The sequence below is a fragment of the Notamacropus eugenii genome, chromosome 7 (genome assembly GCF_028372415.1).
Source record: "Notamacropus eugenii isolate mMacEug1 chromosome 7, mMacEug1.pri_v2, whole genome shotgun sequence".
NCBI lineage: Eukaryota > Metazoa > Chordata > Mammalia > Diprotodontia > Macropodidae > Notamacropus > Notamacropus eugenii.
In genome coordinates this window covers 9866374-9924138 of record NC_092878.1, presented here as the reverse complement: position 1 = coordinate 9924138, position 57765 = coordinate 9866374, and the positions used below count along the sequence as shown (strand labels likewise).

Here is a 57765-nt window from a genome sequence, read left to right as displayed (position 1 = left end):
GACTTGCATTGTTATGATTCACGCTCTTTTGGAGATGATGATGAATCTTTTCTATGACACCAGAGACAAAAATCCTGGCAAATTATTCTTCTGTCTGCTGCCCTTAGTTGTATTCAGCAGAGCCAGCCATGTTAATAGCTGCAAGGGAACAAGAAAAATAGAAAACATGTGCAGTGTGTGGGAAAAAAGGGAAGATTCACTAACGGAGATGAATTCTGCTTTGGCTGCCCAATCTGAACTTATCCCTGGGCTTTTCTCATCATCAGTCTGTCTGTAACCCCTGTCCTACCAACCTAGTTCAGCTACCATTTCTGTATTCACAAGTGTACTTCATAACGCAGTTTTTTAAGCAGTACAATGGATTTTGGGTTTACTGAAGGTGCAATTGATGGAAAGAAACCTTAATGGTTAGGGGAGTTTGTAGGAAGGTCAGGAAAGTACAACCAAAAACTTGACCTTGACAAATGAGCATTGTAGATAAACTTCATTCCTTTTCTCTTTTTTTGTTGCAGATGACTAACTGTGCTTTTCTATTGATTTCTTCCTTTCTTTTTCTATTCATTCATTCATTCATTCATTCATTCGCTTGCTTCTTTGTAAAAGCATTTATTATCTCTCTTTCCCACTGCCCCACACAGAACAATTAAAAAAAAAATAAAACCCTTGTAACAAATACATATAATCCAGGGAAAAAATAAATTCCCACATTGTCCATATCTAAACGTCTATGTTTCTGCATTTAATCCAGGGAAAAAATAAATTCCCACATTGTCCATATCTGAACGTCTATGTTTCTGCATTTAAAATCCATCACCTTGTTAACAGGAAGCAGGTGGAGTGTTTCATCGGCGGTCCTCCAGCTACAAATCATTTCACACAGATTAGAATTCTATTTTCAAGTTAAAATTTAGTTATTGCTGCTTCTTATGTTCAAATTCTAGGGTCAGAAGCAGCATTTTTGCAAAGCTTACTTTAGTCACTTCCTTGTCCATCACACCTAGGAGTGAACTTGCTCTGTACTACGGGAACAAGCAGAAAGGATAGGCTTAAGGCCATTTCTTCATCTTCTTTGTTATTGTTTATGTTCCATGTTTCAGTCATGACTCAGTTCTCGATGACTTTGTCTGGGGCTTTCTTGGCAAAGATACTGGAGTGGTTCTCCATTTCCTCCTCCAGCTCATTTTACATTTGAAGAAACAGAGGCAAACAGGGTTAAGAGACTTGCCCAGGGTCGCATAGCTAGGAAGTGTCTGGAGCTAGATTTGAGCTCAGGAAGATAAATCTTCCTGACTCCAGGTCCAGCACTCTATCTGCTGTGCCACCATACTATATATATATACTTTTGCATTAATAATAATATGCTTTTACATTATACATATTTATACACACACACATGCACACACGCGCACACACACACGCCAGTTCTTTTATACTAAAGCAAAGCCAAATGCTCTCCTTCATCCCACACATTCCCTTTCCTCACTTTTCCATTTATATTCATGGTATCACCATTCTTCTGCATATACCTGCTCTTAACCTTAGAAGCCATATTTGACTCCCTCCCCTTTGTTGTCCTCCCTATCTAATTAATAGATAAATCTTATCAATTTCAGTATCTCTTGTATCTGCTCCCTACTTTCCATTTCCACAGCCATCACTCTAGTTTAGACTTTCACTGTCTGTCATGTGGACTATTTAACTTCCTTCCTAATTTTATGGTTAGCTTTTCGTTCTATATCACCTTACACATACCTTATGTACATCTTCCCCTCTTCTACTTATGAGAAGCTTATAACAAAAAACTGTTTATAACTAAAAATTAAAAGGCATATTATCAAATTAATCTTCCTAATACATAAGTCCTATCAGGCCATTTTCCTACTTAAAAATCTGATACAACTCCTCATTCTCTACTAAATAAGGTCCAAACTTCTTAATCTGGTTTTCAAGGTCTTTTAGATGCCACCAATCTACCTTCCCAGTCTTAGGGGACATTATTCCTCCTGATGTAGTCAACGTTTCAGTCAAACTAGGTCACTGTCTCCTTTGTTTTCCAATTTTAGTACCTTTGTGTATGACATCATACGTATACTACAGCCTTTACCTTCAATGACCTTTTCCCCATCTCAAGCTACTGAAATTCTACCATTCTTCAAAGCCAAGCTTGAATAATACCTACACCACGAAGCCTTCCTCGGTCCCCCACACCTGGATCTTTTCTGCCTATCAACTCCCATCATATTTCCTTCAAACTTCTCATGCACTTATATTTTACTTTGTATTATAGTGACCTGTGTGAGCATCTTATCACTTCTCGAAGTTGGGAACTGTGTTTTATGCACCTTGCAAATAGCTGGTCATTAGGAAATATTGATCATATTTAATGAATGAATCAAAAAGCATGGATATGCTTATCATGTGCCAAGGACAAGGACAGCCATTCCAGCTCTGAAAGAGCTCATATTCTAATAGAGGAGACCACACACATGGGAGATTTCAGCCAGTGGTTAGATCCCATAGCCCTTAGAGTGCAGCAGCAAAGCAGATGGTCATGTATATTCTAGAACGACATTTCCCTCGACAAACTCATGTGTTTCTAATGTTTAACCACTTGGCCGTCCCAAGGACTTTCTTCTGAGTGCTTTCAGTACCTGTGACGCTGAGGACACAGGGGCTACAGGCTGGCCCGCTGGTGGCAGCTGGTGACAAGTCCTCCCTCTGCCACACAGATGATGGCTGTGGGGGAAGGTCTGGAAGCAGGGGTTTGGAAAGGGGCACTGCTGTTCTCAGGGCTCTCTTGGGGTCTGGGATGGGGGCTGAGGGTGGCTTCACTTGCCTGGCACAGAGACTTCACCCACATGACACTACATGACCAGCATCTCTGGGTACTGGATTTTAAATCAGAGGAGCTGGGTTAAAATCCAAGATTTCTTACTCTGCCATTTTGGGTAATTCATTTAAGCTCTTTCAGCCTCAGTTTTTCTCATCTGAACAAGGGGAAGGGTCAGGATGTGGCTAGGGATTTCCCAGGTCCTTTCTAGCTCTAAATCTTGTGATTTAGGATAATAGTATCCCACTCTACAGCTGCAATGGCATGGGGAGGGAGGTAGTTAGCAGGCAGCAGGGCGTACTGCAGTGGGAGTCAGGGTGCCTGGCTTCTGGTTCCAGTTTTCCAAGCAACCTCCCAGATAAGAACTTGTTCCTTCATCTCTAAAATACGGGCTGGATGACTCCCAGAGCCCCCTTCCTGTTATAACACTCCATTGGTCACCCCTATAAGAGGTCTGCTGGTAAATGTTTAACAACCGGCTCCCCAAAACCGCAGCCCTCACTTTAAAATGGACCATTTCTTCCATCACTCTCTTAAATCAAGGCAGTGGACAAAGCAATAAATCAAGCTGATTTGCATCCCTGGTGAATCTCACACTGAAAAATTTAACAATCGGGCACATTCGAGGCGATTCCAGCACATTCGGGAACCGAACCATGAGCTCACGAGGTTCAGCACCTTCGAAGCCCTGGCTGACGTCATCGCCAGCCGGGAGGGAGGTTGGAAGAGCAGGGGAGAGGGAGGGAGACGGCCCAGCGCTTCATTGGAGGGGAGGACGAGAGGGCGGGGCCGGGGCGGGGCCTCCCTGCCTCCGCTCTGTGCACATGCGCACCGCGCCTTCCCTTTTCACTTCCGCTTCCTTCTCTCTGCCCTTTGTCTACTTCGAAGGCCCGACGGACTCTCGCAGCCCTGGCTCGGACGGCCTGGCTTTTCCCGCCTTTTCCGGCCTCGGGACAAGGGCGGCCGCCGTGGCCTCACCAGCCAGATCCCTCAGGTGGGGGGCGGCGTCCCAAGGCCCCTAGGGTGGATGACCACGAACGCCGCCCCACCCACTTTTTATCCTCTGAAAGCATTGCATCCGGGCCCCCTGGAGCCTCAAAGCGCGCCCCCCACCCCGGTTTTGTACTTCCGGGAACTTAAGGCGGCGGCTTCCGCCTCGGGACCGACCCCTCCCATCTAGGAGGTCTGTTTGCATGAGAAACCACACCCCCTCCTAAAAAAATTGGGCTGGGGTTCTGTCTGTGGTCGGAGGCTTCGAAGGGCCACCCGGGCCGTTGTGGGGGCGGGGCTGGGGGAGGGGAAGGCCCCCCGTTCTGTTTGGTTACCTGTCCTGATCAGCACAGGCCGGGGAGGGGCCGCGCCCTGGTGCAGGTGACGGCGCAGGCCGCGCGGGCCTAGGCCAGGCCCGGCTGAACCGGGCCGCTGAACCGGGCCGCGTTCGGGTCCTCAGACCCTGCAGCTCCGGACCCTTAATACAGAGCTGCGTAAAATGCCTATGAATATGTACATGCAGACACGTGATGTATAGCTAAAAGATGTGTGTGCGAATATATATGCGTATATTTTTAAAGTGTATATGCTAATTAGATATAATATATGCGTATGGTTAGAAGATGCATATATGAATATATATGTATATTTTAAAAATATATACATATATAATACATGTATATTTAAAAGATGTATGTACAAATATATGCGTATATTTTTAAAGTGCATATGCTAATTATATATAATATATGCGTACGGTTAAAAGATGCCTATATGAATATATAATATATGTATATTTAAAAGATGTATGTACAAATATATGCGTATATTTTTAAAGTGTATATGCTAATTATATATAATATATGCGTACGGTTAAAAGATGCCTATACGAATATATAATATATGTATATTTAAAAGATGTATGTACAAATATACACATATATTTTTAAAGTGTATATGCTAATTAGATATAATATATGCGTACAGTTAAAAGATGCCTATACGAATATATAATATATGTATATTTAAAAGATGTATGTACAAATATATGCGTATATTTTTAAAGTGTATATGCTAATTATATATAATATATGCGTACGGTTAAAAGATGCCTGTACGAATATATAATATGTGTAATGTATGTAGTTTAAAGATGTACATGCAGATATGTAATAGGTGAGTGCTTCGAGCTCTAGGGGACATGGACCGGTTAGTTCTTTACTGCCAGTAACCAGCTGCGAACAGATAGTTAGCTGCTCATCTTCAGTGACGGCCTGGATCTCCAAAGTGCTGGAAACTTGAGTAAAACTTGTTGCCACACGAATCCGCCCTCCCTCAGGATGGCCCTGTCTGCACAGATCAGGCCCGAGCACTTCGGATGTTCTCACGCTTTCACAGACATCTACAGACTGTGCAAAACTCAGATTCTCTGCCTTTGCAGCCTCACCTTTATTTTACACTATGCAGTCTACATCCCATCCAAAATGTACACCCTTCTTTCCCCTGACCAGGCTGAGCTAAGGCTGTTTCCTGTCTCTGGAAGCCCTCTTGGTGTTTGCCTGCTGATTGTTACACAGCTTTGAGGCCTCCTCTTCCAGGAAGGTTCTGCTCCTCTTCTGTGTAAAGAGTTTCTCCCTCACACATCATACAGGGATTTCTTTGATGATTTTCTAACATGCTTAGGTGATATTGTGTATAATGACTTACCTGTGCTGGTGTTTTATCTCTCTATTAAACTGTAAATTATTTAGGGTAAGGGACCTTGTGGTTTCTGAAATTGACATTTTATCTGTGATTCTGTACAAGTAGGCTTTTAACTTTTGATGTATTTTCTGAACTTATATTCCAGGATGGACTGGTTTCACTGCAATCAATGCTTCCGAAAAGATGGTGCTCATTTCTTTGTAACCAGCTGTGGCCATATTTTCTGCAAAAAGTGTGTGACCAAAGGTGAGTAAGTGACATGCTTTTGATTCAGGCAGTAATACGGTCACTTAGGAACAGAGAACAATTAGTCTCAGGTGTATTTAAGAAAAGTCCATCTGTGAGACTGTAGATCTTAATCATTTAGGTTGGCACTCATGGTAGTCCCTTAAACAGAAAACTCAACATGGTAGACAAGCTACTGATTATAAGACATTCGGAAGGTTGAGGAAGCCCAAAAGAAAAGAGCTATTCTGGACCTCATTTTGACCCATCAACAAGAACTGGTTATGTTTGGAGAGGATCTTCTGGAATAGATGGTGATAGAGAAATAGGAAATGTGAGCTTGATGTGGTATATGTTGTAGGTTTAGAAGAGTTTAGAGAAAGGATAAGTAGAATCTCATGGACTAAAATTCTACAGATGGACCCCAAATTTTCAAGAACAGATTTTCAGTGACACAAAATTAATAACTCAAATGAGGGGAAAAAGGGAACTTTGAAATCAGGAGTTTTTAATCTGGCACCTTTCAACTTGTTTTTTTTAATATTTTGAGAACTTTTTAAAAACATAACTGGCTTCCTTTGTGATCTTATGTATTTTATTTTATGTATTTTAAAACATTCTGAGAAGTGGTTCATTGGCTTTACCAGGTTGCCAAAGGAGTTTGTAATCAGTCAATCAATTAACATTCATTAAGTGCCCACTATGTGTTTGGGCTAAGCTTTGGGCAAAAAAAAAATCAAGAATCCATGGTCTAAATCAGTCAGGCAGTAAGCATTTATTAATCACCTACTCTGTGGCCAACATCATGTTAAGAAATGTGGTTACGAAGATAAAAGTAAAACATATCTCATGAAGCTTACATTCCAGTGATGGCAGCAATATGTGTGTATATCACATATATAAAATAGATATCTTACATGTAGATATGTGAAATAGGCATACACAAATTGTATACAAAATTAACACAAAGTAGTTTAGGAATGGAGAGCACTAGCAACTGCATGGTGCGCGTGTGTGTGTGTGTGCGTGTGCGCGTGCGCGTGCGCGTGTGCGTGTGCGTGTGCGCGTGTGTGTGCGTGTGTGTGTGTGTGTGCGTGTGCGCGTGTGTGTGTGCGTGTGTGCGTGTGTGCGTGTGCGTGTGCGCGTGTGTGTGTGTGCGCGTGTGTGCACACGTGCACTCGCACAAGTCTTAAACTTTCAGCACTTGAGCTGGGTCTTGAAGGATACCAGAAATGCCAAGAAGTAGAGATGAGAGGGCAGTATATTGCTTGCACAAGCAAGGAGACAGGAGATACTATGCTTGGAACAAGAAGTAGTCCAGTATGGCTGGATTGTAGTAGAGAAAAGTAATGTGTTAAAAATGGAAGGAGCTAGCATTTATAGAGTACTTTAAGGTTCACTCATCGCTTTACATATGTTAGCCCATCTGATTCTCACAGCAACTCTGTAGGTGCTATTTTATACCCATTTTACAGATGAGGAAACTGAGGCACAGAGAGGTTAAGTAACTTGCTTAGGATTATACAGCTAGTAAGTGTCTGAGCTGGGATTTGAATTGAGATCTTCCTAATTCCAAGTCTCACGCTCTAGCCATTGTGCCATCTAGCAGACTAAGAAGACAGAAAAAGTAAGAAGGGACCAAGTTTTGAAGAGCTTTAAATGCAAAACAGAGGGGTTTGTATTTGATTTCAGAGGTTAGCAAACTGTGGCTTGCTGCCTGTTTTTATATGACTGAAAGCTTTCCATCCTTAGCATGCGGGGCCATTGAAGAACAGGCAGTGGACCAGGTTTGCCAGCCCCTAGTTGTCCATCTGCTTTGCTTTTAAGGAAGAGAGTGATTTGCCTTCAGGCCACCCTGCATGCCACAGTTTGGGGACACAACTTACTCTTAAGCATCTGCTTGGGGGCCTGTGCACTTTACTTGTTTTCTTAAAGAAGTTTTTTTGTTGATATCTCCTGTTTGTTGCATCACAATAGCTATCCCAAATAACTTCTCCTCCACCCTTGCTATGTCTCGCTCTCTCTCCCTCCCTTCTCCCTATCCCATAAAAGAAGTAGTATTTTTAAAGAGGAAAAGAAATTGGTACAAACTATGGATACATTGGAAAAGCTAGCTCCGCCAGCAAGGTGTCAGCGTGCCGAGCGCTCCGCCCCCGAACACCGGCTGCTGCCGTTTTGGGCCAGTTTCAGGGCGCCAGGCGAAGTCTCGGAGCTGTTTTGATTTATATCTCTTTTATTACTAATGACTTGACGTATTCTTCCATGTGGTTGTGGATACTTCACAGTTCTTTTGAGAGCTTTTTGTTTTATCCTCCAACAGTCATTTCTCAGTTTGGGAATAGTTTTTAATCTTACATGTTTTTACTGATTATTTTTATATCCTGGATACCTAACTCTTACCAGAGAAATTCGAGACAAAGAGTTTTTCCCATTTGACAACTTTTCTTATCCTAGGTGTGGTAATTTTGTCTGTGCAGAAACGTTTCAGTTTCATGTAATCAAAATAATATGTTTTATCTTTTGTAATTGTCTCTGGTTAAAAATATATCCCCTACTCATAGCTGGGAGATATGTGATCTGATTTTCTTCTAATATTTGTATTATGATATTTAACATTTAGGCCACATTTAGAACGCCCTGTGCAATATGGCAGAACCTAATTTCTGACGACTTTCCAGTTTGATTCACTTCATATTCTAGATCTTTTGTTTTTCCAAATTAATTTTGTTATTGTTTTTTCTTGTTCAGTTCTACAAAGTATATTTTGGCAATTTGATTGGTCAGGTATTTAATGGGTAAATTACCTTTGCTAGTGTGGTCATTTTTATTACTTTGGCATGATTCAGCCAGGAGCACTAAATATTCCTCCAGTTATTTAAGTTGTTCTTTATTTCCATAAGGAGCATTTTGTAATTGAGTCTATATGGGTCAGTCCCTAGGTATGTTATGCATTTATAGGTATTTGAAGGGAGATTTCTCTTTCTATTATTACATCTTGGGTTTTATAATTGTTATATAGAAATGCTGTTGATTTTTTGAGAGTTTATTTTGTGACTTTACTGAAATTAATTAATTGTGTCAGTATCTTTGCTCCTTCCCTAGGATTTTCCAAGTATACCATCATATTACTGGCAAGTAGAGATAGTTTTATTTCCTCTTTACCTATCTTTATGCCTTTAATTTCTTTCTCCTGGATTATTGATGTTTCCAAGATAGTATTAAATAATAGTGGGGAGAATGCTTCAGTCCTGAATTTATTGGGAAAGGTTCTAATGTATCTGTTTCATATGATGGTTGTTTTTTGTTTTAGAGAGATACTTTTAATATTATCTTTTTTTAAGGTCCCTCTATGCCTATACTTTGTAGAGTTTTTAGCATAAAAGAATGCTATACTTGGTCAAAGACTTTGTCAGCATCTGTTATGAGATCATGTGGTCTGAGATATTTTGGTTTTTAATATGATTAATTATGTTGATGGTTTTCCTAATGTTTAAATGTTTAAAAATGTTAAACAGTGCCAGACAAAGTACAGATCCTTGAAGTTCTATATTGAAAATGTCCTTCCAGTCAGTACCAATTCCATCTAATTTGTACTATTGTGTAACTAGAGGTGACTGGTGGTTCAGTGGATAGAATACTAGACCTGTAGTCAGGAAGATTTAAGTTCAAATCTGCCTTCAGACACTTAGTAGCTTGTGACTCTGGGCAAGCCTGAAACTATATTCCCTCCCCCATCTCTACATATTTCACATAAAAATAGCATGAGACTTTTTCAAATGCTTTCTTAAAATATAGTCTGTATCTACAACTCATTTTTGAATTCTTTGAAGATTATAGCCTTCCATGATTTGCAGCCATGCAAGAATACTAATCGAATATTAGTATTAAAAATATCAGCTTTAGTCAGTGAGGAAGGTTGGGGACCATTAAAGGAACTTCATAATTTTCTGACCAAATTTCTTTGAGTATTTAGGGTTCTCATCTAGTAGGCTCTACAGTGTTCTGCAGCTTGATGCAACCAGGATGATGTTATCCTCAAACAGTAATATCTAGAAGGCCTCGTCATCCAACAGGGAATCTCTCTTCAACTTGGACCCTAAGCAGGACCTTCTTCATGACCCTGGTGAACACCTTTCGTGAGCATATCAAAAGTGAACAGTTTTGATAAGTACGTGTTTCTTCTTCACCCGATAATGCTGAGTGTTACTCAGAGGGCAACATCAAGGTATCTTGAGCAGACTTCAGCAGTTCAGAATATATAACAACTGAAACAAAAACTGGAGTAAAGGGTATTCCTGAGAAGTATTTTATCCAAAATGATGTGTTGGTCAAATTGTGAGAGTGAAGGGTAATTACTGGGCAGTCCATATGTTCCACTGATATCCTGGTGATGTCAAGAGAAAATGAGGGGGGTCCCTTGCATATTGGATGAACACCTGCGATGAACTTATGTCACGTAGAATGGACAGACATGTTGTTGTTCAGTCATTTCAATCATGTCTGACCATTTGTGACCCCATTTGGGATTTTCTTGGCAAAGATACTATAGTGATTTACCATTTCCTTCTCCAGATCATTTTTTTTTTTTTTACCAACAAGGCAAACAGGGTTAAGTGACTTGCCCAGGGTCACACAGCTAGTAAATGTCTGAGGTCACATTTGAACTCAGGTCTTACTGACTCTAGGCCTGATAGTATATCCACTGCGCCACTTAGTTGCCATGGACAAGGACATGGGTTCCAATTTTTACTGCTGGAAAGGATATCCCTATCAATGAGATCAAAGACCCAAGGTCCAAAGATTTTATTTGTTTGTCTATAGCAGGGGTGGGGAACCTGCGGCCTGAACCCAAACTTCACAGAACAAATCCTTTGGATTCAGTCAAAGGGCTGCACTTGAGGACCTAGAGAGCCACATGTGACTTTGAGGCTGCAGGTTCCCTACCCTAGTCTGTAGCATTCCCCTAATTAATCAGCTGACAGTGGTCCAGTAATCATATCTACCTAATCACAGGTCATTCAGTACCTGAGGCTGTAGTTGATTTGGGCTCATTGAGCTCAGTGAGGTGCTCTTTTACTGTCTCTTCATCTCTTTATTGGCCATATCTAGTCTGTTCTTTCCATTTCATATTCTCTCTGGCAGAAGAAATGGAAGTGAAAGAACTGGCCAACTTGGCCTTTTCTCCATTCTCCATTTTCGGTAAATGTCCTCCCTGGGCTGCAGTCCTGTTTCTCCGCTGACTTTCCTTTATTCCTCTATTTCCTTTATTCCACAATATAGCAATTTTAAAGAGACCCCTTTTGCCCATTTTCTTTGTCAGCCTCACCCTGAACACTGTTCTTAGAGAACTTGGCCATGCCAGTATCTTCCCTTACTTTTGTCTTCTTCACGTAATTTTTAAAAAATCCATTTGTTGGTAAGTTTCCTGCGTATTTATATCTGTTTCTGATAAGTTTTGAGTTTTCCTTCTCATTGGAATTGTTTTTCTTTGTGTTTTTGGAACTTTGTTCTTGAGCCCCTTGGGCTGACTTTCACTGTCGAACTTTCATGAGATAGTTCCGTTCCATGGGTCATGGGATCTTACCTGTCCTTCCTGTGAGCTCTTTGAAATCTCTTTAGAAAAATTCTAGTTTGCACGTCTGACAGTTTCCAGCTTTGCTTCCATCTTATACTGCACTTTGTAACATGGAATGGTCTCTTCTCAATTGTTCTTGTCATTTAGATCTCAACAATCAGTCCTCTGCTGATGAGAATAAGATTCAGAATAGAATTGTCTTTTTGGTTCTTCCACTTTTTGAAGAATGCAGTTACTCTCAAAAGTATGATGCTTGTGAACCATTTGTGATTCTTGGGGCACAGAAGGGGTGGCACTGCAGTGTAAGCAATCCAGATGTCCTCATGGGCTGTCTTCTTTAAAGCTACAGGAAGGTAGTATGTCATTCTATTAATTATTCAGCAGAGGAGCTGAATTTCTGAGTTGTCCACTAGAGATCACTCTCCTTGAGTCACCTAAGCACCTCTTTGGTACATGTGGTGTAAAGCAACAGAATATATTCAACCTGCAAGTACCTCAACTCTTCTCCTCTCCCCCAACTTCCATCTAACCACATGATTTCAAAAAGCAGCATTATCTGGGTATCTCCAGTCATCCTGATGAATATCTGGTCACTGGATTCAGATGGCTCTGGAGGAGATGTGAGGCTGGTAACCTGCACAGCCTTCCCTTACTCAAAACAAAGTCAAGTGCACATCATGTCATTATTTCTCTGATGGTACGGTCTTCTTCGGCAAAGAAGGACGAACACAACAACAACGTGGAATATTATTCAGAAATATTCAAAGTAGGAAAGACTCTAGAACCTCCACTCTGCATCTGGGATCAGTCCCTTCTTTGAGTTCAGTGACCTCCCACATTTGTAGGATGAAGGCATTCAGCATACTGTGACCACATAGCTATTGGACATAGGGAAAATAAAAGAAAATATTAAATGCTCCTACACTTAACTTAACTCTTTCACTTATCCCTTGGTCTTCAACCTTCTCCCTAAACTCCTCTGAAACCTGCAGGTTGTGGAAAGGGAATAAGTGGATAGGGATATTTGGCTGGGGCCTTACTTTTAGGCCTCAGGCTGTATCAAAGGAAATCACAGGAAGCTTGGTGGAAGAGAGTTCTTGGCCCTGCTATTTCACTAGATGATAGGATTTTCTATAGTTGCCAGCCCCTGCTGCTTAGCATTCATTTCTGATGTACTGAGCTTTGGAGTTCCATGGATTTGGGGAGCCCTGATCATATGTTTGACTCCTCTTCTTCTGGTCCAAGGCACTGGAGAGAGAGCTGCCCAGTAATTCCTAGTCCCAAGGTCAACTGTGTTCACGTGGCAAGCAGAAAGCCTCAGTCTAGTTACAGTGGCTTTCTGCTTCCTGTCCTTTGTCTCCCAGTGGCAATACAATGAAGTGAAAAAGGGAATCTCAGGTCCTTATACCCACAACTCTTGTTACTTTACTCTGTGCTTGTACAGCTTCATCAGGTGTAGGAGGTCTTTCTTTCTAAGACTCCTGGTGAGGGGAGAAGGTCGTATTCACCTAGCCATTTTACTTCTCAAATCATCAACATACTGGGCCTTGAGATAAATAAATATTAGAAATATATATAGCATCTTTGCTATCAGGTAGCTTAGGCTGGTTCCCTGAAGGATAGCCTTGTGATACTGGCAGGCTTTGAATATGGAGAGGCACATAACTTTTGATTGGCTGAGAAACCTCTGCACTCATGATACTGTGTAAGTTTGGAGACACCGAGGAGAGTTTAAGAGGGATGGATGAAAAAGCAAAGCAGCCGCATTTAAATAGAGGGTAAGAGATCTCTTTGGAGCCACGAACCTGTGGGAAAGCTGGTCCCTCCAACATATTCCTTGATTCTGGTATCTGGACTCCCAGAAGCTCCTAAAAGTCCATTTGCCTGGTGATACGCTCATCTTGGTAGAACTGAGATTTTGTTTCATTCTGTAGTTGAAGAGCTCCTTTATTCTTATGTATCCTATCATCTCTCCTAAATTATTTAACTTCTGTGATTTCTGTTTACTGTTTGCTGAGATACTTGTTTTTGCTCTGTGTCTGAGATTGTTTTGTTACACAAACAGCATTTGGTAGGAGAGCTAAGCTGGCTGCAAGTAAACTTACCTGTTAAATGACCAAGAAACATGGCTGTCCTAAGTCCTTTAAAGAGCTACATTGTAGCCCTGGAAAACAAATATTTGATGTGACAGTAGCTCTATTTCACTGCATTTCTTAGAGATGGTAGAGATCTTTCAGACATAGAAGTCCTGGATCCTGCTAGTCTCTCTTCCACCAGCCCGCTAACGGTACACTCACCGCTCTCCTGCTCTTCCCAAAAGTAGAAGCCAGAGTGTCCCTTGGAGCTGGAATGGGCCAGCTTAGATCTTTATCCATTCATGCCACATGTGGGCCAACCATTTTATATCAGATAGCCATTTATCTATACTACTAGAGGGGACTTAAATGGGATAAATATTGACTCCCTTGAATTTTGGGGGAACCTATTAGAGGGATTCTCCATCCGTTACCTTCATTACCAAATTTCCTCGTTTCAATATCCACTAGAGAAAAATTGGCATTTGTTTGGTCTTTGCTTTACGTGTAATTGTATGGTCAGTTTTTTCTGTTGGGTTTCCTTTAAGTCAAACCAGTTCCTTTTGAGAAGACTTTTGTATAGTTAAGTGTTTAAGTACTGATTCCTGTTCTATTACTGACTCCTTTATGAGTATTGCTCTTGTGACTAATGTGAAAAGGATGGACTTTGCATCCTAAAATGCTGGTTCCTAGTTGATAAATGTTTATATTTTTCCTCTTTCTTTTAAGCAGACTTAGACTGCCTCCTATATTGTGAGATCCATATGGACTGCAGGGCCCTAAGGATAGGTTTACCTACTACGCTGAGACCTATAAGTAATTAACCCCAAATGATTAATTGGGGCTTATCTGATCCTATTTTCTTTAGTTTCAAAATGGGCCTGCTTCTCATATCATTAGTTAGTTTTAAAATTCTATTAGAATTGCCCTCATAGTGGCAGGGATCTATTGGAGAGCTTTTGTGTTCCTCCATTTAGATTCCCTATGTGTTTGAGGGATCCCTGGAGTGAAGTTTGGATGCCTTATGTTGTTACAGGGACCTGGAGGAATTTTACAGCATCAGATTTACTCTCTGGGAGTGGTGAAGTAGAGAAAAGGGGAGTCCTGGGTCTTGGAGAAAGAGGGGGAAGGGCTAGTGGTCCAGTTTCCCTAGTATCCAGAATGAGTTTTCAAGCACTAAGCCAAATAGATTGGTTTCTCATCTGAGAGCAGGAGGGTGACTGACAGTTTATCCCAGGTACTAAATCCCTTCAGGGAGAGCTCTTCCATGTGGTCTAAGAAGCTCTGTAGGGACCATGTTTTCTTTTAAAATGGAAATCTTGACTTCTTCCACCCTTTATTTTAAGAAATGATAAGCGCTTCTTGAGTACTAAACAGGTAATAAAATTTGAACAAACATATTATAATGAAGCAACACAGTTAAATTAGGTTAGGAATGAAGTAACTGAGGACATAATACATGGTCATCTTTCACTTAACGTCAAAACTATCTCTTGTACCCTCAGTCTGGAGTCTTGATCTTCTCAACTCCTTGTTATGCATCTGTGCTTACCAAGAGGTAGACTGAAATTTATTTTATCAGAAACGTTTCCGTCTCCCACTGCAGCAGGCAAGGATATTAGCTCAGTTACTCACAGAAGTAACTTAGGAAGCTGGCAGTAGCTTTGGGGATACAGTGATCTTCTGTGCGTGCCTCACGTGATCTCAGAACTCGTGACCATTCTGGGCTCCAAAACTAAGCTCCTCCTGTTACACTAATTGTATTCATTTTTCAGAATAATTAGAATTCTGACTCAGCGTGGCCACTTCTCTGCCCTGTTGGTTTGGAAAAGGCATTGCTATCTGCACTCCCCTGGCTCGGGGATAGGGACTGTAGCTCATGGGCATAGAGTTGTAGTCAGATTGGTGCCAGGGTTCTTTTTGTTCCTCTTCCCTTTCAGCAAGTATCCTGGGAAGAAAGTGTCCTGTACAAATGAAGATGTAACAGAAATATCTCACTAATGGCACTTACCGGGAAAAACCCTTTAGAGAAAACTAGGGTATTGTCTATTCAGAAGACATATCTCTGATATATGATTTCTCAGAGTTGTTTTAGTGTACAATTTCTCTTAATTTGTTTTAATTTTTCTTGTGGTTACTGGTAACTTGTGTTTGTTCCTTAGGAACTGCCTGTTTATATCCTTTGATCGTTTATATGTTAAAGACTGGATCAGTAAAATTAAATTTAATAGGAATAAATAAAAAGCCCTATATGGATTAAAAATTAGCTACACAGGTATAGAATAGGGGTGATAAACACTGGATAACAGTTCATGTGAAAGAGGAGGGTTTGGATGGACTGCAAGTTCAGTATGAGTAAACAGTATGAATTTTAAGCAAAAAAATAAAAATAGATTGCATTAGTAGAGGCATTGTGTTGAAAATGAGGGAGGTGGTAGTCCCACTGTGCTCTATCTTGCTCAGACCACATTTATACTATTGTGTTTTTTTTCTGGGCACCTCATTTTAGGAGGAATGCTAACAACTAGATCATTTCTAGAAAGGATGACCATGATGGGAGATAGCTGGTCCATTATGCTGTATAAGGACTAGTTGAAGGAAGAGTCAACTTGTATAAAAGAGATCTTAGGAGGGGAAGGGCATGTTAGTATGATAACTGTCTTTAAGCACTTAAAGGGTTGTCACTTGTGAGAGGGATTAAATTTGTTTTGCTTGGCCCAAAGAGTTATAACTAGGATAAAATGTTTGATACTTGCAGAGAGGCACATTTTGGCTTGATATAAGGAAACATTCTTGACAGAACTATCCGAAAGTAGGATGGACTGCCTTGAAATGTGGCAAGTCTCCCATTACTAGAGAGATGATCATTTGTCTGGAACATAATGAAGGATGAAGGTTAAGAGTGGACCAGAAAAGATTTCTGTTCAACTATATGTTGGGTAAAATTACTTTTGCAGTTCTTTTCTACTTTGAGATTCTGTGAATACATTTATGAGGAAAGATTTTGGTGGAATAGGTGTCATTAAAGTCAAGATAGTTAATCCGTAGAACACATTATCGAATTCAAGTCTGTCGGACAAGGAGAGTCTTAAGGAACAGAAGTGAGTAAGGAAATTAGAGATGGAGAAGAAGTAGAAGAGAGAGAAAGATGAAAGTCCAGGTTGGTTTGTTTGTTGTCTGGCCTTCATACTCAGAGAGAACCAAGATGACATCAGTACATGAAGGTCAGTGTGAGGTGTGTCTGACCATGGCTGATCAGACCAATGATGAGCTTGGAAGGCTCTGCTCCAGGTTGAGCACAAATCCTCTCTATGAGCATTTTGAATGGAGACATCACTAAACATGCACATCTCACGTCTCTTTTGAGCTGCAGCAGTTCTGCTTTACTCACAGATCACAGTGTTCTTTGATGTGGGTGCGCCATGTTGGGTGGTCCTGTGCCAGAGTCTCCAAATCAATTCCAGAGCTTTTCACAGAGGCCTTGAGATTGTCCTTGTATTTTGTCTTCTGATCTCCATGTGAGTACTCCCTAAAATAGCTTTTTAGGCAAATGTACGTTTGTCATTCAGACAATACGGCCAGCCCATCAGAGTTGTGCTGTCTTTAGTAGGGTTTAAATGCTTGACAGTTCATTTCAAGAAAGGATCTCAGTGTCCAGTACCTTATCTTGGCAGGTAATCTTCAGAATCTTCCTAAGACAATTTAGATGAAAGTGATTCAATTTCCTCATATGGCACTGGTATACTGTTCAGGTTTCACCGACAATCAACAGTGAGGTCAGCACAGTGGCTCTGTAGGCAGACCTCTTCTTCCCTGTACTTTCCTTCAGAGCCTCCCACATACTGAGCTAACTCTAACAATGTGTCTGTCAACCTCACCATCTATGTGTGTATCCCTGGAAAGTATACTGTCAAGGTAAGTGGACTTATCCAGAGCATCCAAAAATTTTTCCATTTTCCATTTCCTTTGTATGGTTGCTACAGTGCTGGCTGGTAGAGGACCTGTGTTTTCTTGATGTTAATTGTTAGGTCAAAATTAGCACAAGCAATAGAGAAGTGATCCATACTCTGTTACAGCTCAGCCTCAGAGACTGCACTGAATGCAAATCATCTGTGAACAAAAAGTCACACATCAACTCTCCCTCCACTTTAGTCTTGGCCTGTAGCCTTTTCAAGTTAAATAATTTACCATTACTGCAGTAGCTAACCTTGATACTGTTTTTGTCCTCATGGAAGGCATCCAACAACATTGCTGAAAGTATCATGCTAAAGAGCATGGGAGCAAACTCACATTCCTGCCTCACTCTGGTGTTGACTGGGAAAGCATGAGAGCATTGTCCATTATCCAGAACCTGTGCGAGGATGCCATCATGAAACTGGTGTACCATACTGATGAATTTCTCCAGGCAACCAAATGTTGGAGTGATCTTTCTCAAGCCATCCTAACTGACAGTATGGGGGACTCAATAAACAACCCTAATTAGAATCAATGGGGTTAAATTTACAAATATAATAATAAACAATTTAATAATAATAAACATACCTTCGTATGAGGGACCCTTAGGCAAGGTAAGAATTAATGAGTAATTTTGTCCCTCCAATCTCCAGACTATTTGGATGATGTTCTGATGTAACAAAGCTTGTTTCATTAGAGTAACAGCAGCTCATTTTGAAACTGTTTGTCTCCATGATGTTGTATGATGTTTTCATTTGACACTACGATGATCTTAGCCAATGGTCGATTCATGAGGCAGCTGCTGTTTTTAAAATTTTATTTTACCAGAAGATTAGACATCTCTGTTTCTGTGTCTCAGGCTGGGGTATAATTAGGAAATGAGTAGAGAAAAGGATAGAGAGTAAGATTTGGTAATATTGACAAAACAGGAGGAACAAGTTCAGAATAGTTGAAATAAGCCCTGAAGGGCAGGAAGGATGGATGCTAACAATGCAGAAGAAGCAAAAATCAATTTTAGGTTAAGGCTAAGGACATTGGTATAGTTCTATTAGATCTAGAACATTAAGCTTAAGTTTCTCTATAACCATGCTTTTTAGTCTTTCATTTTGGCACACTTATAAATTTCTTAATTTACTTAAAAATGCCTAGTCACGGTTGTGAGTGTCCTGCACACACTGATGAAGCTAACATGTGAGATTGTGCTAGTAGAGACAGTGAGATAAATGGGCCTTTGAAAATGATCTTAGTTTGTTAATAAAGAGAGGGAACCGAAAGTGTGGACTGGAGGTTCATTAACAGCATATATAAGAGAGGAGTCTGGGAAATTCTGACTAATCTTGGGCACATTAGTCAGGAAACTGTGATCTAAAGATTGACAGTAGACTCAAGGGCTCCTTTTAAATCTTGAATTGCCTTTTCAGACTTTAATAAGAACCCACTCTTTCCTCCCCCCATTCTTCTACTACTTGAAATTCACATGCAACTGCTGAACTTTCTGACCTTAAGCATGTAAAAACCTTAACTCTCTATTTCTCTCCCTAGAAAAATGTGCTGTATGCGGAGCTGCCTGCAAACATCTGGCTCTCTCTGATAATGTGAGTGTGTCCCCTGTCCCCCAAATCTTGCCGTATTCTAGGCCTTTAGAAAATGGAACTGAAGCACTTGAAAGTAAAGTTCACTAACAGCAGTAGAAAAATGTATTTATTTGAGGCTCCCATAGTAGAAACAAAAGACAGAGATGATTAGGTGCTGTGAGGAGAATTGGGATTAGTGTGACATCATAATCTAAGTTTCTTGGGATAGCGGCTCCTTTCGGACTTAAGCATAGTGAGAACAATAACAGATATTTTAGAAAGAACGATATCCCCTTTGCCATGTTTCCAAATATCAAATAATATTCCTTCAAAAATGTGTAGATTCTTTAAATTGAGGGGAAAAACAAACATGCTTTAGTAGAAAGAGTACTGGACTTGGAACCAGAAGACCTTGGTTTGAATCTTGGCACTGACGAGTCCTAGTTGTGTGATCTTTGGCAAATCTACTTACCTTTCTTGGCCTCTGTTTTTCTTCTGGTAAAATGAAGTAGTTGTACTAATTTATCCCTTCCAGTCTTGGTAGCTTGTGATTCCTTGTGTTTCCTTTACAGCTAAAACCTCAAGAGAAGATATTCTTTAAAAGCCCTGTAGAGACAGCTCTGAAGTATTTCAGTCACATCTCTCAGGTACGAGAATTAAAGGGGAAAAAAACCTGTCTAGACAAATTCCGATTATTTCTTTCTCTTTAATTTCTGAAAGTTCGTCCTTTGAACTGTAAGTCTATGTAGCTAGGAGGGATGTTGTCTTCTCTTTGCTTTCTCTTCTCTAGAAATAAAAATCTTTCTAACCAGTTGACTGTGGCACTATTACAAATTCTCAAATTTTACTATCCCAATTCTTAATTAATTCTGCTAAAGCAATGTTATACATAAAGTTGATTTCTGGTCTTATGTATGGATCTTTCCCCAATGAATAAGGACAAGTAAGACTATCCTTTAAGAACTACTTTCATCTGTAAGTCTGACCCTGGAAAAGGGTGGATTTGTAGATTTAAATGTCATTCTCCAGCATATAAAATGTAGAATTGAATGTAGGAAACCATTCCTATGCTTCTGTTCCTCTAGTAAACTCTCCTGAATCACACACACAGACACACACACACACACACACACACACACACACACAGACACACACACAGACACAGACACACACAGACACACAGACCCCATTCAATCTGCCTGATAGGTTAGCTATATTTTAGGGATTTTTTTTACTTTCACTGAGACTACATATTAGCATGCCCTTGAAAGTGGAGTAACAAGGTGACCCTTACCCCTTACTTTGATCTAGGCTAGTCCAACAGAAAATGGGGTACTAATCTGTTGGTTTTTTTTTTTATGAATCTCTCTCTCTCTCTCTCTCTGTCAGAGTTCCAAATCATCATATGACTTTCCCTACCTTCTGTTATCTCTGCACTTAGTTATTTGACTTATCTCCAAGAACATTCAGGAAGAAAAATCATTTCCACAGAATTGTAAGAAGGTTTCAGTGATAGTAGTGGATCCTTTAGCCTTTTTCTTGGTAGCAAGAATTATTTTGGTTTAGTGGCAGTAGTACTGGATTTGGAGTCAGGGGAAAAGAGCTTAAACAGCTCTCTCTGCTACTGACTGCCTGCATAACCTTGGTTCATTTTATTTCTCTAGGCCTCATTTTCCTTATCTGTGAAAGGAGGTAGGATTAAGGTCTCTTCCAGTTTTGAAACATATGATCTTTTAGAAGGGAGGGTTGTAGCTTTTCCATCCATTTTTGGGAAGGTTGTTGGAAATTGTTCCAGACTTTTAGCTTGTCCCATTTTCTTCTCTGTTCTTTCCTCAGAAAGATAATTCTAGAACCTTATCATGGCATGAATCTTAAAATTAGTTTTGCTATTTTTGCTTTTTCCTTTATCTCTACTTGTTGTTCTTGAGCATTAGCTCTTTTCAGATACATGAATGTAGTTTTTAGTCATCATTTGGCCCTGAGTGGTAGATTGAGTCTTGTCTTTCTTTTGAGTGAAAGGACTGGGGTAATCAGAAGACAGTATCTCTTACTCCCTCAGTCCTGATCCTAGGGACACAGAGAGAGGGAAAAAAGCTTTAGCTCCATCCTGTTTTTGACCACACAAGTAAGCAATCACATCTGAGATGCCGTGTTAACATTAGGCAGAGATAAAATACAGTTAGGACTCAGCAAGAAATGTAAACAAGGTCACATGAATAAGAGAGAGAGTGTGTCTTTGGTTAATGACCAAACCTAGGACTAGTTAATGATCAGTGGAGAAAATATATAAAGCCTGCGTCCTAACCTACCTAATCATGAGACCGATTAATCATGGTTAAATAATCAAGATAAGAAGATAAATGAACAAGTTTAGTTAATCATCAAGGGACAATTTGGTGAAGTCAGCAAATTTTGATAAAGTGTTTTCCTGATCTCTGAAGCTGAATTAGTAGACAAAAGTAGACCAACAGCAACTGCCATGCTATTTTAATCAACTCTGGCCCTAAAGTCAGAGGAATTGGGTTCAAATCCTACCTCAAAGTTACATGTCTGCCTTTGGGCAAATTTCTTTCTTCTTGTGCATCAGTTTCCTTAACTGTGAATGGAAAGTATGGGACTAATTTGGCCTTTAAGGCCCTTTCTAACTCTAAATCTATGCTCCTAAACTCACCATCAATACTAGTTTTGTTGTTTATAGTCTCAGATCCCCACAGTGATCTGTCCAGTGCAATTTCTTGTGGTTCCTTTTGACCAGCAGCTGCTCTCCTGTATGAAATTCTTTACCTACTCTTTATTGGTTTTTCAGAAAAGCCGTGAGGTTAGAGATGAGTGGATTTTCTTTGAATCTCAGATGGATTAATTATTTTTGTTCTTTTCCAAGATGTATCTACAACTAACCATCTCTCAAGTAAATATATCTAGTTAAAAGGGTAAGCAGGTGAGATGAGGTAGAGTTTAGGGAAGACAGAAGAAAGGAAAATCCATCACGAATACCAAGTAAGTGACGGGACACAAAGTACACCCATTGCTTATAAAAGAATCTAGTTAAACTAGTTTCTATATAAAGCAGAAAACTTAAATAACTGAAATAAACAAGTCTCTTACATTTGTCTGTAGTTGTTTTCAGTTGATTTCCACGTTGGAGTCTCTTTGAAAGATATGTTTCTTAGAAGACAAAGAATTCTCAGGATTACTCTTTCCTGAGAACTGATAGCATTCCCTAGATTGTAACTTACTCAGTGACAAAAACTGTATCTTCTTCAACCTAGTGTACCTAGTACGGTGGTGTAAGACTCTAAATGTTAGGAAAGATAGGTAGTTCAGGTACCAAGTGCACCTATAACCATAAAAGAAACTCACTTAAAGTTTCACCTGAATGTTTGAGGATAAAAACAGTAATCTAAATACAAGGCCCCCTTCTGGGGAACCAGTCTGATCCAAATCAATGTCCCTTCTGTGAACTCCTGTACCATTTACCTGAATCAGTCATTTGGGTGCTTAATCGTGTGCTACCTTGGAGTATTACTTTGATGTGGATATGCCTTACTTTTCTTCAGAAATTGTTTTTTTTGTGTTTCTTTTTGTTTTTTTATACCACTCTTACTTCCTAGGAACTACTTCACCAAAAACAGCTAAGAAAAACAAATCACTGCCATCATATTTGACATCATATGCAATATTTGGCACTTCCCTGCTGAGAGGAGGGAAGTGTTGGATCATCCATCTCTTGGAGCCAAGATTGGTCATTGAATTTAAACTGAATTGTTAATTTAAGTGCCGTTTTCATATACATTATTGTAGTTGGGTATAGTATTCTCTTTTTGCCTTAATTTCTTAATTTTCTAAGAAGATTGTAAGCTTCTGGATGACTGACAGACCTAGGTTTTTAAAAGACAGTACTTTACAAAAATTATTTTGCATTGCCCTCAGCACCTGGCCCAGTGCCATGTAGTTAGTAAGTACCTGGTAAATATTTAGTAAAAGTTGGATGAATAGTTAAATATTTAATGACTTCCTTAGAGTCTTCCAGGATGGGTGAGACTTCACAGAAAAGGGACATTTCAATGATCGGTTAAAATAAAGGAATTTGGATAGCAGTTGATAAGGCTTGCTAAAATAGAAAAATTCTAATATGGTATCAGATTCAGTACTTATATTTGTATGTATCGAGAAAAAAACTGGTTTGTTTAACTTCATTTGGTAGAGGTGAAGTGGTTCTATCACTTTTTATTAAAATCTTTAGAACCTAGATGAAAAAAGAACAAAAGTGGAAAATTAACTGTGAATATGGTATAAAGAGATTCAGGTATTTTATTGGACTATAACCTAAACATATCACCATTGTTTTTTTTTTTTAATAATTATTTTGTTTTCAGTGTTCTATAATCACCTCCATATATTTTAAATTTTTTCCTCTCCCTCCTCTTCTTTCTCCCCTCCCTCCCCACTCCTCCCCAAGATAGCATGCAATCTTATGTAAGTTCTACACATATGTTCCTATTAAATAGAATTTGACCATGGTCATGTTGAATAGAAGAATTAAAATGAATGGGAGAAGTCATAAAACAAAACAAAATATAACACAAAAGAAAATGGTCTGCTTCATTCTGTGATCCACCATTGTTTTTTTTTTTTAAATTAACAATATTCATGTATTTTATATGTATGAATTACAATAAGGTGCAAAAATAAGAAACCACTACCTGTTTATTTAGCATGGATCAGATCCTCACTAGAACACAGTTCCTATACAGTGTTCTGTAGTTTATGTAAAAAGTAGAAAACTTGGACCAAAGGCATGTAACCTTTGTTCTGTGGTGGGATATTGACAGAGGAAAAAGAGCCACTTTAGGGTCACTTTTACTTATTTCGTGAGAAGTTTTTTTAGGGCAAAAATATTTTTAGAGAAAAAATAGAACATTCACTCGTAAAATTGAGAACAAAACTACAATTTTTTATTTTATTAAATTATTTACTAAAATAATATTAAACATTAATATGACCAAGCTTACTGTTTATATGTTTAGGTTAATTTCAACACATATAATATAAATTTTAGTCACTTTATTTAAAATTCTTTAGAAACAGTACAAAATAGGACATACAAATACAGGACTCAAAAGTCCTATCAGGCATAAAAAGCTTAACATGAAGGAGAAATCATAAATGATTAAACATTGTTAAACTACTTACATTCTTATATGGAAGATAATCAATGTAACCCCTTAGAACTTTATCATCACCAAGGATCTTAGAGGGATTCTAATTAAAGGACTTGGGTATGATTCTGTGATGATTGGATAATATCAGAAAAAGAATGGAATGATGGGGAAGAAGAATGCAGTGGGAGAGGGGAGAATGGAGAGGATTATGAATAAATTATTGAAGGATGAGTGGAGGGAGGGAAAAGTAGGTGACATTTGAATTTTATTTTCATCTGAATTACTTAAAGGAGGGAAGAATATTCATAGTTGGGTAAAAAAAAATGCCTCTTACCTAACAGGGAAGCAAGGAAAAGGAGTTAAGGGGAAGAGAGGGTGAGGGGGAATAAGAGGCAGCTTAGATTTAGGGAGGCAGTAGCCAGAAGCAAAATTGACTTAAAAAGGGGACAGGAGAAAAGAGAAGGAAAAATATGAGAGAGTAGGGTAGAGGAAAATATGCATGGGCAATCATAACTGTGAGTGTGAATGGGATGAACTTACTCATAAAATGGAAGTGGACAGCAGAATGGATTAGAAACCAGATTCTAATGTTATGCTTACAAGAAACAAACTTGAAACAAAGACACACAAAATGAAAATAAGAGGATGGAGCTTCACCTGAAATTAAAAAAAAAAAGGTGTGGGGGGTAACAATTATGATCTCAGATAAAGCAAAACTAGACCTAATTAAAAGAGATAGAGAAACTACATTTTGCTAAGAGATACCATAGACAGTGAATTAATATCAAGACTATATATATATAGTATATATATACATATATATATGCACCAAATGATATAACATCTAAATTCTTAAAGGGAAAGATAAATGAGTTACAGGAGGACATAGGCAATAGTGGGAGACCTCGATTTACCTCTTTTAGACCTGGATAAACCCAACCACAAAATAAAGAAGAGAGAAATTAAAGAGATGAACTGAATTGTAGAAAGATTAGCTATGATAGATGTCTAAAGAATATTGAAAAAAAGGAGTATATCTATTTCTCACTGTGTATTACACTTTCACAAAAATTGATCCATGTATTAGGACATTAAAAAGCTCACAGTTGCAGAAAAATAGAAATATTAACTACTTCTTTTTTGACCATAATGCAATAAAAATTACATTTAGTAAAGAGCTTTTGAAGTAAATGTTAAAAAACTAATTGGAAATTAAAAACATCAGTCATAAAGAATGGGTTAATTAAAGAACAAATCATAGAAACAATAATTTCATTAGATATAATGACAGTAAAGACAACATACCAACATTGGTGGGATGCAGCCAAAGAAGTACTCGAGGAAGAACTTCTATCTCTAAACATTTACATCAATAAATGTTTAACATGGTCAACAAATTTAGTAAGCAACTAAAAAAACCATAAAACTAATAAATTTTAAACCCCTTATTAAATACCAAAATGGAAATCCTGAAAATCAAAGGAGAAATTAACCAAATTGAAAGTTAAAAAAACAAACAAACCATTGTATTAATAAAACTAGGAGCTTTTTTTAGGGGGAGGGACCCAGTTAAATAGATCAATCATTAGCTAACTTGATTTAATAATAAAAAATCCAACAAATTAACAGTATCAAAAGTGTGAATTCATAACCAATGAAGAAGAAATAACAATTATTAGGAGCTATTTCACCCAACTATATGCTAATAAAACTGACCCATCTATGCTTATGAAATATTAAGATTCTAACTAGTAGGATATAAATAGGAATTATATGAATACAACTACAAAACACTCTCAAAAGAAAAAAAGATAGACAATCACTGGAGAGATATTAATTACATGATTGAGGTATGTCAAAATAAAAATGACACTGTCAAGCGTTCTTAGTGGTGTGTGTATGGGGGGGAAGGAATTTCTTTGATAGTTTGGTGAAACTTTTAAATGCTCAAAATAAGTAAGTTTACAAAGAAAAAAATAAAAATGACACTGCTGTCTAAATTTATTTACTCAATTTCATACCAATCAAACTATCAATGGATTTCTTTGCAGAGCTAGAAAAAGTAATATCAAAATTCACGAGAAGCAGGAAGAAAATCAAGAATCTCCAGGGAAATAATGGAAAAAAAATAGAAAGGAAAGGGACCTAATAGTACCAAATCCTAAGATATACAACAAAGCAGATAACATAGAACTATTCAGTACTAGTTTAAAAAAATAAAAACTGTTAGTTGGATAGATTAAGAACACAAGATCCAGAAGCATTTAAATATTAGTGTTTGATAAACCCAAACACCACAAGTTCTGGGGCAAATACTGACTAGTTAACAAATATTGCTGGGAAAATTGGAAAGTAGTCTGGCAGAAATTCCATTTAGAGCAACATCTCATACCATAGACCACAATATGCTTCAAATAGAAATGTGACCTAGATATAAAAAGTCACGTCATAAGCAAATTGGAGGAACACTGAAGCAGATACTTTTCATAGTTTTTGATAGAAGACGAGTTCTTGACAAAACAAGGGATAGATAGAATCATAAAAGATAAAGTGTACAATTTTGATTATATTAAAATTTAAAAGGCTCTGCCCAAACAGAATCAGTTAGAAAAGAAGCAATTGACTGGGGGAGGGGGGAATAGTTGCCTTAAAATTTTCTGGTAAAAATATATCTAAAATTTGTAGAGAATTGATACAAATACATAAGAATAAGAACCATTTCCTAATATGCAAATAGTTAATATGAAAATGCAGGTCTTAAAAGAGGAAAGGCAAACTATCAACAATGATAGGAAAAGTGCTCCAAATTACTAGTAATAAGATAAAAGCAAATTAAAGCTACTCTAAGGTTCTACCTCATCTCCACTAGAATAGTAAAAATGACAGTTGTTGGAGGGATTATTAAAGAATAGGCACACTAATATAATGTTGGTAGAGATACGAATTGGTCCAACCATTCTGGGAAGCAATTTGGAACTATGCCCCCAAATTCACTAAGCTGCCTACCCTTTGACCCAATGATACCACTTCTTGGAGTAGAGCCCAAAGAGATCAAAGAAAGAGGAAAAGAACCCTTATATACAAAAATATTCATAGCAGACCTTTTTTGTTGTAGCAAAGAAGTGAAAACAAAGTGGGTGCTTGTTAATTGGGGAGTAGCTGAACAAATTTTGTTTGTGAATGTAATGATGATTATTTTGTCCTAAGAAATGAGGAAATGGAAGTATTTAGAAGAACTTGGTTAAGACCTGCATAAAATGATGCAGCAGAACCAGGAGAAATATTTTCCAGTGATTGCAACTTTATGAAGAAAAACACCATTAAAACACTTAAGATCTCTGATCAGTGCAGTGACCAACTGTTACTCCAAAGGACCAAACATGCTTGATGAAGCATACTTCAAACCTCTTTGCAGAGGGGTAATGAACTCCAGATGCAGATTGAGACAGATATATGTTTGGATATGACCGTGGTGGAAATTTGTTTTACATATGTATGTTTGCGTATTTGTTATAAGGGTTTTGTTTTTCTTTTTCAATGGTGGTGGGGGTAGAGATATGAGAGGGAAAGAGGGTGATTATTACTAATTGAAAAAAAATTTTTAAAAATAGTTGTATTTTATATATGTTTTGGATAACACAATCATGAGTCTGCCTTTTAAATGCTTTGTCAAAATGAGAACATGCCATTCAGATAGTATTTTTCCTGACTTTGTGTCCCAGGCCTTCTCCATTTTTTTGCCAGTGCATAAGGTATGCTTGCCTTATAAAAGCTTTTTTAAAAGTGCATGTATTATCCTCAAGGAGCCTAGTATATTCTAGTGGAGAGATGATACACGCACATCTAAGTATAATGTAAGTTGGAATAATGGTGGCTGTAGGTCCAAGAAATACATTAGGAAAAGTTTGAGGAGGGAAAGAAGCAACTAAGGGAGATGGAGGAAGATTTCAGGGAAGAATAGGTGCCTAAATTTAGCCTTGGAAGAAGATATAAATTCTTATCTGGAAGGAAGAAATGAAGAGATAATTTTTTCCAGGAATGGGCAACAGTCTGAGTGAATGTACAAAGCATGGGATAGCATATCAGATTGGAGGAACAACTAGTATTATAGTTTCACAAGAACATAGAGTGTGTGAAGGGCATGATGTAAAATAATGGTGAAAAGGTAATTTGGAACCAGATTGTATAGGACCTTAAATTCTGTGCTAGGAATGTATATTTTATCCTAGAGTACAATAGGGAGCCATTGAAGGTTTTTGAATGGGGAAGTGACATAGGTAGTTTATATTGGTAGCTATCTGGAGAATAGATGAGAAAGGAGAGAAACTGAAGGCAGAGAAACCAGTGAAGAGGATATTCTGATAGTCTTAGTTAGATCTGGTGAAGACCTTAACAAGAAGTAAGACAGCTTGAGTAGTGAGAAAGGGATAAATAGAGATGTGGAAGAGATAAAAGCTTTAGAAAGCAGTTTGGTACAGTGGAAGTAGTGCTGGATTTGGAATCAGGGCTAGTATTTATATATCTGTTATGGCTTAGTGAAATATAGCTATTATGACCTACTGTTATGACTCATATTTATATACATTATGAACAGTGGTAGCCCTATGGAGCTCAGCCATCATGGAATGTATTGTGACAGTCAGTTTCATTGGTTCTAGAACATTCTCTGTGTGATTTGGGCAAGTTATTTAACTTCTCTGAACCTCAAGTTTTCTCATCCATAAAATGAAATGTTGTACTGTGGTATCTCTGTGGTCTTTTGCAGCTCTACATCTATAATCCTATATAGTTGAGTGGGCATTTAGGGTTAGGGTTATCTATGTAAAATTTATAATTTAAACCCATGGAGATGGAGGTAATCACCAAGAGAGACATTATAGAAGAAGAAATTCCAACAGAGAGTCTTGGGGACACTAAAATGTACTGTGTCTGAAGAAGATAAAGAAGCAAAGAAGCTCCAAAGAGGAGCAATCATTCAGCTAGGAGGAAAAGTAAGAGAATATTATGGAAGGCAGAGGAAGAGAAAGCATTCAAGAAGAGATGGTCCACAACACTGAAAACCCCAGAAAAGTCAGAGAGGTTGAGGAGCTTGGAAAGATCTTTGCGCCAGTTGATAACTGGTCAAGGAATATGAACAGGCAGTTTTCAGATGAAGAAAGTAGGTTCTATCTATAGTCATATGAAAAATTGCCCTCAATCACTACTGATCAGAGAAATGCAAATCAAAACAACTCTGAGGTATCACTGCACACCCATCAGATTGGCTAACATAAAAAAAAGAGAAAATGATGAATGCTGGAGAAGATATGGGAAAATTGGAATACTGATGCATTGCTGGAGTTGTGAACTGATTTGGCCATTCTGGAGAGGAATTTGGAACCATGCCCAAAGGACTATAAAATTGTACATACCCTTTGACCCAGAAATACCACTACTAGGTCTGTATCCCAAAGACATTATAAAAATGGGGAAAAGACCCACATATACAAAAATATTTATAGCAGCCCTTTTTGTGGTGGTCAAGAATTGGAAGTTGAGGGGATGCCCATCATTTGAGGAATGGCTGAACACATTGTGGTATATAAATTTAATGGAATACTGTTGTGTTATAAGAAATGATGAACAGGTGGACTTCAGAAAAACCTGGAAAGACTTATATGAACTGATGCTGAGTGAAGTGAGCAGAACCAGGAGAACACTAGACAGTAATAGCAACGTTGTGTGATGACTAACTTTGATAGACTTAGCTCTCCTTAGCAATGCAAGCATCCAAAACAACTCCAAATGACTCGTGATGGAAAACGCTATCTACATCTAGCAAAAGAACTATGGAGTCTGAATGCAGATCAGAGCAGACTGTTTGCTCTCTCTCCGTTTTTAAATTTTATTTCTTCTTTCTCGTGGTTCCTTCCATTGGTTCTAATTCTATTTTACAGCATAACTAATGTGAAAATATGTTTGACATGAATGTATATGTAGAGCTTATATCATTGCACACTGTCTTGGGAAGGGAAGGGAGGAGAAGGGGAGAACCTTTAGAACTCAAAATCTTATGGAAGTGAATACTGAAAGCTGAAAATAAGTACATTTAAAAAAAGAAATTCAGAAAGCTTTCTTTGAGCCAGGGTCCTGAAAAATTAAAATACTTAATGAACGCTTCCTTCAGACATTGCTTCCCTTTGACTTATTGTTTTTTTCTTCTGATTTTATTAAATAACACAAATATTTCAGTATTTAAAGAACAAAGAAAATTTTCTCTTTTGAAACTGACCTTTTTATATTGTTTTTTAAAGTAATTAAATTCAACAAACTGAAGAAAAAAGAAAAGGTCTTTGTATTTGGCTTCTAAAAAATAATTTGAAACCTTTAGTAAAGCAATTTTAGCAGAATGGCAGTATGAGAACCCAGACTGTAATGAATTGAAGAATGAGGGGATGATGAAAACATGGAAGTAGGAAGTAGGGATTTCTCTCTAGGAATTTAAGGGGAAAAGAAGAGCTATAAGAGGATAACTTGATGATATGACAAGTTCATGGGAAGGATTGTTTTTAGAGGATATTTGAGCGTATCATAGGTATAGGAAGAGGGAAAGGTCGAAGATGAAAAAGGGGCTGACTGATCCGACAAGTTCCGGGGGTGGGGGTGGGGGTGGGTAGGGAACAGCAGGAGAATATAGGATCAATAACACAAGTAATACCTTGGAAAGCAGTATGGCTGTCCATCATCTTAGACCAGAGCAAAGACAGACAGGATGGGGAAAGATGGAGAAAGGGCTTTGAACTGTAGAGTAGGGGAGATGGTGCTCACAAGTGAAAGAAGATGGAGTTTGGGGCTTGAGGAATGAGTAAATGATCTGGACCATATGTTTGAACTCTATGAAATTCAGTTTCTTCAAGTCTCTTTATCTCTGTAATTTCTTCCTCTCTGTCTCACTCTATCTCTTCAGGCTTTTTTTCCTTTATCTCCTAATCCCCATTAACGCAGTAGAGAACAGGGATATATTATTATTATTTTCCTTAGTGATTGGTTTTAGTTCTTTGTCCTTAACTTAAAAAGCAAATAAAGTGGTTTTTATTTTTACAACTCCAGACCAGACTAAGTATATGACCATTGTATGATTTTTTTTCTCAAAGGGATTAGTGACCTTTGGTAGGAAAGGGGCTCTCCATAGGGAATGAGGAATTTAGATTATATATAAGAAAGAACCTAACCAGAGTAAATATTGTTAAGTGCTGGAATGCATTACTGAGCGGTTTGGGAATTCTTTTCTCTGGCTGTCCTTTAAGACAAGATACCTGGGATAGGATAAGCATAGTTTTGCCTGAGGGTAATATAGCTAGACTAAATAATGGCTAAAATTCCCTTGTAATCCTATAATCCAAATTGACTTGGTGATGGAAGGTCTTGAAAATGAAGTGAAAAATTTTTAAATTCATTAGAAAAATGTTAAGATAAGAAAAGAGCTTAGAGAGAAGGACCAAAGCCAGAAGCAAATGTGACAGATACTGCTGTGGGCTCAACCTATGTCTTTTGCTAATGAAAATAAAAATTCTAAATTATTAACATAATCCAACTTCAAGCATCAACATGGTTCTTTATTTTTATATTTCTCTATGTAGAATAAATTGGAGATCATCCGAGAGGGAAGAGAATCTAAGATTAAGGAAAATTGGTAAAGGCTTCTTGCCAAAGATAATACTTTGGCTGAGACTCAGAGGAAACCAGGAAAGCCAGGAGGTAGAGATAGGCAGGGAAAGAGTTCCAAGCATGGGGCACAGCTAGTGAAAACACTTTTAATAGGGAGATGGAGTGTCTTGTGTAAGGACCAGCAAGGAGGCCAGTGTCACTCAATTGTGGGGTACATGGAGTGGAGGAAGGTGTTAGAAGATTGGACAGGTAAGAATAGGCCAGGTTACGAAGAGCCTTTAGACCGAACAAAGGATTTTATATAAATATATTTTATATTACCTGGGGATAATAGGGAGACCCTGGAATTGGGGCAGGGAATATCATAGTAAGATTTGCTCTTTAGGAAGAGAGGAAGACACCTGAGTAGAAGATAAATTGGACTAGGAAGAGATTTAAGGCAGGAGGACCAAACAAAATGAGAAACCAATTTTGTGGTCCCTTACGTATTCCCACAGTGGGGTTGGAGTTATTAGAACACTGTTGCTGAAGAAGCCCTCTCAGGTCCTAAGGTCAGATTTTTTACCGGGCTATTCAGTTACATCAATATTTGCCCTCACCGTCTGGAAAGTGAATGGTGTTATGTTTTATTCCCAATCCTCAACCTTCTAGCTTTCTCGAATTATTCTAGTTTGTGGGACTCTGAATGATCAGACATTGAATATGAGTTAGTGAGCTGTAAGAAAATGGTCTATATTGGAACCTGATTAGTCCTTTTACCCCTCGCAGGTTTGGAGTTTCCAGAAGAAACAGACAGATCTGCTTATCACCTTTTATAAACACAGACTTTCGAAGTCAGAAGCCGCCATGCAGGAGGCTCAACGAACAGTGGCCAGTCAGGACAAGTAAGTGATCCTTCCTGGTCCTCCCCGCCGCCCCCCCCCAAGTCTCCCAGGTTACTTTAGTCATTTTCTTTCAGAGCAGTTATTCTCATTACCAAGGCTGACACTCAGGATAGTTGTGAAGTAGGTAAATTATTATTCCCACCTTACACTTTCTATCCTCCTTTTCCTCCCTAGTTTCCTTTCCTTAAGCTGTCCTCACTTTACCCTACCAAAACCTAATAATTCCTACAAGTATATGAACTCTTTTACACTTATAAATAACTGATAATATTCAGTCTCTTTTGCCAGACATTTTTACATTTTAACAGAGACTAAAACTTGAAGCTAAACGAGGGAATCTAATGGTGGAATTTTAGGCATTAATAGGTAAGGGAATGCTATAACATCTAGATTGTGGGGGGAGAGAAGGTCCATGAAATTATAACGTGTACTAGATAAGTGCGACATAGAAGTAATGGACAACCCTGATCCAATGCTTGATAAATACAAGATCAGAAACTACTGGAGGAAGGACTTGCTATTCAGCAAGAACTCTTAGTAACTGAAAGGATATGTTAGAAATTGGGTTTAAATCAGTATCTTGCAGTGTATCACAAAATAAGCTCCACCTTATTAACTCTGACCAACACAGAATGATCACATGAAAAATAAACAGAAGGGAAGAAGGGAGCTCTTAGATACATGGTTTGGGGGAGAAGTGAAACAGAGCAGCTGTGTGAGCAAAGTGAATGCAGTTAGAATACAAAGAGAAACTTGGGGGAAAAACCTTGCGTCAGATCTGATAAAGGTCTGATCTCCAGCACACAGATAATGAGTGCTGATGTGGCCTGTAAGACCAGGAGTCACTCCCCAAGAGGGCAGTTGTCAAAGGATATAAATAGTTTTTAGAAATACAAATGATCAACAGCCATATTTTTAAAATACTTTCCATCACTAAAATAAGAGAAATATAATTTAAAACAACTCTGAGGCTTTACCTCACACTCAGCAAATTGATGGTAAAGTACTGAAATACTCCATGTTGGGAGTGCTCTGAATAAGCAGGCACACTAATACAGTGTTGGGGTTGTGAATTTGTTCAACCATTCTGGAAAACATCTTGGAGCAGTGCTGGAAAAGCCATGATTCTATTTATGCCCTTTGACCCAGAGATAATACTTCCCAGCATATACCCCAAGGAAGGGTTGGGGGCACAGCCAGAGTCAGAAGGGGCATCAGAGGCCAGTGGAGTCTCATGCCTTCATTTTTCAAATAAGGAAACAATGGCTTAAGGAAGGGACATACCCAAGGTCACATAAGTAATAAGTGTGCTCAAAGGCAGAAGAAAAGCCAGTCAGTAAACATTTATTAAGTATCTACTCTTTGCTAGGCACTTTGTCAAGCTTTGGGGGAACAGAGGCAAAGCAGTCCCTGCCCTCAAATAACCCACAGTCTAATGGGGGGGACAACAAGCAAACAAGCTCCACATAGGAACAGAAGAAAAGTAAAGGAAGGAAAGCCCTGGCATTGAGGGGATGTAGAAGATGGAACTTAAAGGAAGCCAAGGGGAGCAGCAGGGTGAGATACGGAAAGAAAGCAATTGAGACATGGGGGACAGTGAACATGCCTGCACTGAGAGATGCAGTGTCTTATTTATGGAAGAACAAGGGGGTCAGCGTCACTGGACTGAAGAGTACATGATAAGGCGTAAGGGAACAGAGGGGAGGGAGGCAGTGTTCTAAAGGGCTTTCAATGCCAAACATTGGGTTTTAGATTTGATCCGTTGGAGTTTATTGAGTAGGGGGGTAATATGGGCAGACCTGAGATTAAAGCAGGGAGCATGCTCACCAGCAGATTACTGCAGTAGTCCAAGTGTGAGTTCATGAAGGCTTACGCTAGGATGGTGGCAGTTGTTGTGTTTGTCCTTCGTTGCCAAAGGAGACCACGCCATCAGAGAAATGATGACATGGCTTGCACTTGACTTAGTTTGAGTGAGGGAGGGCTATGCAGGTCACCAGCCTCACTTCTCCTCCAGAGCCATCTGGATCTAGTGACCAGATACTCATCAGGATGACTGGAGATGACCCAGGATGCAGTGGGAGACCTTTGGGCTAGGCCTTTGGGCTTACTCACTTCGAGGGAGGTAACACCCATTGAGTGAATAGGCTTCTTTCAGAGGTAGTCAGGGAATGGCCCTTTCAATGAGCAAAAGAGAAAGAAAACTAAATCCAACTGGGAGGGAAAGAGAAACTGTTACTGCTGATAATCACTCTAAGCCAGCTGTGAAGTGGGGCTTGGGCAGGGACCTAGTGTTGGCCAACCCATGGGCTTCAGAGTGCACTGGGTTTAAGGTTTTGGGGAAAGGAAGGAAGGAAGGATGGAAGGAAGGAAGGAAGGATGGAAGGAAGGAAGGGAGGAAGGGAGGAAGGAAGGAAGGATGGAAGGAAGGAAGGAAGGGAGGAAGGAAGGGAGGAAGGAAGGGAGGAAGGAAGGATGGGTGGATGTCTAGCCAGTAAACCCCAAAGGAAGGGGAGAGAATGAGCTGGTAGATTGGTCTATTCATGGGTTGTGTTCTTCCTTCATTTTCTAAGAAGACCATGACATCATCAAAATGATAACATGACTTGCACTTGACTTTGTTTTGAGTGAGGGTGGACTGTGCAAGGTTACCAGCCTCACTTTCTCCTCTTGAGCCTCTGGATCTAGTGACCAGATATTTATCAGGATGACTGGAGATGGCTCAGGATCATAGGGGAGAAGGAGGCATACTTGAGAGATGTTACGAAGATAAAATTGACATTTCTTGGCAATAGATTGAATGTGGAGGAGGAGGGTAAGAGATAGTGAGGAGTCTAAGATGACACCAAATTGAAAGCCTGAAGGACTGGGAGGATGATGGTGCTCTCAGCCGTAATAAGGAAGTTAAAAGGTAGAGACAATTTAGAGGAGAAGATAAGGAGTTCAGTTTTGGATGTGTTAAGCTTAAGGCATATACTAGAATTCAGTTCTAGGTACCTGAAAGGTGGTTGGAAATATGAGACTGGAGGTCAGCAGAGAGGTTAGGGCACAGTAGGTAGATTTGAGAATTATCAGTATAAAGATGGTAACTAAGTTCATGGGAACTGGTGAAACAAGGGAAGTAGTATAATGGGAGAAGAAAAGAGGGCTAAAGACAGAATCCTATGGGATACTAATGGTTAGAGGGTCTGATCTGGATAAGAATCCAGAAAAGGAGACTGAATAGATTAGACTGATAGGTAGGAGGAGAACCAGGGGAGAGTGGTGTCCTGAAAACCCAGAAAGAAAAGAGTATCAAGGAGAAGAAAGTGATCAGTAGTATCTGAGGCTACAGAGAAGAAAAACGAGGACTGAGGAAAGGCCATTGGATTTGGCAGTGAGATCATTGGTGCCTTTGGGGAGAAGAGTTTGAGTAGAATTTTAAGGTCAGAAGCATTATTGTAGGAGGTTAAGAAGAGAGTGAGAGAAGAGGAAATCAGATGGCTTTTTCCATAAGTTGGCCACAAAAGGCAGGAGAGATATAGGATGATAGAGGGAACAGAAGAATCAGGTGAGGGTTTTCTTTGAGAATGGAAGAGACATGGGCGTCTTTGTAGACAGTAGGGAAGGAGCCAATAGACAGAGAAAGATTGAAGAGTGAGGGTGGTAGAGGGACCAGTTTGTTGGAGAGGATGGGATGGAATGGTGTGACTTTTGCAGGTGAAGCCTTGGGCCTTGGTTAGGAGACGATGGTGGTGAAGCAGGAAATAGGAGCAGAAGGAATCTGAGTGATATGAGGAAGAGGGGAGAAGAGGGAGCTCACAGCTAATGGTCTGTAAAATATGAGGCAAAGTTCTCAACTGAGAAGGCAGAGGGAAGGGGAGCCATAGGAGATTTGAGGAGGGATTGAAAAGATTTGAAAAAACCTCTGGGGAGAGTGGAATGGTGAGTTGAAAAGGGAGGTGTATAAGGAGTTGCTTAGTTGCTGTGAGAGCCCAGGTGAGGTTGTGTAGCATGAATTGATAGTGGACTCAGTCAGCAGTTGCATGATTTCTCTACCTAAATTCAATAGCACATGTATTAGGAGTGAAGGTGGGAGTCACCCAAAGCTGAGACTTGGCAGGATACTATTGGAACTATGATAAAGGGGCCAGGGACTCCAGAGAAGAGGACAGTGTAGAGTTGAACTGGTTCTCCAAGAGGGGTCAAGATGGGGAAAATAGAAAAGTGTGGCTGGTGGAGGGGAAATGGCTTGGGAGAGAACAGAAGGGTCAAGGAGCTGGAGGTCATGATATGGAAGAGGAGTAGTGTTGGTAAGGGAAAGATAGGGAGAGGGGAAAAGGTGGTAGATTATGGGCAGATAAATGAATTTTGGAACTTTTGAACATGGAGGTGGCATATTTGTATGTGATGGAAAAATCAAAGGTCTGACCATCTTTGTATGTGACTGAGGTAAGGTGGAAGTTGTGGGCACTGGGTGGTGGTGTCTATGGGAAGGGTCTCATGTCTACCAAATTTTTATAGCAACACTTTCATGGTAGCAAAACCCCCATAGAAACGGTTTAATGAGGCGGCACAGTACAACGGGAAGAGCACTGGCTCTGAGTCAGAGGGCCCGGGTTCAAACAGTAGGTGCTTAAGGAATATTTATTGACTGGTTTTCCCTCTGCCTTTGACCTCTGCCACTCATTACTGAGGCCACCTAGGGCAAGTCACTTAGTTTCTTTGGGCCTCAGTGACCTCTTCTGTAAAATGAGTGAGACAAAGTAGATGACTTCGGAGGTCCCTTCCATGATCCTATGCACTAGGTGTCACCAACTGGGGAATGGCTAAAAATCCTGTTGTATATGAAAGCAATGGAATATCATTGCATCATAGGATACGATGAATAAAGAATTCAGATGAACGGGAAACTATACATGAACTGATAGAGAGTAAAGTGGAACCGAAAGAATAACATACACAGTGACCACAGTAATGTCAAGAAAAATGACAGTAAAAGCTATCAGAATAACATCGGGACAGTTGGCAGTGTTGGCTCCAGAGGCCTAGAGATCAAATGTGCTTCCCTGCCTTGCAGAAGTTAGACTGCGTGTGCACAATGAGGCACTTGCTTTCAGACATCAGTGGGTCACTGTGGTTTTTGTCTACAAGGGAGGATGCTGGCGGGGGAGCGGGGGGCGTAGTTTCCTTGGGATATGACAGTGATACTTTAAAAAAACAAGAAGCAGCAATAAAACGTATTTAAAGAGCACAGCAGCTGAGTGGTTGTCTTTTTTGTTTCCCTGATCCTACTATAATTGTCTATGATAACTCATAGAACTAAAGAAGGATGACCTGAAGGACTCTCAATAAATATTATTAAATATTAATAATAATCATCATAACTGTTCACACCTCTACCCAGCTTGGTGGGTTGGTCAAGGGAGAGCTTAATCAAAAGGATATATATATTCAGACTTCCATTTCATTGTCATTTAAAGCTGAATATTACCATCTTAGGGAGCTAGTAGATCTAAGGAAGGAAAACGGGGAGCTGAAGAAGTTCCTGGCCATCCTGAAGGTGAGTGAAACCCACCAACTTGACAACCAACTTTTCTCTCAGTCTTTCTTATCCACCTGTTGGACTCTTTATGTAAATAAAGGATTTCACTTAAACAACTTAAAATAAAAGTCAGGACCCTTCTCTCTCTTTCTCTTCCTTAGAGTTTCCTTTTCTTCTTGAGTATGTCCTTGTAGTTTCATCTGATAATTTTTTTCTCCCTAGAATAAAATAATTTTAACATTGAAAGGGACTGTAAGAGAGAATCCCTTCCAACTTCTTTATTTTACAGATGAAGAAACCCAGACTGGTGAAGACTTGATCAAAATCATGCAGCTTGTTAGTGGAAGATCTGGAGCTAGGTTTTGGGCCTTCTCCCTCCCAACCTAGTGCTTTTCGCATAACAATCTATTTAATCTTTCTCTTCTTCAGCATTCTTAACATTACATTGAGTAATGTGTGTTCCTCTGCTGTCTTTCTATATCTCAGCTGTCCCTAAAGGGACCCTTCTCCATTTTTAAACCTGTGTTGGTTTTCAGCGGAGGTCCACACTTTTTTTGTTGGAAGGAAAATATTTCATTCCTCTGAGGCCTGTAGATCACTGGGGAGAAGTGAGGGTGGATGGATGCTGCCAGTCAAGTCCCTGAAGAGAGAAGGGGTGCTGACAAAGTCCCAAGCAAAGGTAGATAGAGGAGGGTGGAGAACTGAAATAAATGCTGATGGCTAAATTCCTAAAAGGGGTGGAAAAGAGGACTTTTCTTGGGAGTTCTGGCAAATCAATGAGAAGGAACTGTCATTGGCTATTGGCTTGGCACTCTTACCAGCTAAGTCTTTAAGATCTTCTGGTAGATTTGGAGTTATACACATAAAATGGCCAAAATGACCCAGAGATTCCACTTTTAGGCATACATCCCAAGGAAGCTATTGACAAAAAAATAAACAGGCTTCATATATGCCAAAATATTTGTAGCAGAACTTTGTGTGGTAACAATGAAGTGGCTACAAAGTTGATTGGTGAAGGGCTGGACAAATAGTACACGCATGCGATGAAATATTACTGTGCTATAAGAAACAGTGACTGTGAGGAATACCGAGGAGAACAGAAGGACTTAAATGAACTGAAGTGAAGCAAAACAGGAAGACAATCTACATGACTGCAGCAATAAATAGAAAGACCACAAAACAGCAAAAAATGAATGCTGTAATAGAAAAGAGAAAGTGGCCCCTCACTCTGCTTCTTTGCAAAGGCTGTTGTGGGGAGAGGGGGAGGGGACTGTAGTCCTCAGGTGTGGAACATTGCATACAGCATCAATTATTTTAAATGTGTTGATTGACTTCCTACAGTTTTCTTTTCTTTCCTTTTTTAAAAAACATTCTTTGTTTAAAGGGATGGCTGTCAGTAAGGGAGAGGGATAATAACAAAGCAGAAAATTCATGTTTATATATTTTATGTATATATGTGTATCTCACACACACACATATTTAAAGAGACCTTCTGGTAAATTCTAATCTACTAAGGATTCATAGTCTAAATAAAAACTTCCTCATCTCTAAATTTTTCCTTTCAGGAGTCTCCTAGCCGATGCCAAGGAAGCAGGTCAGTTCCAAAAAAGATACACATCTGCTTTCCTTTGAAATTTATGTTCTTTATTGCCTCCTACAAACTCATGCACACATTAAGAAAAGCAAATAATGGGTAGATGCTGATTTTCTGTTTTAATCCTCTGGGAAGGGGTCTTTGGTCAAATGCGGGAAGGGAAGAGTAAGGGATGAAACATCTAAGAACTCAGTGACTTACTCTGATTTTCCTCCATATAAATACTGGGGAAATTGTTACACCTTACCTAGGCAGTTGGAAAGAAAGGAGATCTCACCTGGAAAAAAAGGGATTTGCCTTGCATTTTTGGACACCTTAGACAGTTAAATGAGAATATCTCTAACTACTGAACAGTTTGTAGCCAGGAAAGTCACTGTTCTTTATCTGCTCTGCTCTGTCTAGTCCTCTGTGTAACTTACTTTTGTGTGGAGAAATGGCAATTCCTTGCTCCCTTTTTTTCCCCTTTTCTGCAGGTCTGCCACGCCCCGACCAATAGGCATCACTTCTCCGTCACAATCAGGTAGATAGCAGATTGATACTTTCCCAGACAGGTGAGGTTAATAAACACATTTTCCCAGTCCATTTTGAGACTGAATAACATTCTAAGTGAAGTTAGGTTTCTCCAAGAGAAAGGCAGTTTCATCTGAAAAGCCACTCCTAGGAGTCACACATTTTATGTGTAGGTGAAAAAGAAAAGACAGGTATTGGTAGATACACTTCACATTAGGTTCACAGCTAGGACTGTTTCACATATAGTGGTGTACAAGCCAGACAAGAAAGCGCAGGGCAGGAGCGTTGAGGATTGCAGCCTCTCCACAGTTATTTTTCTTTCAGTTACTCCACGACCGAGTTCCCAGCACAGCAACCAGGTGGTCAGGTGAGCTGAAAAGCAGCTGGGCTGATGAGTGGGGGAGGGTAGAAAGGTCACCAAAATATGCTGCAGGTTAAAATTTAAAAGGTGAAGTGTGTATGTATTTCACAGCTACAGAAAGGTTTAATATTGTCTCTCTTAGTCGATCTTCTTCCTTAGAGTCCATCCCTTACAGAGTGCCTGGCTTTGGTAGCTTTGGGCAGGTGAGTAACCTACACCTCCTCTCCTTGAGTAGAGATTTCACCACTGAAGGAAAAACGAGATTGAGGATATATTAAACTGCACGGCCTCATTTAAGTTTAGCTATACATTCTTCACATTATATACTCAATCCTGTTTTCTTTTGGTAAGGAAGATAAGGTGTTAGAGGCTGATTGAGGTGCAGGGTTTGGGGTGTATTGAGTGGTAGGCAAAGACTACTAGAGTTGAAGTCAGAAGACTTCATGTAAACCATGGGCAAATGACTTCCCCTCTTTGGGTTTTACCCACCTGTAAAATGAAAGTATTGGACTAGATTGTCCTGAAAATATCCTCCCAGTTCTAAAGTCCTATGATAAATGGTAATAAAGGAGGTAAGAGCGTTTAATTTAAGATCTGGATCAACAGTGTCCATTTCTATTTCCTTAGGAACAGTAGGACTTGGGGTTCCTTGGACTAGAGATAGTCCCCCAGGAAGAGAAGCAGTTTATTCAAATAAAGTGGAAGACATGAAAACCCAAGAACTTGTACGATATGTTTGCTCAGCCGGTGTTTGTGATTTTTCCAGCAGGGGAACAGAGGCCTGCAGGGAAGAAATACTCCCAGGGCATCTTATACCGGTGAGAGTAAAGGAGGCACCATAGACCCAGCGTACTGTGCAGAGTTATGTATACTTCCCAAGCCCCCTTACAGTACAGCATCTTTCTTCAATTTTCCGGGAGTGAATTCTCAGTTTTCAAAGAAAGATGATTTGTGTTTACAGACAAAAAGAGGAAAGTGGCTAGGCAATATCAGTGTAAACACACATTTGTTCATAGTGCAATTGCTGAACACATTATTTTACTTTAGGTACCCACACTTCAAATAGCAGCCAGGAGATGGCAGCAAAGGATAGAGAATGAGAGGCTTAGGGATCCTATTGTTGACCAGTGAACTCCCTGAGAGTCAGGCATCTGTCTGACTGAAATACTGCTTTAGCAGGCGGAAATGAGTTATCTGGTCTACTTCCCATCACCACGAATAGGTCAGGATAGGATGAAACATATGGTCAGTCTATTCTCCAGGACGTTTACCAGTCCTCAAAGAACCCTTCCTGGTGGGCTTTGCCTTTCTTTCACTAGAGGCAAATTTACAATGTCCCAGGTGTTTCCCTCAGGGTCGGTTTCAGGAAAGACTTTTCCTTCCCCATTTATTCTTTTGCTGTTCCCGTCTAAGAAATATAGCTGTTGCTAGTAATTATTTTTATATAAAACTGAATTTCCTATATATACAGTTGGGTTCCCACCCCAACAACATCCAATATGTTGTTTTTAAAAATATAATTTAAATTTACCTTGTTAGTTTCAATATTACTCTTCCTTCCTGTATCCCCTTCTAAACTTCCTTCTGCTTTCTTGTTTATTTTTTTAACAACTCATTGGCATTATTTTCTTTTTTCATTTTTTTATCACTCTCTCCCTCACCTTCATTCTTCCCCCTCCTAAAAAAAAGAAAAATTAAATCCCTCCCTTGTTACAAATAAGTATATTTACACAAAACAAGTCAACACAATTTGCTATGTCTGAAAATGCATTTTTCATTCATTTCAAGAGCAGGGAAGCATCATCAGTCTTCTGGAGGTATATTGGTCATGACTTTTATCATAGTTCTTAAGTCATTCACATTTATTTATTTCATTTTACAATGTTGTAGTCCTTGTGTGAATTATTCTCCTGGTCCCTTTTTTGTATCAATTCATTTTTCATCAGTTTATACAAATCCTCCTTGGTTTGTCTGAATCTGCCGTTTTCCTTTTTAATTAGAGGACAATATTCACATACCGTGATTTGTTTGGCCATTAGTTTTAATGATGAAGTTTGGTCCCAAAGAGGAGATATAAAAATATACTAACCTCCCTTTGCAGAGGTCATAGGAATATATCTCGATCTAGAAGTGACCTGAGAGAGGACTGTGGTTAAACTTGAATACTGTACAGGATGCTGAATTTGGTAGATATGTTGGTTAGTTTTACTAAATTCTTTTTTCTCTCTTTTATTCTTTGTTATAAGAGATAGTGCTCTGGGAGTAGGAAAAGAAAAACTATTTTTGGTCAGGGATGTAAAAATAGTTATAGTAGCTAGCATTTATATGGTGCTTTGAGATTTACAAAACAATTTACATGTTTTCTCATTTGGTCAAAACAAAAGATGTCAAACCTTTTAAAAACAGAAGTCAAGTTTACATGGGATGGCAGAACATGGTATGAGAGTCCAAGAACATTAACATTAGAAAAGACCTTAGAGAACATTCAGTTCCGTCTCTTATCTTATAGAAGCGTGAAGCAGATGTGCTTTTTAAAAAAATGCCTGGGTTTGAGTTTGGGCTTTGGTGCTTGTCATTAGGTTGTTTCACCTCCATAAGATCCAGTTTTTGCCATTTGGAAAAGGGGAATTGAGATGCTGCACCACATTCTTCACAGGTTTATTGTGAGCAGAGTGCTTTGTAAATTCCTTCTTCTCCCTCCCTTCCTCCCATGCTTCCTGAATGTCAGTGGTAACTGTTTCTAACTGTTTCTCTTTGGAACAGCAACCCTGAGGGGCTTTCCCTCCCAGCTTGATTTTTTTGTTCTGTTTTCTTTTAATTAAAGGGACAAACCTTAACTCACTTCTTAAAGAGGGGAGGCCTATTCCCTGAGTGGGCATTACCTCACTTTAAGTGAGTACCTGAAAAGGCCTTAGTTTCAAAGACTAAGGTCTCCCATTGCATCCTGGGCCATCTCCAGTCATCCTGATGAATATCTGGTCCTTGGACCCAGATGGCTCAGGAGGAGAAGTGAGGCTGGTGACCTTGCATGGCCCTCCCTCACTCAAAGTCAACTGCAAATCATGTCATCATTTCCCTGATGTCCTCTTTGAAAATGAAGGACAAACACAACAGATAGACATCCACTTTGTTTCCATTTCTTTGCTACAACAAAAAGTGCTTCTATGAATATTTTTGAACCTATGAGTCCTTTACCTCTTTTGTTGATGTCTTTGTAGTATAAGCCTGCTTATGGTATCATTGGGTAGAAAGGTATGCCCAGGTGAATGCATTTTGGAAATAGTTCCAAATTGCTTTCCAGAATAGTTAGACCAGTTTGCAGTGTATTAATGCCAATTATTGTCATTATTCTTTGAGGTAGACAGTGCATCTTGGTTATTTTGGTGGGTTTGAAGTAGAACCTCAAAGTTTGGGGTATATATATATATATATATGTATGTATGTATGTATGTATGTATGTATGTATGTGTACATACACATATACATATCTCAATCGTCAAAAATGTGCCTTCTCTTCCTCTCACCCTGACACTGTCCTCTTCTTTCCTCCCCTTCTCCCCCCAGTTGAGAATGAAAGAAAAACAAAATCCCTGTTACAAATATGTCTGATCAATCAAAACACATTTCTGAATTGGCCATGTTAAAAAAGAAAAGATCTCATTCTGTATTCTGAATCTTTTATCTCTGTCAGGACATGCATCGTGTGCTTCATCATTTATCCTCTATTATATTTATCAGAGTTTCTAATTCTTTCAAAGCAGGATTTTTCAAAAACCACTTATTATTGTCATTTTATAAAATGGTTCTCTTGGATCTGTTCACTTCACTCTGTATTAATTCCTACAGTTTTCCCAGGTTTCTCTGAAACAATTTCCTTCATCATTTCTTATATCATGATAGTATTCCATCACAATTATTTACCAAAATTTGTTGAATCATTTCCCAGTTTATGGGCACGCCTTCAGATTCCCATTCTTTGCAACTTTAAAAAGAACAATGAATATTTTTGTATATCTTTAGAATTTATTTTGTTTAGCACTAATCCCTCTCTTAATTTACCCTCCCTCTAAATGCCTCTTCTCCTTTCTCCCTCCTATTTTCTCGTTGATTGAAATTCATTTCTGTACTGAAGTACTTATGTATTCCTTCCCTCCTTTGACAAGTTCAGGTGAGAGAGAGGTTCAGGTATGTGGTGCTCCTCCTAACCCCCTCCTTGTTGTTTGTATAGAAGTCTACTTCCATATCTTGATTATATGAGATAATTTTCTTTAACCTTCCTTTCTCTCCCTGCCTGCCCTCCCTCCCAGTGTATTCCTCTTCTACTCTTTTTCTTTCCATTCTTCTTTTAAGATCATCAGAGCATAAGAGAACCACTGCCAGGCCCTCTCTCTGATCAGTCTCCCTCTGTGACTCCTGAAGATGATAAGGTTCAGAGGGGGCATATGTATCATTTACTCATATTTAAATTATCCTTGTTTTATCCCTTATGATTGTCTACTCGTGTTTACCTTTATGCTTTTCTTAACCCTTGTGTTTGAATTTCAAAATTCCCATGAAACTCTGGTCTTTTCATTAAAAATGCTTTGAAGTCCCTGCTGCTTGCTGCCTGTCCACATGGAGTGGTGGAGATGAGGCCTACCATCTACCTCAAGCCCTGGCTTTCATTTCAGTGTCCTTATGGCCTGTATCAAGTTTTGTCTTCTTCTTTATGCGTAATCCCTAATTGTGAGTGGGTTCTGTCCCTTGTTTTGACTGTGATAAGCCCTGTGTGATGATGGAGATCATCTTAGCCTCAAATCTCCTACGTGTGTACCCTGGAGATAGTCCTTAGATGCTAAGTTGGCCTTCCTGTCTACTGCGATTCCCAGTGCTCAGTAGAACATATGGCAAGGCCTCGAATCTTTGCACAGAGATATGTGAAGGCTAGTTATGTCCCTGCTTCTGTTCTGATAAGAGAAGGTCAAAATCTGTCTTCAGATCCATAATTACTAGGGTCCTGGCTTGTGATCCTCTTATTTGGAATGCTGGCTTCACATCCATTTGTGGGAGCTCATCCTATATTCCTTGGCTTGGCTTGGCTTAGTTCCTTTCCCCATCTTACTCAGGGTTAGGGTGATCTTCCTGGTAAAATTCTTTCTGGGGCAGCTAGGTGGCACAATGAATAGACCGCCATTCCTGGCAGTAGGAGGACATGAGTTCAAATCCTGCCTCAGACATCTAAACCCTGGGCAAGTCACCTAACCCTGTTTGCTTCAGTTTCCTCATCTATAAAGTGAACTGGAGAAGAAAACGGCAAATCACTCTAGTATCTTTGCCAAGAATACCCCAAAAGCAGTCATGAAGAGTTGGACACAACTGAAAATGACTAAACAACAAATCTGGTAAAATCTTTCTACCTGCTTCTGGTCATTTTTTTGTATATTTCTGGCATGGGGGAGGAGTACTTCTTTTTAGTTTTCTTTATCCTTGGTTTTTCTGGGGGCCTTTTTGGACTTTTACTGGGGTTTATGTGAAAGAGGCATACTTCTCTATGACCTTTCCTATTGAATTCTTAACCAAAAATCTGTTGTTAGTATAGTTTAATGGTCCTTTGTGTTTAGCCATTCATCCCAGATGTATATTATCTCTATGTCATAGAGAAAATCAAGGCACAGAAAAATTAAAGTAGAGCTAGAATAGTACTATTGGAGAAAATGGCACATATTAATGACCTTCTCCAACTGGCATAGTTAAAAGCTGTTCTTCCACATTTATGGACACAGCCTCCCATGCTCACCTTGTGGACAAAATGGAAGGAGGTAGCTTAGTGTTACGATAGTTAGTTGAATTTAAAACTGGTTGACTGACCACTTCCAAAGTGTGGTCATGAATGGGTAACTGTGAAGTTGGAGAAAGGTCTCTGATAGAGTATCTCAGGGATCTCTTCTTAGTTCTATATTGTTTAACATTTTTATTAGTGACTCAGAAGAGATGGATGAAATACTTCTCAAATCTGAAGATAGGATAAAGGGATAGTGGACATTTGGGTGATGGAATCAGGATTCAAAAAGGTCTTGACAGGCTCCAATGATTTACCAAGTCATCTAAGATGAAGTTTAAAAGGTATAATGTAAAGTTCTGTATTTGTGCCAATCTCTTTTCTCCTCTTTCCCCTAAACTTACTCCTGTTCTCCACTTATGGATTACCTAGTTGCCTATTTCAGTGAGAAAATTGAAGCCAGATGATGTGAACTCAGTCCATCCTCTTCATTCCTCCAGATTTCTTAGCATCGTCACTACTCTTCTCCTCCTTCACTCTATCACACAAGAAGAGGTATCCTACTTTTTTCAGTCTCCCTCTTTTTTGACCTCTTCCCATGTGCCTGTAAAAATACTCTGGTATTTCCAAGTCTAAAAACCTTGTCTATTGACTCTTCCAAATCAAATAACTACTATCCCATATCTCTCCACCCTTCACTGTCAGGTATTGACCTGGGCCTCTGTTTCCTCACTTCTCATAGTCCCTTCAGCTGTTTGCCGTCTGACTCTTGCCCTTAACTATTCTGTTGAAACTATATTCTCAAAGTAACCAGAGACCGAATGCAGTGGTGTTTTGTTCTCCTTGACTTTTCTGCTGCTTTTTTATATAGTTGTTCATTGCATACTATTTTCTTCACTTGAGAAACTATACTGTTGGTTCTCCTACTTCTATTTGCTTTCCTGGCTGCTTATCCTTAGCTCAGTCTCTCAGTGTGGATATTGTCCATGGTCCATTGTTTTTTTCTCTCTCTCTCCACTTTTGTCTCCAAAGCTTTCAACTACTACGTTATCAAAGTTTGCAGATAACTTATGAGTCTGCACCTCTGGCTGCTTTTAGAACATTTTCACCTGTTATATTCCATTGACACAACAAACCAAAATATCTGAAACCAAACATTACCTTAAATCTGCTCATTCAGTTTACTTGTTTTCAGTTGTGTCCAACTCTTTGTGACCATACTTGGGGTTTTTTTTGGCAAAGATACTGGAGTGGTTTGCCATTTCCTTCTTCAGCTTATCTTATAGATGAAGAAACTGAGAGAAGCAGGGTTAAGTGACTTGCCCAGGTAGTGTCTCAGGCCAGATTTGAACTCAGGTCTTCCTGGCTCCAGGCCTGGTACTGTATCTGTTATACCACGTACCTTCCCCCGCATCTGCTAATACCACATACCTAACCTTTAGAACCTTGGGATTGTCCAGAGATTCTTTCTTCTTTCTCACCTTTGATATAGAGTCATTTACCAGACCCTCTCTGTTACACTGGCAACATCTCTTTCACTTTATACTGCCTCTACCTCTAACATAACATGATTTCATCTGAAGTCATAACTTCCTTGCATCTTTCTACTGCCACTTCCCACATTTCAGTCTGTCCTTCATTTTTCTTATCCAACCTTGTGATTTCATTGGTATAAGGAACTCCCAGTGAGGAAATGTAGATCATCAACTGTTCTGCAATCTACAATGTAACGGAGTTGCTTATGGCATTAAAAGGTTAAATAACTTGCCCAAAGAAACCTGACTGATGTGTGTCAGAGGATATGTCTAAGTCAGGTCTTCCTGACTTAAAAGTGGGCTGTCTCTTAAGTCATACCACTGTCCTATATCCTTCATACTGTGACCAAAATAAGTTTGCTTTCTTTTTTTTTTTTTGATTTACTTACCAGTTTTATTTTTTAATTAGTTACCTTTTTTTAGTTTTCAGAATGCACTTTGACAAGATTTTGAGTTCTAAAAATTTTCCCCCTCCCCAAGATAGCATACAAGCTGATATAGGCTATAGATGTATGGTCATATTAAACATATTTCCACATTAGTCATGTTGTGGTGCCAGGCCTAGAGGCCTGTGTGGGCTACCCGAGTCTTCTTACCTCACCTCCGAGGTCTTCGGTTGGCTAAAACCGGATGCTCATATGAGAGAAAGGACGTTCCAGAGTCGAACAAGGGTTGAGCTTTATTTCAGGGTCTCGGTTACAAGTGCAGGGGGGTCTTCCTTAGGAGGAAGAGGGGGAGATTTCCTAAGGAGGCTAGGATCTTAAGGGATTGGAAGTAGAAGTGCAAGCGGGGAGAGAGGGGGAGGGGAGAGAGGAAAGAAGAAAAGCGGAGCCTACTGTCCTCTTGGCTCCTCACGTGCTAAGAGAGCTTTCAGGCTTCCTCAATCCTACTTAACCTTCAGCCGCATAGTTTGCATCTGAATACTGTGCTGTTAGGTAACTAGGTGTGCCCAGATCCGGGACAATCTCGAGGTCGGGGAGATCTCTCTCCCATCACGTTTCTCACGGGAAGAGGCGGAATTACTCGAGATAGCTCTGTTCACCTCGATTCCCTGCCGTTTCCTGGGGGGGTCTCGTGAGAGCTCTAAGATTTAGAAGCTCCCACCTTTACCCGCCTGAGACTGTCCACACGGAATTGAGCTTCCAATCCCAACATTGTGGAAGAAGAATTAGAACATAAGGGGAAAACCATGAGAAAGAAGAAACAAAAAACAATAAAAAGAGAAAATGGTATGCCTTGATTTGCATCTGGACTTTATAGCTCTTTCTCTGGATGTGGACAGCGTTTTCCACGATGAGTGTTTTAGATTATTTTAGGTCGTTGCATTACTCAGAAGAGCTAAGACTATCAAAGCTGATCATTGTTACAATGTTGCTGTTACTGTGTATAATGTTGCTATTACTGTTACAATGTTGCTGTTACTGTGTACAGTATTCTCCTGGTTCTGCTCACTTCATTCAGCATCCGTTCATGCAAGTCTTTCAGATTTTTCTAAAATCTGCCTGCTCACCATTTCTCATGGAACAGTAATATTCCATTAATTCATATACTACAACTTGTTCAGCCATTTTCCAATCGATGGGCATTGCCTCAATTTCTAATTTTTGACTACCACAAAAAGAGCTGCTATAAATATTTTTGTCCACGTGGGTCTCTTTTCCATTTTTATTATCTCTTTGGGATACAGACTAGTAATGGTATTTCTGGGTCAAAGTACATACCCTTTTTGTGCATACACAGTTTTATAGTCCTTTGAGCATAGTTTCAAATTGCTCTCTAGAATGATTGGATCAGTTCACAACTCTACAAACAATGCATTAGTGTTTCAATTTTCCCACATCTTCTCCAGCATTTATTATTTTCCTATTTTTTTGTCACATTAGCCAATCTGATAGGTGTGAAGTGTTACCTCAGTGTTATTTTGATTTGCATTTCTCTAATCAATATTGATTTAGAGCACTTTTTCATATGACTATAGATAGCATTAATTTTTTCATCTGAAAATTTTCTGTTCATATCCTTTGACCATTTAGCATTTGAGGAATGACTTGTATTCTTCAGCATAAGCTTTCTTATGTGTATATTTGATCATGTCACTGTGTTGCTCAAAAACCCTTAGAGGTGCTTCCTATTGCCTCTGAGGTTATTACAGTTACAAACCCTCTGTCTCACCTTTACAGGTGGCCTACTTGCACAATTCCTTTAGCACATCACTCCATCTCCAGTCTCCATGCCTTCAGATTGACTGTCCCTCATTTCTAGAATACTTTGTCCCCTAACTCCTGCCTTTCAGTTTCCCTGGCTTCCTTCAAGATACAGCTTAAATCCATCCTTTTGTAGGAGGATTTTCCTGGTGCTCTCAGTTGCTGATGCCTTCTCTTTTCAGATTACTTTCTCCAGCTTCTCTGTGTGTATGTATATGTATATGTATATATGTATGCATATGAATATATATACAATATATGTATACACACATGTTTGTGTATATAAGAAGATACACACATATACACACATGTATATATTAATCTAGTACATACTTAGTTATATACATGTTTTCTTCTTCATTAGAATATGTGTTTCTTGAGGGCAGAGATTTTTTTTTTTGGTCTTTGTATTTCCAGTGGTTAGCACAGTGCCTGCTACATAGGAATAGAGCTTTATAAATGTTTGTTGACTGGCTACACAATCGGATGCCACTTTTCCTTTCCAGCTTTATCTTATAACAACACCCTTGACGCTCTAGTAAACTGGTCTGATTTCTGAATACAAATGCACGATGCATATTCGTACTTTGTAGCTTTTGATCAGACTGTTCTCTATCTCTGGAATGCTCTCCTTCCCTTTCTTTGCTTGTTGAATTCCTTCCCATCCTTCAGAACTAAAATGTCATGTTTTTATGGTCTTCCTGATTCCTCATCAATAACAACCTGCCCCCTCAGACTTCGTATATGACTTTGTTTTACAAATCTATAATGTGTTTATCATATAACATTATGTACTATAGTTACCTGTATTGCTGTTGAGACTATAGGTTCTGTGGGGGCAGGAATGATTTTTACTTATTTTTTTAAAAATCCATACACTACCCATATTAAGTGCTTAATAAATGTTTATTTGTTGGATTAATAAATTGCAAAAGTAGAGTACAAGAGAGGCAAGGTTAGACTATGGTTTATATGAAAAGATCTGGGAGTCAGAAGTGTGATTTGGCACCCAAAAGGATTAAAGGACTTAATAAAGACATAATGTCCTGAAAAAAGGGAGGTGACATTCACCTTGTGCCTCGCCAGATGAAATTTGGAGTTTTGTATTCATTTCTTAGTGCCACAGTTTAGGAAAGTTTAGAAAAGACACTAAGAAATTTGAGAGTGTTTAGAGCAGGCCAGTCAACATGATGAGAAGACTGGAGACCATTTCAAATGAGAATCGTTTAAATGAAATATCGATGAAGAGATTTGATGGGGACACAGTGACAATAGTCATCTTTGAGTATTTGAAGAGCTCTTTCATGGAAGATGGACAGTGTTGTTCTGCTTGACCTCAGAGGATAGAGCTAGAAACAGGATGGAAGTTGCTGAGAGGCAGATTTAGACTGTGTAAGAAAAAACTTGCCAACAATTTGAACTTTCCCAAAGCAGCATAGATTGCCCTCGAGGTAGTGGGTTCCCTATTATTTGAAATCTTGAAAAAAGTTTATTTTTATTTTTCGAATTTTTTTATTTTCAAGTATGTCTATATTTTTATTACTCTCTGCCTTCAACTAGTTCCCCCTCCCCATTTAGCAAATTAAAAAAAAAAACAGAAAAAAAATCCTTCAATACATAGGTACACAGTTCAGCAAAATAAATTCCCATATTAACCATGTATGTGTGTCTCTTTCAACATTTTAAGTTCATCACTTCTCTGTCAGGGTGTGTTTTATCTTCTGTGTGTTTTGTCAGTCTGATCTATTGTTATACGGATCAGAGTGCTAAAATCTTTCAGTCATTTTTCTTTATAATGTCATCAATTGTGTACTTTGTTCTACTGGTTCCACCTACTTTGCTTTGCTTCAGTTCAGAGATACCTTACTGTATCCTCTGACATGATCCATCATTTCTTGTGGCAAAATAATTTCCATTATAAATATAGTTTTCATTATATTCATATGCCACACTTTATTTTACCTATTTATTTAGCTATTTTAACTATTCCTCAGTAGGACAGCCCCTTAGTTTCCATTTTTTGGCTACCATTGAAATAACTGCAATAAAAATTTTTATGCCATAGATTCTTTCTTCTTTTAAAATTTCTTTGAGATGTAGGCCTAGTTATGATCTCTCTGGGTTAGAGAACATATACAGTTTGTTCACTTTCTGGGCATAGTTCTAAATTGCTTTATAGAATGGTCACACCAATTCCTCAGCTTCACTGACAATGCAGTAGTATCCTGTTTTCTCTCAGCCCCTATTGGAGGTCTCCTAGCACAGGCTGGATAACCACTTGTTAGGAATATTGTGGATGGATTCCTCCTGGATCCTCTCAGCTTTCTGGGTCTTTGTGACACTGCTGTTGCAAGCAGTTTTATAATAACTGAGGAAACAAAGTCTGAACTCTGTGATTTGTAAGCAAAGCATGCATTGGCAGAACAAATTGGGTCCAAGGCCCTCAGCAGACACAAGGATCTCCAAGAGAAGTTTACAAGGATTTTTATAATAAAGGACAGTTATTTTTTAAAGCATTACTATTTTTAGATTTAGGGACTTAGATTTAGGGATTTAGAGTTTGGGGATTCTGACTGGTTGTACCCACCTACATCCTGTAAAAGTTAGTGGCACAATGACTTCTCTGAAAGTACTTAATTTATTGGAAAATAAGCCTTAATTCCAACAGCCGTATAGAATGTTGATGAAGATACAAAACGGAGTTGGTTTGGTTCTTGTCTCCTGCCTGTCTGGCTGCTAGCATCTGCGTTGTTGCCTCTTCATCCATGTCTTAACTATGGGTGATCCCCCAAGGCTCTGCCCTGGGCCTTCTTCTTCTCTCTACATTGTCTGTGGATATCGTTAGTTATTATGGATTAAATTATCATCTCTGTGAAGGTGACTCTTAGGCCTGAATCCCTTTCCTCAGCGCTAGACCTAAGTCACCTAACCAGCGAGATATCCTTTAGACGTTTCAGACTCAACAGGTCTGTCCAAATGGAACTCATCTCCCTCCCTTCTCCTAAACATCAGTCCCTTTTTATGAACTCCAGGTTTAGTTACTGTTCCTCAAATAAGCACTCTGCCTTCCATATCTGTACCTTCTTCTTCTCCTCTACCTTTTAGAAACTCTAGCCTTCTTTAAGACTGTGCCATGTTCAACAAGAAGCCTTTCCTCACCCCCTGCTTGTCAGTGTTCTCTCCTCTCAAGTTATCACATATATGTTTATAGAGGCAGTTGGGAGCGCTGTGGATAGAGTACTGGGTCTGGAATCAGGACGATCTGAGTTCAAATCCAACCCCAGACATTTACTGCTTGTAATTGTCACACACTAGCTGTGTGACCCTGGGCAAGTCACTTAACCTCAATTTCCTCAACTGTAAAATGAGGATAATATTAGCATCTACCTCACAGGGTTGTTTGTGAGGATGAAATGAAATAATATTTATTTTTTAAAAGGTTTTCAAAATTTTATTCATCTCTGTAATGTTTCTTTTTTATTTTATGGCTACATTGATCTAGGTCTGACAGAGTCACTGCCTGTTTGCAGACTCTTAACAGTGAGGCATCGTATGTTCCTTTGGTTTTGAAAGGAGTCTTTATATTGGCACTGAGTTTTAATGCTAGCACTGAGAAGTGTTCATCTAATGAATGTTTCTGACCTAACTCCATTACTGTAAACTCTGGTTTCTAAGCTATTTTGCAACCTTTTCCTTTCCTTCATTAAAGACTTAATGGTTAGATATGATACACAAGATCCACCAGGAGTCATTTATATCATTGTGTCCTTTTGGCAATGAGTCACTGAAGTAACATTTACAAAAGCACTTGGCACAGTGCCTGGTACATACTCACTTATTCTCCCTTTCCCTTGCCTGTTTACATGTATACGTAGACCCCTTGAGGAGAGGGACACTGTTTATCTTTGAATCTTCAGCACCTAAAACAGTGCTGCTTGTTAAGATCATGGTTCTCATCTAGATTCACCTAAGTAACTCCTGATTTCCTTAGAGTTCTGTGAGGACAGAGCCATTTGAGGAATGACTATATTTAGGACATAGAAGCCCATTACTGGAACAGTGTATTAAATAATTATAATTATTTGGTATGTTCTGTTTCTTCTACAGTGTTTTCACGGGGTGCAACTTGCCAGGGATCACCCAAAGACAATAATAACACACCCTGACATATTAGAGGAAATGCTTTGACTCCCAATATATGGACTGATCACAAGGGGGTGAGGCATTATTGCCACATATCCTTGTTTTTCATTCAGTGGCAGCACTCATTTTGGTCTCACCAGTCACCAGTGTATCTGAATCTTTCCAGTTCACTGATTACCTTAATTGCTTTTTTTTTTTATACTTTTCAGACACTCCTTCACCAGCTTCTACTAATAGCCTCTCTTATTGGTGAGTTGCAATATGTTCCCTTCACCATGGGACCTGATGGCTGCCTTAATTACACATTATATTCTGCAGCCATCCATCTTTCATGCAGTAGACAAAGTCCTGGGTTTAGAGTCAGAGGTTGTAGGCCCCAATCCTGGCTCTGCCACGAAGTGACCATGAGCAAATCACTTAACATCTGAGTTTCCTTATCTTCCACTAAAATGAGGAGATTGTAGGTGACTTTTAAAGTCCCTTCTAGCTCTAAGTCTATGGTCTTTCAGGTATTTCTCATTCCACATGGTGCCTACCTTAGGGACAAAGATTCCTTAGGGGGCAAAGATTGAACCCTCAGTTTCCACTACTGAATCTTATCTGCTTACTACTTCACTGCCCCCAAAAGCTGACCTACATAGTTACAACTATTTAGATGCCATTGCCTAGACTCTCTGATTTTAAACACCATAAATTGGGAGCACAGGATATTTTTTCCTGATATAGGTAATTTTGGCTATGCAAATTGGTCTGAAGTATATGTACTGCCCCATACATAAAATTGGCTATTTCATTCTCTCTACTGATAGCTCCTTTCTCACCCATTCTCCTTTAGGGCTCTCTCTGCTTCTTCAGGACCAGGGATTTCCTCTGTCAGGCCTTATCTAGATGGTGTTGGTGGGAATACAGGGCTCACACCCAGCCGCTTAAGTAAGTGGAACTCATTCCATTCCCTAAGGAGTGGTTTTCAAATTTCAATTCATATTTCCAGCACTTTCCCCAGCTAAAAACATGCTAGTTGGCATTCTCATGGGAAAAAAACTTAAATGGAAAACCATCTTTTTGGAAATAAATTATTTAAATAACCTTAGAAGCCAAGAAAAAAAAAAAGGATTATTTTATGAGTAATAATGGTTAAAATGTGAATCCAAACTAAACCTCAAGCAGCCAAGGTAAGAGAGATTGTCACACTGCTGAGCACTGCTCACTGGTGAAAGCATTCGGGGGTGGGGAGAGATACTGAGTCATTTTGTACTAAGGTCAAGGGAAAGAATGGATGTCTGATAGTGGTGAGAAATGTAACCTCTTTACCCTGTTTTAGCTCCAAGATAGAAACACACCATGCACTGATGGAGGAGCAACTTTCTAACACATTTTTCACATGCCATCCCATACTGGACTTAAAAAAAGGACAAAAATAAATTGAAATGTTTTGGACCAAAATATTCAGTTAACAGAGCAGGAACAACCATATTTGGTGGTTGTTGTCAGCAAGCTAGGAAGGAGCTTATTTTCATTGATGGTGAATTCTCAAACCAAAAAGTAATCTTTACAGCTGCCATCTCATCATCCTTCTTAACTCTTTCCATCTGTAAGCACTTTCTCCTTAATTGAATTTAAATCTCAGATCCCAGCCATACCCAAGAAATGTGGGCCTCACCATCTCCCCTCTAGTTAATTTGCTAATGGCTATAAAGAGCCACAAGAATAAGCCAACCCTTTATGCCTGCCTCTTGTTTCACCTAAGCTCAGAACTCTCCTGCTGCTGGGGCACACAGCATTTCAGAATTCCTGATGGGTAACTGTCTTTTCTGCTCCCTTAGGACAGAGTCTTGGTAGATCAGCACCAGAGACTCCTGTGGCTCTCCAGATACCAGTTCTGCAGGTGAGCCCTACCTAACACCTAATTTTTGCACAAATAACTCACTGCTCTTTGGGTCTCTGAACTAAAAGATGTGGTGGGAAAGTGCCCAACTCTGGCTTTTAGCTAGAATGGCTGAAGTGGGTGGGATTTATTATTGTTAGTGCTGCTGTTTACCAGTTTCCATTGAGACCTGTCACAACATTTCCAAAGGATAAATATTTCCAGAAGGTAATTTTATGCCCTTGGGAAGGTAGCTACAATGATGCTTTTTATGGAAGAGGATAGTATCCCCTTAATAAAAGAATTTGTTCTGTGAAGTTTGAATTCAGTCAAAGGGCCACCCTTGAGGCCCTAGAGGGACACATGTAGCTTGGAGGCTGAAGGTTTCCCACCCCTGGGATGGACCATCATCAGATCTACTGAAATAGGTAGCACATAGCTAAGAAAGAGTAGGGGGGGCCTCTATGGAAAAGGCATTAACCAGATAAATGATAAAACCCATGCTTTAGGTTAGTATCTGTGGTTTAGCCTTTGAGAATATTTCTAACAAAACTTTCTTTTCTTAGCTCCAGAGAACCCCCCAGACACCTCAGTTACATCAAACTAGGTAAATAACTTGCACTTTATTCTACATACTTCTCCTTAGCAAGAACAGGAATGCCAAAGATGCATCTCGCTAGAGAAAGAAAGCTTTCCAATGTCCCTGAAAAGTTTAGAGAAAATCCTACATGCCAGACAAACAGGGACATTAAAGACTTTGCCCGGTCCCTGTGACCTATAGAATAAACTGCAGTTTCCTCAGCGGCTTGTGATGAGAGCTTTGTTACCTTCCCTCTCCTCTATTGCAGGTTCTCCACCACCAGAGGCAGATGCGATTAGTCAGGAGAGTGAAACAAGGACCTTTCCCTGCTCCTGAGTCTCCCCATACTGCTCTGAGTATGTTGCCAATGGGATACCCTATAGTTGTAGCTAATCTTGTTAAAAAAGACCCCTTAATCGTTCTTGCTTTCAAGGTTCACTGTTATGGAAAAGAGGCAGACTACCACACTTCTATATACGAGTGCTTTAGAAAGATGGTTGTTTTTCAGGTCATGTGTAAATATCATTATCTCATGCAATTTAAATACAAGCTCTATCAGGGCCCCAGTCCAAACATGGTGAATACCAGCTATATGTGAGAGCTGTTTCATGCCTTAGTTCAGGGTAGCATTTCCCATGGCCAGGAGTAAGCCACCAGCCCTAGATTCAGTTCTTTCTCTCTATTTTGTCCTGTGCTTACATGTTATATCCATGTACTTGTAGACTCTTTTATGCCTAGTTACAATTAAATGCACTTTCCCCTTCTCCTGCATTTTTTTGCCCTGTCAAAATAGGAGTGGAGGTATTTATGTTCCCAATTTATTGATTTATAAAGACAAAAATAATTAGGAAGATTTTTTCTGTCATCAGTATTCCCTGTACCAACCATGCAATTTAAAGCAAGAGAATCCTCAAGGTTCTCCATCTCCCTATAAACATGGTTAAGAGCCCTGGAGTTGTAGGTAAAGAAACATGTTCCATCACTGAGCTAATTCAGAGGTTATTTGCTTTAAAGCTTAGAGGGGGAGAGGTTATTCATGAGTAGATGGACTATCTAGAGGGCACTTCACTACTAC

General features: G+C 39.3%; 1 protein-coding gene across 7 annotated transcripts; it reads left to right on the top strand.

The window, feature by feature from the left end:
* Positions 1-3673: 3673 nt before the first annotated feature.
* Positions 3674-57461, top strand: RNF212B (ring finger protein 212B). Of its 7 annotated transcripts, none has more exons than XM_072625301.1 (16): positions 3674-4013; positions 5670-5770; positions 18896-18948; positions 19500-19574; positions 32505-32620; positions 38099-38159; positions 39707-39735; positions 40209-40255; positions 40570-40612; positions 40749-40809; positions 41376-41424; positions 54456-54495; positions 55082-55176; positions 56070-56131; positions 56677-56717; positions 56959-57461. In XM_072625301.1, exons 2-16 carry the CDS (start codon positions 5671-5673, stop codon positions 56987-56989), a joined length of 903 nt encoding a protein of 300 aa, XP_072481402.1. In that variant the 5' UTR covers positions 3674-4013; position 5670; the 3' UTR covers positions 56990-57461. The 7 variants fall into 7 exon arrangements, with proteins under 7 accessions (XP_072481402.1, XP_072481401.1, XP_072481403.1 ...); XM_072625300.1 differs by having other exon boundaries at positions 41373-41424; XM_072625307.1 differs by having other exon boundaries at positions 3692-3824; positions 41373-41424.
* Positions 57462-57765: the final 304 nt, after the last annotated feature.

Coding starts and splice junctions, on each gene's coding strand:
- RNF212B (XM_072625300.1), top strand. CDS start 5,671: ATGGACTGGTTTCACTGCAATCAATGCTTCCGAAAAGATGGTGCTCAT. Junction 55,177..56,069: donor GCTCACACCCAGCCGCTTAA/GTAAGTGGAACT, acceptor CTGCTCCCTTAG/GACAGAGTCTTGGTAGATCA. Junction 56,132..56,676: donor TCCAGATACCAGTTCTGCAG/GTGAGCCCTACC, acceptor TTCTTTTCTTAG/CTCCAGAGAACCCCCCAGAC.